Source organism: Neopelma chrysocephalum, unplaced genomic scaffold, assembly GCF_003984885.1.
Source record: "Neopelma chrysocephalum unplaced genomic scaffold, ASM398488v2 Primary Assembly neopelma1_23, whole genome shotgun sequence".
NCBI lineage: Eukaryota > Metazoa > Chordata > Aves > Passeriformes > Pipridae > Neopelma > Neopelma chrysocephalum.
In genome coordinates, this window is record NW_020897691.1 from 32,926,690 (window position 1) to 32,998,778 (window position 72,089).

Consider the following 72,089-nt stretch of genomic DNA (forward strand, 5'->3'; position numbering starts at 1 on the left):
ACATCTGTATTTCCCTTAAGTATTCTTAACACTTACCTCAAAGAGATTATTAAATTCATAAAAGAAAGAAATATAGTTATGCAAAAACATGTGAACATAATAAAAAAACCCAGATGTTTTAAAATGTATCTCATAAAGCAGGTCTATTGAGAGGGAGATGAAGGAGGAATGAGGGGAATCAGTGCTTTAGCCCCAGGGAAAAGAGTGGACTAAATTAAAAAGGCAATTAAGAAATGCTGAATCTCCACCGTGTCAATGAGCTTCTGTGGTAGATAAAAGTGTGACAAAGAACACACTCATGCCTATTGTTTCAGAACAATGAAGTGTGTCCTGCTTGTAATGCTAGTGTTTTAAGCATATCTCATAGTGTTTCCATTATGGTGTGTGAGCTCAGCAAACATAGACGATAGACAAGGAGTTTTTGGCAGAAAGACAAAGAACACTTTGCTTTAGCTAATAACAAATTGCTTTCATTAAGAACAAATGGTCTTGGAGCAGTTTTCTGCTGTATGGTCTCCACAAGATGTCAAGCACAAATGGTAATCCAGTGTTTTCTCTGAACAATGGAATAAAACTAAATGGAGGAAAGTATGTGACTTGCTTTAGTCCTTGTGTGGCTGAGCAAAAGAACTTGCAGTCTCCATTCTAAAAATAACTAGTTACTTTTATAGTAAATAGTAAGGAATTAAGGCTGACTATTTTAATAGGTAACATAATTAAAATGGTGATTTGCTCAGGATACAATACCATTTAGCAGTATCCTGGTTCCCTTTCATAATGTACTTTAAATGATGCCTTTAGTGATGTTATATAACAGAACTTGACTGTCCTGAGGCAAAATGACTGTCAGCATTCCTGGTCAATCTATATTTTCAAGAGTGTGTAGTGTAACTTGATACTCTTAAAATACATTGCCTTCCCCTCTTCATGAAAAAGGCATTCAGCCGATATGCAAACTCAGTTTCTGATTAATAGGCTTTTACTGAGCATCTAGAAAATATAAACTTTTTGTCTTTGTGTTGGAACCGAAGCTTGGCTGTCAGCAGAAAAGGGATTGATGGTATTAAGCAGTTGGCCATGGGCAGCAGGAGCTAAGAGAAATTCTTTAATCTGAGAATCGGACGCTTCATCACAAGACCCATTAATATTTAGTTATGTTTGATTGTCCTGTCTCCTTCAGCAAGATGTGGAAAGACTTTGTGATGGTGTTGTCAGATGATGCAGAAGCCCCTTTGTTTTCTCCCTGCCATGTGGTCCTCACTATGGGAAAATATTAACCACTTAGTGTAATTGTAGCAGAGAATTGTGTAATCATCTAGTTAGCATAATCCATCCTCTAGTTAGCATAACTCGTCCTCTTCATTAACATATCCCCTCCCACCAGACCCTTATATTGCGAGATGTGTGTTCAATAGATTCCAGCTTCTACCCCCAACCTGGGATCGTTTAGTTTTTGACCTTCACATCTTTGTTGCTTTTTTCTCTCCTTATCTTTTTTTTTAATTATTATTTAATCTGAAGTAAAGTTCTTCACACTTAGGCATAAGGAATAACTGTCACATTGTGACATGAAATGTGGCTTTGGGATGTTTCAATTTAGAAATGACAGCAATATGGTATTTAACATTTAAAAAATTGCTTTTGACCACGTGTTCTATCCTCTGTTTAGAACAATGTTTCTTGAAGTATATCACCACATTACTTCTTGAGTATGTGGTGAGAATCTGTTTTGAAAATTCAATATTTCAGCTGTATAAGATCACTTTAGATTTCAACTCCAGATGCAAATGTTGTATGATAAATCTAATAAAACTTGGGCAGGCAAGGGTATTTAAAACTCTCTTTGGTCCTGCAACAGAGACCTAATACAAACATAATAAGAAAAAAGATGGAAAAGCCAGGCAGTCAGCTGGCTCAGCAGCATCAAAGACTACATATTCTCTTTCTGCCAACACTAGAACTGTAGGGCACATTAGGAAGGAAAGAGGTGATATGTTATGCACCAAAGCATGCCTTTTGTGCTTCCACTCATAACATAGCCAATGTACACTGAATAGCCTAGGGTTAAGTCTGGGTTTTTTCAGCTGAATATTACTCTTGTATTTATTGTTTTCCACACAGCATATTTCATAATTACATTTTAATGACACAAGGAAAACCAAAAATAATCAATCTCATTGTCAGGTAAAAAGGAAACAGTACTTGTCTTAATGAAGAGTAAGGAAAAAATATTTTTAAAAGTCATAATACATTCAATATCCATTGCAACTCTTGTTTAAAAGAAAGGAAGAAGGGAGCCTTATCTGTTGAAAAGGTAAAAGCTGAATCTCTTGAAAATATAGAGCTTCAGAGAAACTTATCCGAAAATACATTGATAGGCATGAGGGCTGGAACATGCTAATGGAATGAAACTTGAACCCCTGTGAGATTCAAAAGACAGTCCAATGATTCTAGGTGCTGTGAAAAGACACTGAAGGACATATACGCCTAAGATAACAAGAATATGATAAATAAATAAAACCTAATAAGCCTCCCTGGAGACCAAATATTATTTTGTCTTACTTTCCAAGCCCCTGGAGAATAAGTTTTCTCTATATTTATGTTGAACTACAGGTGGAAGTATCACAAAGTCAAAGTCCCAACTCAGACATACCAAGAGCATTGACAATCATTCTGCAAGCTGAACTTGAAACAGAAGGGCACATTGTTTTGGATAAAAAAGGAGAAAGCATTTATTTTAATTTGTTTTCACTAAAGAAGATCTGGGAAGTTTCCAGGATTATGTTGCAGCTTGACATGAATTGTGATGATTGTGTGTGGTATAGCAACTTGAGGACATGTAGCTGCATGCAAACAACTTTTGAATTGCAGTTTTTTGTGAGGTCACTTAATATCTCAGAGTACACAGAGTCAACTATCAGCCAACGTGGCTGGTGCTATGTTCCTTGGGGACAAAGGAGTCTCTGAAGTAGTCAGAATAAATGCCTGTCTTTCATATGAAAGTACCTTAGAAGAACAGAGTGGCTGAAATACTGGGGAGGTGTTTCTTCTTCCTGCAGGGGACAGGAACAGGAGCAGAATAGTTTCCCCAGGAGAACTGCTGGTTCTCATGCTTAAGGCTGGAGAAATATTCATGTACTTCAAGAGGAGGACAAGAGAACCAGAAAGACAAACTGTTGGAATGAAAGGAAACTTTTGGGACTGACACAAAAGTCAGACAAAAAGGGTTGTGGGACATGGGATTCTCCCTCAAGAATAGGTTGATGGTTCAGAAGATAAGCCTGAACTACTGGAGTGAAATTCCAAACTAGTCCCCAAAGGCTGAAAGGAAACATGCACAAACTCCCCTTCACAAAAACAAATAAACCAACCTGTTTGATATTGATCTCCAAGGAAGTGCTTTCCACAGAAACAATTTTTAGTGTTTGTGCTGGTATGCTAAATAGGCAATAACTGTGTTAAAAATGCTGTAAAAAATCTATCACAGATATCTGAAGGACTGACCACCAAAATACCTGTAGTATTGAAGCTGTGAAAAGTTTTTGTATTTTTTGTGTTTTAAAAAAAAAAAAAAACACTTGAGAACCCAGAGATGATGGAATTTATTTAAGCCAGAGATAGCTGTGCTGTGAAGTCAAGCTCTTTCCAACCTTGATAATACACTCTAAATTAGAGGTGATGCCTGGAACCTACTTGGGCTTAGTAAGCCAAAAAGACAGAGTTTTGTACTAGGATAAAATCCCAAGCACCTGGTGAATTTCTGCTCAAGGGGAGTTTGGCCTTTGTCCCATGTTTTTAGTAGAGGGGACATTATTTTTCTCTCTAGTTTATCCCAGTATTTCCTGTTACCAAAGACCAAAGTTTCTGTTGAACAAAATCACTTCATGAGAACTGACCTGAATTCATTTACTCAGAAGATTAGCTGTTAAAAAATGGAAAAATAATTGGAATATCTTCCTCTTCTAGCATTCCATGCCATAAACAGCAATTTCTGGCATTAAAGGCTGATGATGGATAGTGGTATCAGTCCATTACTGTCCTAGCAAAATGTGGAACCCATTAACTTCATTAAGGGATGACTGGAGAAAGGCTAGATGTTTGCTTAGATCACTTATTTCTTAGCAATACGTGATCAATGCATTGAAAGTTCACAAGAAATTTGTGATAGGGGTAGTGTCATTTATACACAAGGTAATAATATTTGCATTGCATTTCCTATCTAAAAAAGATTTGTACAACTCTTGGAATATGTGTTTAATCAATCATCTATTAAATTCTATTTTAAGCTAAAGAGTACAAATACTCTAGAAAGAACCCCACAGAGAATGAAAGGTAATAATATTCCCCTGTACTCTTCTTAGGAAATTATGCACTGAATACCCATGAAAAAAATCAAAACATAAATCTGAGGCACTCAACTGGGTTCTTACAGTCAGCATAGCTGGAATCTTTTTTCTGTATCTCTTAAACTTCGGCATTTGGCTGCCCTGTAGAATTCATCTAGGCTTTCTGGACTTAGAATTATAAAATCATTATAGTTTGGAAAAGGCCTCCCAGATCATCAAGTCTATCCTTTGACTGAACAACACCACATCAACTAGACCATCAATAAAGATATTAAACAGGAAGTCTGGACTTTTCTTTCAAAATAGAGAGTTGAAGATGTGCATGGTGGTCTCATATTTAAGGTGAATTACAGTGAACTTCATTTATATTCATCATCTTTGAACTTGTTGAATGTTCAGAATACAAAGCTATGAATCCAAAACAATGGTGATGTTTCAAAGTTTGTTTTATTCAGAAACTCATGAGTAGAAACTTAAAGTGCCACTTTTAACTGAATAACAAAATGTGTAAAAAAGTTTGAACTGTGTCAAGCACTCTCTTTGTGTGTATAACACAACATACTTTCTTTTTTAATGTAAACTTAGATTGTAGAGATGAGGAAGGCAGCATGTAAAAGTGTCATTGTGTCTGTGTTATTTTCCAGAAAATATAGCAATGTATCATTCTCATCCTGAAAATATTTAAGGTACTTATTTGGAAAGCTAGCATCCTATGATTCTCTGGTAGGGAAAATGAAATACAATATGAGACAGGTTACATCAAAAGTACAGAATTATAATACTACTGCACAATAACTTGTATGTGGAAGCCAAGATCAAGGACTGATAAACTTGATTACTACCCTAAACTTCAAGTGAAACATAGTAGCACTGTCTGAAATCAGAGAATTCAGATACCGGTCAGAAGAAGGAAATTTGAGGTAGGAAGGTTTTCTGTGCTTCTACCTCAAACATGATAAACCACAAATAAAAGTCAATTGCTGTGTTTTCAAGAATTCTGAAAGACTTCCCATTGCAAAGTGAGGAAGAATCAGTAAAAGCAGATGTCAGAGAGGATCCTACCTTGCCTTGGCAGCAAAGATTAGCAGTGTTCACCAACAAGTAAGTAGAATTTGAATTCCCAAATCTATGTGTGGCCATAAATGACAAGTACAATCTCGACACAAGCTGAAGGCGCTGGCGTTTCCCCTCTAAAAAGCTGGTAACAGCTTTTGTAGTTGTAGTGGTTTGAGCCAGGTTTTCCCCCTGAAGCTGAAAGTGGTAACCCCCAGGGGGTGGTGACCCCTGGGGCTTGACCCAATCCGTGCTCCTGCAAAATATAAACATATCTCTGGAGACCGGAAGAGAAGCAGTAGTACTTGTTGTGAGAAAAAGAAGTGGTGGCCATGTTGTAGAGGCCACGAGGAGCTGGGGCTCCGGCCCCTTAGGGGGCTCTGCCCCCCCAGCCCCCGGTTGGGGGGCTGCAGGGACTCGGAATGGTGTTGAAGCTGGGCTGAGTGCCTGCGGCTAGGAACTGGGGGAGTTTTCTCCCCTGTAAGTAGAAGTGGGAGACGCTGGGAGCAGCGACGGAGCAGCAGCGGAGACAGCAGCGTCCGAAGAGCAGTGGCAAAGAGCCAACTGATAAGGACCAAAAGGAGCAACACAAGCCGGTATGCAGCTAAGGCAGACACAGAGGTGTCTGAGGAGAAGGAAAAGCAGCAACAGGACAAGAGAACCAAGCCAGCAGCAGGAACAGAGTTTCGCGGGGTAAGAACTGGATAAACCAAAACCCCCAAACTCGCTAGAGACCCCTCCGAGAAAGAGGAGGGGGTGGTGGACTGAGAGGAGTCCTAAAGTGCAGTATGCACTGCTGAGAGGAGCTAGGAAGCTCATGGCCTCCTGAGAGATAAGCCAGGACGGCCGAAGGAATGTGTGTGTGTGGGGGGTGACCTTGGCCCCCCCTGCTCCAGCTTCAGAGAAGCTGGCAGCCATCTTTGAGGCAGAGCATGGGAGCTCTGCACAGGGGCTTGATTTCCCCTGAAGATACCAGACTGTCACGAAGACCCCCGTGCTTCGTGATATGACCGTGGTGGAACGACCTTGTCTGGGGTTACGTAGTCCACGGAAAGACCCCCGTTTGAAGACGGGGGCCGAGAGAGGCTTGGAAGACCTCCCTCGTGTGTGCTGGCAGAGAGCCAGCAACTACTACTGCTGCCTGAAAGAGAAGAAGAAAGCCTGCTGCCTAGAGAGACAGCTGTTGCTCAGAGACTGGAAGGGGTCTTTTCTTCTTCTTCTCTCCTGGACTTTTATTTGGAGAGAGAAGAGATTTGGCCCACTATAAATATTATTGTCATGGTAGAGATAGATATAGAGTTAAGATTGTTTGTAATATATTATAGTATTTATTTATGTGTATAGTCTTTGTAATATATTCCTTCCCCCATATTGAGTCTCGTATTTTTGTCTGGAAAACCCATCTCACATGGGGTTGAGATGTGGGTGGGGGGCTAGGAATCAGAATTGGATTTTGGGCCTTGCTAAAACCATGACAGTAGTAAAAAAGAAGTTAGTTCAGAAAATTCTTGGAGCATGACAATTCAGATTGCTCTTAATATAATGATTTCACTAAGAATATGTCAAGGATAAACATGATTCATGGAAAACTAAATAAACTGAGAATTATTATTGGTTATTAAATGGCATTTAGAAAGCAGCTGTCTCAAAGATTTTATAAACTTGCTTTTCTACAGATCTCGAAATCCTAAATTTTGGGTTGTAATAATGTCCCAAATTCCATTTCAGGCAATCATTTCTTTAAACTAAATTACAGTAGTTGAAAAATTATAATATTAAAGAAAACAATGCCAGTGTCGCCACTGTTCTGCAAACTCCGGTCTAAAACTTTAAAATGAGGAATTTGCCCTTGCATATTTGCAAAGTACATAAATAAAGCGAAAGGTAGAAAATTCTTCTTCACGCAATGTCAGTTTAGTTTTGCTTATTGCTGCTTCCTTCATAGCTTACTCTGCCGTACACAGAACACATATTTGTGAGAGTATTTGACAATAGAAATACAAACTTATAAGCTAGAAGAAAATGGATGGGTTTTGTCATTATGTGATACACATGCAAATATAGCTATACACGGCAGTAGAGGAATTAATATTGCTGAATCCATCTGTTTTACCAAGGGCATCTTTTTATGTCCATCTACACATCTGCATCCAGCCCCCTTGAAGGTGTCCTGTTGGCGTGCACAACCTTCTCTGTAAGCTTTGTAATACAGGCAACAGCACATCTGCCTCTGCAGTTTCCCTGCCAGTGAGAGCAACTGTTATCTGAAAACTGCTGAACCCAAATAGCAAAGCTCCTGTGCCTGTGTGCAAAGATTATGCAACACTAGCTGGAGCAAGATAAATGGATCCATGTCAAAAGCAGTGCTAAGAAACAGCTTGGCACAGAAGAAAAGTGCTGCTGAAGGCAGCATTGCACAGATGCAGTGATTATTCGAGATTTAGATGTGGCACAGTTGATATTAGAGCAGGTAAGAGCGCTACCTGTGTGCTGTGTAAATATGCAAAATCGTTTTCTCTTATCCAGCAGATTTCTTCTACCGTAAGATTCACCTCATAAAAGGGACAGATAAACATGGATCTTCACATGACAAAAAGTTAAGAAAAACAATGCGTTTGGTTCTACCTGAAAGTTATCAGACTCCCAAGTCTTTTAAGATTCGTCTTCAGTCTAATTTCATGATGTGGTAAGTCACTGGACTGTGTGACAGAAATGAGGTACAGTTTGTTCAGGCATTTTCTAGAGTTTTCTAGTGTACTCTGCCTAGAAGTCTCTAAAATTAGTGTTTATTATTAAACCAACTTTAGCAAGCAACAAGATATGATGAATATTAATTGAAAAAAAACCCCAAACACAAAGAAAATCTTCCCTTCCTAACCACAGTTAGATTCCTCTAGAGAGGCATTTATGTTCTCCAGACTTACTTTTCAATCAAGCAGTACTCAGTTGTACCTGAATTAAGCTTTACACTGTGTCCTGCAGAAGGGCTGTGCTGATTTCCTAGGAAAGTCTCATTCTTTCTACTGCCTTTTAAGACTGCTATAAAGATAGTCTCTTGAGCTAATACATCCATTCTGCCTCCTACCACATCTCTATTTCCAGTACTGCAGTTTTTCTGCTTTCCATGTTAATCTTGCCTTCCTGAAACCCAGACCAAAATGGAGGAGCAGTTCTTAAAGAACAAGCAATTATCCTGAGGGGATGTAATTGCACCAGAATACAGTTGGCAATAGAGCTCAGAGAAGCCACAATAAACTGTAAACAAATCCAGTAAATAATCATGCTCTCTATCACAGATTGGCTTCTAGTATACTGAAAAGCCTTACAGAGTTTAATTTTACACAATTATTTCATATTCTACCGAGCATAAGCATTGCTACTTTGTTTTTCTGTGACCATTTTACCAGAGTCATGGGTTTGAAACTCCAGGGTTTGCCATGACAAATAGCAAGATTGGACAGATGGGCATCATGCTCATGTTTCAGGTCATGTTCTAACATCTGCAAGAAATCTGGACTTTTTCTGAACCGTATTTTTCCTTTGTGAACAGTCCTGAGTACAGTCCTTCACACCCAGCCATCTATTGAAGTATATTATAACAAGTATTTCAGAAGCAATACAGAAAGAAAACTAAGGAAATATGCTGTAATTATTAAATAAAGAAAACAGGACAGACAGCTGAACCCGTACTTTTCTAAGAAAACTTAAGGGGTTTACATTTTTTAATTTGTTATGAACAAATTTTTTTTGAACCAAAGAGGCAAACCATTTCAATACATTGTTAAATGGACTTTGCAATAAAGAGGAAAAAAGTTTGTGAATATTAAAAAGTCAGCAGCTATTGCTAGTAGTCATAAACTTTTAAATAATCTATATGTTACAGTAACATTATAAAAATTGAGTCAGCAGCCCTGACAATAGAGCTTTGAATGCCACTTGCACCAGGAAAAAACTGTAACTGAAGAATATTCTTAGTCTTATTGATATTTTCTCATTGATCTCTATAATCTTCTGTAGATCGGATAATTTGATCCTGAACGAACCATTTACTTGAAAAACTTGAGGGCATGGAAGACAATGTCTCAATCAGAATTTTTTCTTCAGTAAGGTCAATCAACTTGCTTAGTAAAATAGAAAAGTCGTGAAAGATTGATAAAAACCAACAAAAATTTTCTAAATATTTAGAAAAAAATCTTCCTCCCTTACTTTTTCTTTTTCTCCTCTTCTTTACTTGGATCCAACTTAGACTCAGAAAAACACCCAAAAATGTCAGAGACTGCTACCAAGGGATTTTCAAGTTTTTTAACCACCAAAACTAAGATAAATTTTAAGTAAGCATCCTAAAAATGGAATTCCTCCCTTTGTTTTTAATACTGCAATAACATTAAAAAGAGAAAATAAGCTCTATCCAATCATTAACACTATTACTTTTTTTTTCATGTTCCTAACAAGATCTTTTCATTTCTGGTCTTTGTAACATAAATCTTTAAAGACATTAGATTCCTGTAGCAGTTAAGAGCATAGGAGGAAAAAAGTACTTTGTTAGTTACATTTTTCATTGAATTTGTCACACACAAGAACTCTGTAGCAGACAACTGAGATAATAAAAAATTATTCTCTCACTTCTATTCCATAGGTGCTATCACATCAACAGAACTCTGGTAGATTGGCAGGAATATTGGTGAGCTGTTGCTTGATTGCAGTTCCTTTAATTAGTTTATGTATTTTTCTTTTTTTTACCTGTGAGGACTTATATGAGGCATGATCCACTTACTAGTCTCATTTTAGTGTTTTTCACTCAGCACTCTGCCCACTTTTGATATTATGATATAGATATTGGTCTTGATATCTTCAATAGCATACTGAAGATTTGCAGATATTTGGTGTTTCTTCCCGTGAAACGTTAAGTTCAAAACCAATCAATTTTTTTTTAATTCCATTGTTAGGGAAGTTTAAACTAAATTTGACTCTCCTGTCAACATTCATTTTCTGCTATTATCATTCCACCTCTATCATCATCTTCTTCCTTCTACTTTCTTTCCCTCCCAGCACACACTTTGGAGAATAATCAGGACCTTTGAAGCACTGCAGTGGATGGCTTACTGCACAGTCAAGTGTTGAACAACTCCTCCCAATGAAATTTCTGTAACTCAAGAGTCTGTTTTCCCTCCAATATGGGGTTAAATTGAGAGCTTGGTTTAAAAGTAAATGCTGAATCTTTCCAAAGGCCATTTGATAAGACTAATATTTCAAGAGTGAAAACAACATAGCTGTGCTTTTAGAAGAAAAATAATATTAAAAATCTACTGCATTAGTTCAAATGTATTGAACTGAAAAGTTTTTGAGAACAAACATCAACCAAAAACTTCGATTCCACTTTTCCAACAGCTTGCTGCTGGCAAGAGAAATGTCACAATGCAATTGTCCTTGGAGTTCTTAGGGTTACAAGGATATTACATCACCTAGCAACAGAAGCATCTATTTAGGATACAAGGCTCAAATGCATTCTTTTAATGTGTTGTAGATCCCCCAGGATATACACAAATAAACTGCCATAGAAATCCACACAGTTTGCAAGGCAGTCTGTTTGTTTGTCCTTGATGCATCAGTGCTTTTCATTTGGAAGACTTTGACCTTTTGCTAGCAAAACTGGTAATAGTCTACTTATTTCATTTCTGTGTTTGTTTTTTATTTATTTTGAGGTCCAAAATAGGTACTTAGAGATTCACTTACTGTTCTTTGTACATCCTTCCATCCAGCCCGTTGTCTCTTCTTCAAAATGAGATTTTACTGAATTTTGGAATCTTATATATTTAGTAACTAGAGTGGGGCAAACAGCAGGTTTACTATCTTGTAGGAAACTTTTTTTTTTTTAATTTTAAAATAGTTTTTAATTTCTCAGCAAGCAGAAGTTCTCAGTCCAGAGTGTCCTCAAACATGCTGGCATGTTGTGGGTTTTTCAGTCAATATCAGTGATGGCATATCATGAAGTGGCCTTAAGACACTCTCAGGGTCCCTGCAGTCAAATGTTTCATCCTTATCTATCCTGTTGCCATGGATCTTGTAACTCTGTAGGCTTAGGTCAGACTCACCGGGAATGAAGAGTCCTTCACAGGATCAGTCAGAAAAATGAAATGGTTATGCAGAGAAATATGGACTGACTTTAGAAATCCATGGGAAACCTCTTTCTGGGTATTAAATAATGAAGTTCAATACTTCATCCTGTTTTGTCTCTACAATACTTTGTAGTCTGCAGCTAGCTGTAGCTTACAGATTACCGTGATGATATATAATAAGTTCCACTCTTCTTGCACCATCTGAGTACAATCAAAACTTTTGTTAATATCATTGAGCTGGAAAGTGTGTGCATGGGGCGGAGCAACCTGCCTTGTCCTTAACATCTTCTGACTCAGAACTGAGTTCTGACTTTGTGATTCTCTAAGTGTGTCTCTTCTCTTTGTCCTTTGCATTTGAGTTTCCAGTCACTTCTTTACATTAAGGACAGATCTTCAAAGGCATTAAACATATTTGGAAATCTTCCCATAAACCTGTGAAGTTTTAAGAGCAAAATCTTTTCCCAGAGATTAGCCTAATTTTCTTTTTATGCATTCTTAATTGGTAGCTGTATCATCAAAAGCTAAAGTGTAGGTAAAGCCACAGATGGACTGAACTGGGATTTGAAAACCTGTGCAGATGCATAGTGACCCATCAGGATGCTGACTGTGAACATGGATCCTAAATCATTCTAGTCCTCCTAAAAATCCACATGAACGTGCAATTGTAGCATCAACAAAATTCACTGGGCAGAGGACCTCGCACAGTGGGATTCTGGCATTTAGTGCACCTTCTAATGTAGCTTCTATTCATTATGAAGAAGAGAATCTAGCCTAAGAAGTCCCTGTAGTTTATGCCATCATTTGTGTTACTTTAAAAAGTGATGAGTGTATCTATGGCATAACCAAAGACTTTACGCTGAAAGGCTATCATAAAGGAGCAAAAGTCTTGTTGGTCAGGTAATTGATAGACTTTTTCTCTCAGATGTCCCAAGTTTTAGTCATTCTGGAAAGTCTGAATATTCTACCCTGTTCACATCATGTAGTAATAAAAATAACAATACTCAATTTAGTTTATATTGAGCATTAGGATACACAGTTAGTAAACACATCGAAGAACAGAACTAGTTTTCTAAGCCAACCACATGAACTTTACTAAAGGCTAATATATTTACAAGGTTGATATACGGAAGTCTCTTGGAGATAACTAGCTGATATATCAGGAAATTCTCAAAGACTGATTATTAATGCACCAAAGCCATATAAATTCACTGAAACAATCAGAAGACATTAAAGAAAGGCAGTTTTATGTCTACTTTGGGTCTGTTCTTCATATGATATAAGTCAAGACAAATCCCTGCCACATCATATTTTCTTGCTGTGGGATGGTGTGAGGGAAATAAGGGGCCCACTTAGCATTTTGTGTAGCTCATTTAAAATAACCCAGATTAATGGGGCCCTGTCTATTTTATCCTTGTAGGGAAAGAAAAATACTAAGAATTATTATTGAAGCCATTCAGCTGTCCAGTAATAATACATTAGTAAATACCATATGATCAAATTTCATTGAAGTATGGTTTTTTTAAAGCAGCTGGCAGCTGAGCCAAGTCTTAGCTTAAATACCAGCGATATTTCATTCATGAAGGGTAAGGGTCCTACTGGCATCTACAGGTATACAGAATGCAGGAAGGAGAAATAACAGGTCCCAAAATACCTGAAATACTATCATATCAGAGCTGAGGAAGCATGGAGAATATTTTTCAAATGGACAGAGCACAGAACATCACAGAAAGTGTGATGGTCTTCTCCTGACTTTCTCTAAAGCCTAATGGCCCAATGTTTTATTCTACTTGTATAGCCCAGTTCAATCCTGAATTGTGCCAGAAAGAATTATTCAGATTTCAAAGGTTTCTTTCCTTTACATTCTTTAGCAAGTTTGAAACACATAATTTAAACCTTTGGCAATGACTGCTATTTTTGTTGTCATCCCTCAAGGACTGTTATTGATTGGCTCATAAATCTTAAAAAGTTTACATTCTTCCCTGGAGTTGCTTCTCTTTTTGAAGGATCTGTGGTCTTTTTATAATTGCTTAGAAGACTAAACCTTTCTTTCCTGAAAATGGCCAATATTGTATTTTGTGAGTAATGACTGCTTATTTAGGTCTAAATTTACTCTGTTTATAAGCAGTAGTCAGTTGTCAAGTTCTTGAATTTTTTTTCATCAGTGATTGTAGGTGATACACTTCTTCATGCAATAATAGTGACCAAATCTGAAAGGAAACGATTTTTACTAATTTTTACTCTTGCTTTCCAAAGGAATGAGGCAAAAGCTTTCCTTTTTTTTTTTTAAATATTCTTCTAGTCAAATTAGTGTCTATATATACATCATATTTTTTGATTGGACTGATATTTTACTGAGTCATACCATGTTAGAAGAAGTCCTGTAGTAGCAGTTCACTAACTTGTTTTATTCGTATGTTTAATTCAGTCTCTGAAATTGTGATTCCTTAAAAAATAATAAAGAAAACAACCTGGAATTTACAAACAATGCTGCAGTTTACCTATTTTTCTGTTGATTATAGAAGGCCATTACATTTTCAAGTCTGTATTGTTTTAATTTCCTTTTGCTAAGAAAACTTCTTGTTTGACCTATGTCTGTGTATCTGTGTGTGTATGCATGTGCATATGGTCAACGCTGATGGTCAAACACTTCTGACAGATAAAACCTCCATCCTGAATCGATGGTCTGAACACTTTCAGACTCTTTTCAGTACTAGCCGTGTAGTCCAAGACTCAGCTATTCAGTCCATCACACAACAACAGGTGAAGTATGAATTGGATACTGCCCCCACTTTAGAAGAAACCCTTAAGGCCATACAGCACGTGAAAATCGGCAAGGCAGCAGGGGTTGATGGAATTCCACCTGAAATCTGGAAACATGGGGGCCTTGCACTCCATGCTAAATTTCACGAGTTTGTACTGTGCTGTTGGGAACTAGGCGAACTACCTTCAGACCTCCGTGATGCAGTCATCATCACCTTGTATAAGAAGAAAGGAATTAAATCAGAGTGTTCAAATTACCGTGGTATTACTCTGCTCTCCATTGCTGGCAAAATCCTGGCAAGAATACTCCTGAACAGAATAATACCTGCTATAGCAGAAGGAATTCTACCTGAAAGCCAATGTGGTTTCAGAGTCAACAGGAGCACCACAGACATGGTGTTTGTTCTCAGACAACTGCAAGAGAAGTGTAGGAAACAGAACAGAGGTCTCTATGTAACCTTTGTCGACCTCACCAAGGCTTTTGATACCGTGAGCAGAAAAGTTCTATGGCAGATTTTGGAATGCTTACGTTGTCCCCCCAAGTTCCTTAAAATGATCATCTCACTCCATGGGGATCAACGCGGCCAAGTCAGATATGGCAACACACTTTCTGAGCCCTTTCTAATAACTAATCGTGTGAAACAAGGCTGCGTTCTCTCACCGACCCTATTCACAATCTTTTTCAGCATGATGCTCCAAAGGGCCACGACAGACCTCGATGATCAGGACGATATCTACATTCGATATCGTACTGATGGAAGTCTGTTCAACCTAAGGTGACTCAAGGCCCACACTAAGACCTTAAACCATCTTGTCCGGGAGCTGCTTTATGCTGATGACGCCACCCTTGTCGCCCACACAGAAGTAGCTCTGCAGTGTTTAACATCCTGCTTTGCAGACGCTGCTGAACTCTTTGGGCTGGAAGTCAACTTAAAGAAGACAGAAGTTCTCCATCAACCTGCACCTCAGGAAGTCTTCCATCATCCCTATATCACCATTGGCGAATCAGAGCTCAAATCAGTCCAGCAGTTTAATTACCTAGGCAGCCTCATCTCCTCAGATGGTAAGATTGACGGTGAGACCGACAACAGGTTAGCAAAGGCATATAGTGCCTTCAGAAAGCTTCATAAAAGAGTTTGGCGAAATAAACACTTGAAGAAAAGTACAAAGATTAGTGTTTACAGAGCCATAGTGCTGTCTACTCTCATATGGATCTGAATCATGGGTCATATACCGCCACCACCTGCATCTCCTAGAACGCTTCCATCAATGCTGCCTCCGTACAATCCTTAACATCCACTGGTCAGACTATGTGACTAATACATCTGTTCTAGAACAAGGAGCAATCACAAGTATTGAGGCCATGTTGCTGAGAACACAGCTGTGCTGGGCAGGGCACATCTCAAGGATGAAGGACCACCACCTCCCCAAGATCTTGCTTTATGGTGAACTTGCCACCGGTTGCTGCAAGAGAGGAGCCCCAAAAAGAAGATACAAGGACTCCCTGAAACAATATCTCAGCCTTGGCCATATTGATCATCATCACTGGTCTACTCTGGCCTCAAATCGGGAGGTCTGGAGACACACCACCTATAACGCTGCTGATGCTTTTGAGAAAGCACGCAGGATCACTCTTGAGCAGAAAAGACAATGCAGAAAGAATTGTGCTTTGCAGAATTTACCACCTAAGGAGTCTTTCTGCTGTGCCTTTTGCAACCAGATGTGCCTGTCTCGTATTGGCCTTTTTAGCCACCAGCGCGCTTGTAACAAACGTGGGTAAAGCCCTTCCCAAATCTTTGTTTGCGAAGCCTAGCCATGATAGTAGGTAACACACATTTTCACTCAGGCATTTTTGGTAACTCCCAAGGGAATTTTTTTACGAACTACTGATATAAAGACCATGACATCCAGATTTTAGATAACTTTCAGAGAGACTCTATTAGGGATAAAAAATTAATTACATTTCGGTTGAATAAGTAACACATTAGAAAATTTGGTATATGAAATTACACTAATAAAATTTTATGGAATCATAACTGCCCTGACACAAAAACCTATTGCAGATTTAGAATGCTCTCCAAAGGAATTATTTTCTTGTTTTTAGTATTTTTATTTTTTTCAGTTTAATACTATGCCCTGCAGAGCAGAGAGGAAAATCCACCCAGTCATCATATAACTTGACGTTAATTGACCCTCTATATTATGTGACCTCCATGTAAATAAAACACTGCCAGTCTCAGGCTCTTGTTTTCTTCAGCTCAAAGAGCAAAATTCTGTTCAAAACTTGTATACTTTTCAGCAAAACTACTAAGTGCTAAATTTTCTCTGCCTTACTGTTCCTATCAAACCATCTTGAATCTTGTCTCAATAAGTACACTAAATAGAAAATTCCCCTCAGATGCTATAAACAGGTTCTTGACAGAAAGGTCGTCAAACCTTTTCACCTACCTTGAGGAGTAAGGTGTTGTAAGGCACATAGAAAGGCAAACCTTAGCATTGGAAGGAATGCTGAAACAGGGGGTTCTTCCTGAGAAAAAAAATGTGTATTTCAGCTGCAGGTTGTGGGGCAGGAGACCATAATTTGTTTATTTAATTTAAACACCTTGTCCTGGGACAAGTGAATGTGCATCAAGTGCGGAATTTACTTTTTTCTTTTCCAAAACAAAAGGAAAGGAATTGTGATGATCTCTTTTAAATTTTGGGGTGGTACTTGGTCAGAGAAGGTACCTTCTCCTTCACTGCATTTATAAAGCTTCTACTAAACTTGACTCCTGCCTCGGTGAGTAAAGGTATAATTATTTAAATATAATATATATTTAAAACCGCATACAAAAACCACAGTGTTTTTAAATTTCTGTGTTACGAAGGAAATAAATACATAAAATAACAAAGCATTTAACTCATTAGTTAATAATTTAACCAGAAAAATAATCCCTTGCAGTTAAAGATACAACATTTTCAATATACCTGACTGTTTTCTAAACATTGAATTAACTATGAATCTGTTGAACTTGTTTATACATTACCACACTTCAGCAAAATAAATGCAAAACTTTACAAAGTTTACAAATTTTACATGAATCATAAGGTTGGGTGATATAAAATCAACAGAATAAATTTTAAGAGATTGTAGACCAGGGAGAAATATGTTCTCCTAACCTGAATTTTAGTATGTCAGAGAGAGCTAATTATCCCATCTCCTGGAAGAAACCCTGTGAAATGTTCTAAGTACACGCTTTTTGGAGTTTTCCTCATATGATTTTGTTCACTGCCTGAAAGAGCAGTATATGAAGTATACAAAGTATACAAATATATTTATAGTTATCTTGAGATGGTTATAATTTTACTAAAGGAATAAATCTAAATATTGCTTTTTTAACTCTTTCTGAAGCTAGAATAGATGATTCATTGTTCAATTGATACTTCTTAATGAAATGATAACCCAGCATCCATAACTGTTTCTAACACATTAGTCATCTTAAGTGACGGACTGTTAGTGTGTTGGCATAAACTCCTGGAGTAATTCACATTGATTGATTAGAGACTCTTATTTTATCCATTGTCTTTAAATATTCTTTCATTCCAGGGTAAACAACTTCAGCTAATAGACATGGTATCTCACTGCTCTGTGATCGAAGATTAGCTTTTAGGACAATAAGTAAATGGAGGTCTAATCTCTCTAGTGCCTTTTAGAGGTACTTAACATTGGTCTACAAAGAGCACTGAATGAAAAGAATTAGTAATGGAAGAGACCTACTAAGTCATTTGTACAGTCCTCTGCCAAAGCAAGATTGTTTGTCTATGATATACTATGTTTTTAAGTGTGATGTCCAGTGTAACCCTAAATTATTCAGCTGATCTGTTACTGTTTGTTTCCATTATATCCTTAGACATAGCAGATCTATATTATAATGTAGTTTGGATTTTACTGTACTTTATTTAATTTTATCCCTATAATAATATACTTTTCAGCAACTTGTACAGTCTTTTTTCCCCTTTTATGTGTACTTCTCAGATGCATGCTGAATTAGACAAATTATACCAGCATGATCATTTTTCTTGGCCATTCTGGCTGTGAAATAACTCTGCCTTGCATACAGAATCGCTGGCTTTTTCACTGTATTACACTTGAAGATCAATTCTAATTTACCATCTACCAAATTCATTAAATGTGTTCTTCCATGTTTCTAATGGTATTGAGCTCTTCTATGCAGCATTATTTTCAGATGCATTATCCAAGTCATATTTGTAAACCTGTGCATTTAAAGCAGGAAACATGTACCAAGGAACAACCTGCTCTACACGTACTTAGTGAAGTTCTGCTTCACTTTTTTGAATTATACATACTGAGCAACAGAATCTTCTTAGCTACATAGGTGACATATAGATAAACTTTGCTATGACTCTTGCTATAACGTCTCTGCCTTAAAATATGTACAGATTTTATGCTTCTAGTGGCTAGTTATGGGAATTTTCAAATATTTAAGTAAACCAGAACAGAATAACAAGAATATATCAAAACCAGAAAATGAGCTTACTTTGAATAACGACTATCACAAAAAAAATGAATATAATCTGTTTTGAGGTGTCTGACCTTCAATCTGTTTATGTGGTGGTGATGTAAAAAAATGAACAACAAGGAATGGTCATTTGTGAAGTAATATATTGTTCCCTTTCTGAACAAAACAGCCATGGTCACAGAGATTGTTTTGATTAATTATTAATCCTAATTGTGTCATTCTACTTTTACATCTCCGTTAAGAAGTCAAGCCTTGATGGCAGCAAGATGTTCTAGCAGTGAATTACTATACACGGATTTCTGAAATTTTATCCAGGAGTATCTGTGTTTGAGAAGAATGGAAGAGAATAGATAACAATCAGACATAGGACCTTACAATGCCTACCTTCTGAGAAAACTGGCAAGCCCAACAAGTATCCACAACACGAGCTTTGTTTAATTTTGTTTTGCTTCTTTTCTATGTGCCCCAATACCTTTCCAGCAGGAATAATTTAGTGCCGAGAGGTGTACCACAAAGAGAAGTGTGGCAGAAGTTCTCTTCCTAATTCAATCCTTTGTCTTACGTGATGCCAAGCACTTTTGAAATCTAAATTCGCTCAGCTGGTAACAAAAGTAGAAAAGGTGAGGAAAGTGTTGTCTGTAGCAGATAGGAAATAGAAAACAGACAGGTGATGGATGCAGAAAGATTTGGTGACAGGGCAATGTGCTTTGAGGAGTGTGACTGGGGACCAAAGGGGAATGAAACAATGTAAAGCCAGTAGCACTGTAAAGATGAGCAAAGCAGAACATAACATTATAAAGCCAATGGTTTGAAGGTTTAGAATACTGAATTCACAGTGGATGGAGACAGTACAAATATGCACTGTATGAAACAGAACAGTATGATAAAGACAAAGGAAAAAATTAGAATGCATTTCATTGAAGAGTTAGGTATTTTATTTGGATGAATGTATTGCAGTTTTTTGGACTACATTTTCAAGCACAGAAATATAATTTGTCTCAAGAGTTGTCTGCTACATACAGAATATATAGATGCATCTATTTATTTATGCACATATGTATATATACAAACAGTGACTTTAATAATTTTTTACACTGGAATGAAGAGACTGTGACTATGTTTTTAGCAGAAAAATACAATGAAGATTATTTTCTGTAAATAAGAAATTCTCAAAAAGGTTGAACACAGCTCCCAGAGTGAGACACTCTGTATGTTTGAATTAATGTTCCTGAGTGCTCCCTTGTTAGTGCTAAGCATATAGTTTAAATAAAGAAATCACATTCCAGGCTCCAAATAAAATTTGTCAGCTTTGCTTCTGGCAAGTGTGAAAGTAGCAAAAGTGAGAGTCATTTATTCACCATCTGTTCAACAGCTCACCTCTTTATCTGCATCACAGAGATGCAGAAGATGCAAAGTTTAGTAAGTTTTCAGACATCAGACTGGTAGAAGTGAAGACAGGGCATTTTTTATTAACCTCATGAGCAGAGATTCACTAAGTTTCCATATGTCCCAAAACTTAACAAGATCAATAGAAATATTATTCATATATCCCATTGCATCTTATTTTTACAGTCAAATCTATGTAGCTAAAATCTTAATATTTACATGGGTTAGCTGCAAAATATTGCAGTTGAGTAGTTTGGGGTTTGTTTTTTTTTAAGTTTAAGTTTTTTTAAGTTTTGAGAAGTGAGAGAGAGAGAGGATATTATCAGAGAAAGAGTGTAATTCAGAAAGGAGACTGAATAGCAGACAGGTGTTCACAGATTTCTTGCCATATAAACTAGGCTGCACTAATTCTTAATCCAGTTGTTAATATCACTCATCTGAATATGTAAACCTACAGAGGTACTTACAGTGTGTATCTACAGGTATTTGTTGTGGAGTCCTGATTATTGGCTAACATTTCTACACATTATCTTAATAAAAAATATGTAATTTTGATTTTTTTATAAAAGTGGGTTTCTTTGTATTGAAGAAAAAAATTAAAAATGCTTGGTTTGCAGTACTTCTTCTTTTTTATACTATATTCAGGTCAAATAAAAAAAGAAAAATATATATATAAGTTTCACAAAACTTTATAGAAGCCTGAAAAATGCTTTCTTGAAAATTTAGTATTATGAAATAATAACTTGCTGCAGGTAGAGGAAATACCATTTTTCCCCATCCAGAGTATCAAAATTAAAACAGGTTTTTATCAGAAAAAGAGAAAAGTGTGCAATATATTTATATAAATTTGTGACACTCTTCTTATGGTGTCATATTCAGTCTCTCCAGACTGTGCAATACAGAACGAGATCTTGCACACCCCTACACTCAGACTTAATCTGCAGTAACTTGAGTGTTTCCATTGGAGATGATAAAATCCAAAAGTGGTTCATTACCTCTCAATAATGTGAAGGTTAATGGGTGTCATCACTCTAGGATGTTCAGGTTTAAGGATCAGTTTGAGTGCAAACCAGACATCACAGTCAATAGGAAGTGCCCTTCCTTGTCCCATCTACCTGGTTACATTGTCCATGTGATTGCCGTTTTCACACTGCTAGCACTTTTACATGGCACCTTGTTCTTATGATTAATGTGACAACTTCTCTTTGTGTTGGGAATACAAACTTCTGCATCAGTTCTCAGTTGATCATCTTTGTTGCCTGCTTTCAAATGAATGTCAAGGATGAACAGGCAGGGCTGAGCAGTGCCTCAGTAGGAGTCAGACACAGGGAAAGGGGGGAGCAAAAAAAAGACAACAGGAGTCACAGAGGCAGATGTGTTCTGCAGCAGTTCTTGGAATCCCACGCAAGGAATCCCCACAGCCTTTGTTGGGCTTGCTTGTGGGGGATAATCAGGAATTGAAATCTGTCACATAGATAAAAACTGTAACATACAGTACAATTTGAATCCTTAATGAGGCTACCGGGCAGCAGAGCTGTATTGACCCACAGACGGATTGTACAGAACCCTCCTTTGACCACATCCAAAGCATCAAATAACACATTTGCCCAGGTACTCCAGAGTATCTTCCAACAGAAAACATTGTGCTACTTGAGTTATTGTTCATTTCTGCCTCCCTCCAGTAGCTAAAAGGGGAGGGTAAATCATGTTTAGCTTCTGTCCCTGCCAAACAGTACTACCGCTTTGGGAAGCTGCCTGTCGCATCTCCGAGTAATGAACATAGAACTCAGAGCTCCCAACCACGGAGCAGCAGTAGCAGCACATCCCCTGATGCTCTTCCTAGTGTGATAGACAGTGAAGTACCTGCTAAGTCTTGTGGCTACATGCTAGCATCCAAACACAGCAAGTTTATATTCTATCAGAATGTATGTCTGAACAACAAAGTAACTTCATGTGTTTTTAGAAATGGAAGAATGCAGGTGATGTAACCTTATAATGACTCCTCTTTGGTGAAAAATCGCATTTCTAGGAAAAAGCAATGAAGCAAAAAGACAAAATTATATTAAACAAGCAAGTTTATTTTTCCAAATGCTTATTATTAAACATCAACTTTTCATTGCTTGAAAGCTTTACCCTAAAGTCTAGTAAATATAATCAAGCTCTAACTAAATGTTAATGTAGAATCAGTGTGTTAAAAATTCAAAATGAGTAAGCAGATGCTGTGTTTTAGTCAGCATGGTCTAATCGGCAAGATGAGATCCCAGCTGCGGAAATCCTCTCGACACACTGGCAGAGAATTTCCTGTTGGCTGTACATTTAGAACCTCTTGTATGGGTGGCAGCATGCTAGTTTAGGACACATAGGCAAAGGCAGAGCCATCTCTGACCAATAGGCTATGTTCAGCCCACACTCTAGTAGTTGGACCATGATTTTGCAGCTGATGTAAAAGTGCTAAAAAGCAGGTCTACTGACACAGAACATAGACACTCATATAGTGTTTTTAAAAAATTGTATCTTGCTTTTACATTTTAACAATCAGTTTTAAGTTCCAATTTTTAAAACAGAAATCCTGCACTATAGCTCTACTTGACATAATGATGATTATTTCCAATAACATTTGTAAGAAAAAATTATTTCTCATTAAAAAATATAATTTTGAAACTGTTAATAAAGAATGGCACTAGGAAACAGGTCAGACTTTCTCTTTCATAGAAAATACTGATAAAACACTGTTAAGAGTTCAAGACTAAGTTTTCACAAAAGGTTTTATTGTTGTATTTGTCAGCTCTAAATGAACACCAAATAAAGATATTTCTTACTAATGTAAACTTATTAAATTATTACTTCCTCTATTATTGCTCATTTACTTGCTATCTCAGTCTCATTTTATTCTACAATTTAGGTTAGATAGGCAACTGAATACCTTACTAGCCAATGTAACCATGTAGTTATAAAATTTCTTCTATGACATCTTTTCCCCTCTTCTTATAATTGGGACCTAGAACTGTACCTTTTGTGCCTGCTATAAAGATGAAGAAAATTTCCTTACTCCTTGCCATGAAAAGCCTAGCCATACACAGGAAAAAGCACAGCTCTTCTGCAGCCATCACATTTTATTAATTGAATAATTAATTGTCTTGTTGAGAGCAACCACGACAGTCATTTTGCTTGACTCATGACCTTGCGCTGTGTCTGCACAAATGACAATGCTACAGCCAAGTCTCTTTTCAAAGTTTTATATTCTGCAAGAGTGTTGAGTCAGGATGTGGTTACTATTGCAAATGTATGCTGTGTGCACATTTTTTCTACTATTTTAGTTTGGTTTCATGATGTAAAGAAAGGCAAAACCCAGCAGAAGTTATGAAACATCAATGTCTACCTCTATGGTTTTTCATAGAACCATAGAATACTTTAGGTTGGAAGGGACCTTTAAAGGTCATTTCATCATTAGAGATGCTGCATCAAATTGCTGGGAATGTTTTCACAGTCGTTATACCTGCCTAGAAAAAATGCTGAAAGTCATTATTTCTTTTCACAAAATGAGTTAAGCAAGAGATCGTTTCCACAGATGTTTTAAAAGTGTGTTGTCTCTGAGAGAATCTTACTATATACCGAATTTTGATTAAACTTTAGGAAGCTTTTTCTGAGAGACCACTCATTATTTCTCTAAATTCCTTCTTTCTTTTATGTACATATTCCTGAATTTTACTGACACAATGTGAAATCTGTCTGAGACAGACTGCTTTGACTTTTTTTTTCTTCTCCTTGGGTTATAATTTTGTTACAAATAGAAATTGATTTTCTAGATATTATCAAATATCAGTACAGTGGAAAGAGGAGGAGGTTCTGGACAAGTGTGATGGTTTGAGATTGGCCCCCCCTGAGAGTCGGGGGCTCAGAGGTGATTGGATGCCAGGGCAGTGTTCCCTGAAGAGCCAATCACCACTCGTTCTCTTCTGCTCAAAAATGATATATACACAGCTCCGGAAGCTGTTGGCAATTCTTCTGTTGGTGTCTGCTGTGCGTAGGTGTGGAAGGCCAGGGGGTGGCTGGGCTCCTTCTTCCCCCCTCCGGGGGGGGGAGAGGGGAGCCCTGCAGCCCCCAACTCTGCCTAGGCCAGAGCAGAGTTAGAGGCAGCATTTTGAGTGTGTGCTGTGAAGGAAGAGATTCACAACACCTGAGGTAAGAGGCTAGGCCCTCTTCCCCCCTTGCAGCTGCAGGACACTTGGGACAGTGTATAACTGAACCGAGCTGCCTGTGGCCAAGGTTAGGGGGCTTTTTCCCCCCACTGCATTGAGGCAGGTGGGGGTGGATTTTAAGGCTCAGCATTGAAGCAGAGCCATGTGGATGGACTAAATATAGCTTGGAGCTAGGGAAATGAATCCCAGGCGAAATTGGTGATGAACCGAAGGATGTCTCTGCCGTGATCTAAACGCAGGACAGCCGAAAACCCAGAGGAGGAATCAACATTCCAGGACGCGTACATTGATAAGCTACACTACAGCAGCCTACAGAACTGAGGTATGAGACTGAGAAAGAGAGATCACACAGCAGACCAAGGAGAAAGGACTCAAAGCTACTTTCTTGGACTTCGTGAAGAGAAAAAACTGCAGCAAACAGCTGAAGGTTGGTTAGGGAGTGTTCAGGGGCCAGAACACTCCCACGAGAGAGAGACTGGTTACCCAGCAGCCTTGAAAGGCTCTTCCTGGACTAAAGGTAAAGGGAGGGGCTTAAAAGGACTGAGACAAGTGTAATAATATATATATATATATAGTTGCCTTTAGTTTGTACAGTATATTTATTTGTGTAAATAAATGTAGATACTTCCCCTTCCCCTATAGAAGCCTCTGGCCTGAAAGTTTCTCTCCGGTGTTGGGATAAATTGTGGGAAGGGGTGGGGGGAAGCCTGGAAATTGGATTTTTGGATTTCTAATGTGGCTCAAACTGCCACAACAAGTTTTTTTAATTTTTTTCCGATTGTATTAGTACATTAGATTCAGTTTTCCTCAGTCCTGGCATTTAAGATTCCCTGAGCCAGTCATCACTAGATGAGTGTGGGTGCACGGTACAATAATGCACGTGTGTTTGGCATCTGGTGATCTTTCCCTGGGAAGTTGGTTTGCTTGTCAGGGAAGAGGCATGGAACGGGACTGTATCTCCTGGGCCACCTCCAAGTGTACTATGCTGTTCTCTAAATATGTGAGCTAGAGCTAGAAAGCTAGAGGCAAATGTGTGTATTGCAGAGACACAGAGGGACAATACGAGACTCTCACAAGGGTCAGAAACATATCTGTCTTACAATCGCTTTAAAATTTGGATGCAAGGTAAAATTGAAGCTCTAAGAGGTGAAAAAAATTAGGATTCATTAAGTACATGAAAAGTTTATATGAAATTGCCGGTATTACAGAAATTCTTATTGACATGTAGTGTTGAAATGACTCTGGAGGGATTTTCTCAAGACCTTCATTTGTGAGAAAGTGCTTAGTATTAGTAGTATGTGCATATACCATGGGATTTACTTCGGTTCTGTAACTCAGTGCAATCAACACCACCCCTCAAAAAAATCCCAACAAACAAACCAAACCAAGCAAACAAAACACCCACTCAAACTAACCAACTGTCATGGTTTTAGCAAGGCTCAAAATCCAATTCTGATTCCTAGCCCCCCACCCACATCTCAACCCCATGTGAGATGGGTTTTCCAGACAAAAACACGAGACTCAATATGGGGGAAGGAATATATTACAAAGACTATACACATAAATAAATACTATAATACACTGCATATAATCTTAACTTTATATCTATCTCTACCATGACAGTAATATTTACAATGGGCTAAATCTCTTCTCCCTCCAAATAAAAGTCCAGGAGAGAAGAAGAAGAAAAGACCCCTTCCAGTCTCTGAGCAACAGGTCTCTCTCTAGACAGTAGGCTTTCTTCTTCTCTTTCAGGCAGCAGAAGCAGTTGCTGGCTCTCTGCCAGCACACACGAGGGGGTCTCCAAGCCCCTCGGCCCTCCGTCTTCAACGGGGGTCTTTCCGTGGACTACGTAACCCCAGACAAGGTCGTTCCACCACGGTCATATCACGAAGCACGGGGGTCTTCGTGACAGTCTGGTATCTTCAGGGGAAATCAAGCCCCTGTGCAGAGCTCCCATGCTCTGCCTCAAAGATGGCTGCCAGCTTCTCTGAAGCTGGAGCAGGGGGGGCCAAGGTCACCCCCCACACACACACATTCTTTCGGCCGTCCTGGCTTATCTCTCAGGAGGCCATGAGCTTCCTAGCTCCTCTCAGCAGTGCATACTGCACTTTAGGACTCCTCTCAGTCCACCACCCCCTCCTCTTTCTCGGAGGGGTCTCTAGCGAGCTTGGGGGTTTTGGTTTATCCAGTTCTTACCCCGCGAAACTCTGTTCCTGCTGCTGGCTTGGTTCTCTTGTCCTGTTGCTGCTTTTCCTTCTCCTCAGACACCTCTGTGTCTGCCTTAGCTGCATACCGGCTTGTGTTGCTCCTTTTGGTCCTTATCAGTTGGCTCTTTGCCACTGCTCTTCGGACGCTGCTGTCTCCGCTGCTGGTCCGTCATTGCTCCCAGCGTCTCCCACTTCTATTTACAGGGGAGAAAACTCCCCCAGCTCCTAGCCACAGGCACTCAGTCCAGTCTGACACTGTTCCGAGTCCCTGCAGCCCCCCAACAGGGGCTGGGGGGGGCAAAGCCCCCTAAGGGGCCGGAGCCCCTTCTCCTCGTGGCCTCTACAACATGGCCACCTCTTCTTCCCCACAAGAACCACTGCTTCTCTTCCGGTCTCCCGAGATATGTTTATATTTTGCAGGAGCACTGATTGGTCAAGCCCCAAGGGTCACCACCCCCTGGGGGTTACCACTTTCTTAGTTTCAGGGGGAAAACCTGGTTCAAACCACTACACCAACCAACGAACCAAAAATCAAAAGCATTATTGTTGCCAAAACAGAGAAAAAGGTATCTGACAAAGGCAGCTACACCTAACTTGTACTGCTTTAGCCATCATCTAGCTGGCCCCATTTGTAAAACTTCTTGAAGTTTGAAGACTGATTTCTAAACAAGATGTCACCCAAGTATTCAGTGAGATGCTGAGTTCACCTTGAAACTCACATTTAGTTTTTGCAACACCAGCACCTCCCAGTTAAAATTCCAATCCAGAGGTGATATGCTGAGAATATTTTATATCCTATCATTGTGTCCTTTGCATAAAAGATGTAGCCAATCTTTTGCATGTTAAAGATATATCAGATTTGTAGTTTTATTTAATCTTAATTGTTAATTAAATCACATTATGATTTTGGTTTTTAAGTTACAATAACACCTTTTGGGGAAAAGCAAGGGCTAAAACGGAACATATTAACTTGAATTTTTTTGGCATCTCTTTAGGGGATTATGTAATTAAATGTAAAAAAAATTAAAATCAAACTAGAAATAAATGTATGAGAACAACTAAATGAATAAATGAAAAAAATAGCTTTCTGAATTAGGTTTTTATATTCTAAGATCCTGTATTGTGATAGTAAAACATGCAGTTTTTAAAGAACATGGTATTTTTGTTTCTGAAAGACATGGTGAAAATAGAGATAATTTCTTTTCTGTGGTCAATTCCAGTTCAAAATCACTGAAAATGGATGAAATCTCAGCACTTTTAAATCAGTGACAAAACTTCTTCAGTGGAGCTGTGATTTAGTTAGGTTATCTTTTTTAACGCACGTTGGATGCACAGAGGTACATTTATCATGTAGTAGTTTCACTGTAAGCTCATTTTTACAGGCACATGCAGTAAGTCTTGTGTGTGGTTTCCATACAATTGAGACGTTACAGACAACTTTGTAACTTCTTTTTTTATAAAAAACTTTTTTAAAAAAATTCATTCTTTCAGGGCATTTCAGGACTGACTTAGGTGGATACATGCTTTCATGTAGATTTTGTAGTTACAAACTACAAAAACTCGTTACAAACATAGGTTTGAACTACATAGTAGAATATTAAAAGGCAAGAGTGCTTTGTTTGTTGTCGTGTGCAATTCTGAATGAAAATTGTTGAAGTCACAGCAAACCAAAGTTGAAGACAGGTTAAAGAGCATTTACCATCTTCAATATTTGCCCTGGAAGTGAGTGAGTTTCTTCAGCATTTTTTTTTCTGCTGCACTACTAGTTGAAAGCAAGGAGCATAATCGCTTTGTCTCTTGTTGTTCCCACTTTAACACTTCCCATGAGACACATCTTTTTCCAGGATCAGCATAAAAAGAGCAGTTACATTTCTCCATACAGCTGGCTGCCAGAACCATTGCAACCTGGAGCAAAATCAGGTCCATGCAGTTGACTTGTTTCTCTTGTGCTTGACTTCAAGCACCAGGAAATAGGACTTGTGTGTGGAAATAAGAAAAAGAAGGAAAGAAAACCCACAGGCAGGGATTTCACAAAGAAAGAAGAGTTAGATATGCTTGAAGTAGTTTGACATTGACAAAGAGTTTGGAGAGCAAGTTTACATGAATAAGATGGATTCCTGGAATGCTTGAGTCTGACTATGTGCCAGGAACCACAGGACTGTCGTTTAATTCAAATATACAGACCATGCTGCACAAATACCTAAATCCAGCCCCTGATTTCTATTCCATAGCAAGATCATCAGCAAAGACCCACAAACTGGTTATTTTGTATATGTCATTTTATTTTTATCAATTTACTAGCAAAAAGGAATGCCAAAGCCCTGGATTTTCAAAGACCAGAGCAAAAATTGGTTGGCTTTGTGATGATGCCCTAATCCAGAGCACTGTTGCTTTGACAATGATAAAAAAATGGACAAGCAAAAAGCATTTAGTACAAAATTTGGATTTATGTAAAGCTTTCTGTACAAATAATGAACTTGCAACACTTTATTCGAGAGTCAAAGAAAAACATCTTCTAACTCAGCTTGGGGAAAAAAGGTATGATGCCAACATAGACTTATAATATGAAAATAATTTGCTGCATTTCATTATTTTCAAAGGGAAAAGAACAAGCATAAACTGATGGTGATTAGCAGCAAGCAATCACAGACAGGTTCCAAGGAATTGGTCATTGTCTAAGCTGTTGTACAAAATATATTTTTGTCTGTGATTACTTACATCTATTGTACCCTGGATACAATTTTCTTGTTTTTTCATTTATTTTTTTTCTTTTTACTTTTTTTCTTTACCAGCATTCCAGATTAAATTTAATTACAAAGCAGCCAGATTTGTACCTAGAGCAGAAGTCAATAGACTGCAACAACATTAATGAGATTAATGTGTTCTGTGAGTTAAAAGTTCAACTTTTTGAATGAGGATTTCATGAAGCTACTTGTGGAAATTATCAGTCTAATGAATACACAAAAACAAGGATGGCTGTGCTCCCTTCATTAAAGGCATCATGTGCTGATATGGAATTTAAAAAAATTATTTGTTTGTGATTTTGTCAACTTTTCTACAAATGAGACAGTGATGAACTGCATCAAAATCAAAGACCCAGTTCTACAAGCCACTGTGCATGATCACTGCAGAGCTTAAGGGTAATAGTGAACTGATGTAAAAATTCCTTACAGGTTGGTTTTAGTTCTCCATGTCTGGTTAACAAGTGAGAATGAACAAAATGTATCTGTCTCAACATCACTGAGAGGGAGCTAAATCTAATGACTATGGGGCAATAATGGAAATGACTGACTACCATGGTCTCATCTGTGTAAAAATACAACATGAAAAAACCATTTTAAACAGCTTAGTATCATTCACAAGGAAGAGTGAATATTAGGGAAGATCAAACATATTTTTCACCAGCCATTATATTGAAAACACAAACTTATTGGGTTGAGGCCTAGTTTTAATTACAATTAATCATTACAGGCAAGCAAGTGGTGCCATGAGCCAACAACATGTCCTCCTGGCCAAAAAGGACAGTGGTAACCTGGGGTGCATTACAAAAGACATTGCCAGTAAGTTGAAAGAAGTTATCCTGAACATGAGCCAGCAGTGTGCTCAGGTAGCCAAGAAGGCCAATGGCATCCTGGCCTGCATCAGGAACAGTGTGGCCAGCAGGAACAGGGAAGTGATCCTTCCCCTCTACTCTGCATTGGTGAGGCCACACCTTGAGTATTGTGTTCAGCTCTGGGCCCCTCAGTTCAGGAAGGACATTGAGGTGCTGGAGTGGGTCCAGAGAAGAGCAATGAGGCTGGTGAAGGGACTTGAGCACAAGTCCTATGAGGAGAGGCTGAGGGAGCTGGGGTTGTTTAGTCTGGAGAAGAGAAGGCTTAGAGGAGACCTCATCACTCTCTTCAACTACCTGAAGGGAGGTTATAGCCAGGCGGGAGTTGGTCTCTTCTCCTGGGCAACCAACAATAGGACAAGGGGACATGAGCTTAAGCTCTGCCAGGGGAGGTTTAGGTTTAGGTTAGATGTTAGGAAGAAATTCTTTACAGAGAGCTTATCAGGCATTGGAACGGCCTACCCAGATAGGTGGTGGATTCACCATCCCTGGAGGTTTTTAAAAAGAGATTGGACGTGGCCCTTAGCGCCATGATATAGTAATTGGAGTTGGATCAGGGGTTGGACTTGATGATCTTGGAGGTCTCTTCCAACCCTACCTATCTATGATTCTATGATTCCATGATCCTGCCCCTCTACTCAGCCCTGCTGAGGTTGCATCTGGAGTAATGTGTCCAGTCCTGGGCTCCTAAGAACGAGAGAGACATGGAGCTCCTGGAGCAGGTACAGCGGAGCATGACAAAGATGATTAGGGAACTGAAGCATCTCTCTTAAGAGGAAAGGTTGAGGCTGGGCCTGTTTAGCCCGGAGAAAAGATGACTGAGAGGGGACCTTATCAATGCTTACAAATATCTCAAGGGCTGGTGTCAAGAGAGTGGGGCCTGACTCTTTTCTGTGGTGCTTAGCAACAGCATAAAGAACAATGGACACAAACTGAAATACAAGAAGTTCCATCTGAATATGAGGAAAAACATCTTTGCTTTGTGGGTGACAGAGCACTGGAAGAGGCTACCAGAGAGGTTATAGAGTCTCCTTCTCTAGAGATACTGAAAACCCACCTGGATGCAATCCTGTGTAACCTGATCTCGATGAACTTGTTTCAGCAGGAGGTTGGACTAGCTGATATCCACGGGTCCTTTCCAACCCCCAGCATTCTGTGATTCTGCATTTGGTAACTGGCTCATACCTTTGTTTGCATTAGTACCCTCTAGAATGCCTCTGAATTTGGATTAGTTGTAGAGAGAGGAAGAGGTAATAAATACTCATTCTATTTATTGCTGCATCTTTCCCTTCTTTCCTGTTTTTCTATTTTTGATCCTTCCTTGCCAGTCTGCCTAAATTTTGGAGGTGATCCCGGAGAACACAGAAATTTCTAAAAAATAGTTTTAGACCAGTACCATGTCTCAAAATAGGAAGCTAGACTGATATTTGGGGAAATATCTTTCACTGGATATTAGGATTAGGCATTCTTAGATGCCTTGTCTCCTTTGCTGTAAATAGATTTTGTTGGCAAATTAGCTCTTTCTGAATTAGTAATACTTTAGCAGCAAACATAAGTGATATCTAAATAATAAACTACCACAGTAAACAACACATTGTTTTATGGAAATGTTTTCAAAATATTGATCTATCAACCCCATTTTATCTTTCCAAGAGTCAATCTATGTTTAGCAGTTGAATTTTTTAGTATTCAATGGGGTTCACCAAATCATAAGATATTTTCAAGTCTGTTTTTCTTCTTCATTTTGTAATGTACATTTTTCTAAAATAACATTTTAATATAATTTTTTTTTTTTTTCATGTCTGCGGTGAATGCTCTACCTGCTGAGACCGAGGTTGCTTTAGGATAGACAGGCTATGGTTTACTATAGTAGCCTACAGTAAACCTAGGAATTTTCTGTTTTAAGATAGCAGTACTTGTGGAAGCAGTAGTAGTTTTCTTAGTTATTTTGATTTGAAATTTTTAGGACTGTGGAAGGAGCAGCATCACTTTTCGTAATAAACACTGCAGTGCATTTCTTGTCCCTCCCCATCTTTAATTGTCCTTACATAGGTGCTTGGATTCTCTAATTCTAAATTCTCAGTCACTTTTAGTCTGCTCATCTACTTAATTGTCACATCGAGTATCAGAGCATAGGCAACTCTCAGTTTGTGAAATTGTCTCTACTTGTTTCTAAGGGTATGTTTATGTGTTCTCAAATGAGTGAGTTAGTTTGTTTAATGAAAATACCTCCCACAGCTGGAGATTTATGTTGCTCATCTGAGACACTCAAACAGCATGTATATGTTCCTTTTCTGTTGTTGTGACAGGCACAGTTGGTTAGCTGAGTCCTATTACATCTTTTGTATGTAAATTCTGAGTTGGTAGGCACTCTATTATCAACATTCTCGTTTTCACATCAGGCAAGAACGGTGCAACCTGAACCTAGACCTTCACATGTAAGCAGTGTGTTCAGCTTGCCATGCTACCTAGCCTTCAAACAGTAAATACCTCTGCGAATATCAGTCGTTTATAATCTTTGGTTTAACATCTACTAAATGCTTCATTGCTTGATGTTTGCATTAAGTTCTTTTTGACACAATTGGAAAATTCATCTTCTTCCCAGACCTTGTAAACATCTATAACATCTGTCAACTGTGAGAAGATAAATGATAGATAAGAATGGCTCTTATTGTAACCAAATAAAGGGAAAAGGACTGGCTGTAATCAGGCTGTGGTGGGGGTGGAAGGATGATTCTTTCTTTTTTTTTTTTTTTTACACAAACTTCTTGGCATGAAAATGGCAATTGGCACTACATCAGGAATGTAACGACCATTTCCTCAAGATGTATTTACAAAAGTTTGATACTTACAATAAAATCTGCTCTAACAGTTTTACAGTATAGTAGAGTCAAGTTGTGATCTGTCTCATGCAATCAATATTCTGTTTTGAACTGACTGGTTTTATTTCAAGAAATCAAATGTAAAAATCTCTTACTACTTTTCCAAATTTTTCTTCTCCAGTAAGACTTTCAATGCCAAGTATTGACAACTATCCAAAAGGATCCTAGAAAGCATTAAAATTTTAGGAACACTAAATTAGTTCTAGATTAACAAAATTTATATTTTATAACTCCTTTTAAAACTAGGCGTATTGAAGTAGGAGGGCTTTTTATTTATTTGACTAATAAGAAGACATAATCTACATAAAGTTTCTAGCCCCTTAAAAATATAAGGACTGGAGACAATTGCAATCATCAGGAACTAGATTTTGGTGGCATTTGCAACAGCGTTCTAGACCTACTTAAACAGATGGAATTGGTTTAGACTTGTAGCTCAGAAGTGGTACAATTTGAAAGCATTTCAAAGTATAGACTTTTATAGTTAATATAGGGGATTTTTATGGTAAATGGACTTATATTCATAATTTTTTTTAGATATAGCAAAGCTTACACTTAATAGAATATAAGGATAATAACAGTAATAGTAATACTAAAAGAATCTGATGTCAAAAAGCTGACCCAATTCACATTTACCCTCTGAAGATATTTACAGTTATTTCTTCATCACCTATTATAACAATTGGTTTAGGGTACCCATGTGTTTTTTTTACAATATTTATCTGCTTTAGGCTTTCAGAAGAGTCCAATAGTGGATGTTACAAGAGTTAACACAAGTATATCATAGTACTTTGTGCCTGACCTTTGATGGAGTTCATGGGAAGGTAGACTTCTACGAGGTCAAGTGGAAGAATGTGAAATCAGACAATGCGAAATAAATCACTGATAGAGCTTCTGACAGTGTTTTGGGACCAGAGAGGATCTGAAAGAAGAGGTAGCCTGGTAAGGATGTTGGGTTCAGGCTCTAAAAATAAACTCATGTGAGCAGAGTTAAAAGGCTTCTAACCCAGAAAATCAATATTATAATTATTACTACTACTTTATTATTGTTGTTGTTGTTGTTATTGTTATTATATTGACAGCTTGAGAAAGTTGGGGCTATTCAGAAGACAAGGATACGTAGAGACCTCATAGCAACCTTCCAATATCTGAGGGGGGGCTACAGGGAAGTTGGAGAATGATTCTTCATCAGGAACTGTAGTGATAAGTGATAAGACAAGGGGGAATGGCTTCAAACTGAAAGATAGTAGGTTTATATTAGATGTTAGGAAAAAATTCTTTACTGTGAGGGTGATGAAGCAGAGGAACAGGTTCTTCAGAAGAGTTGTGAATGTCCCACCCCTGGCAGTGTTCAACACCAGATTGGATGGTGCTTTGAGCAACCTGATCAAATGAGAGGTGTCTCTGCCATGGCAAGAAGATCAGAAGTAGATGATCTTTAAGGTCCCTTCCAACCCACACCGGTCTACAATTGCATTATTACTATTGGTTTTGTTATTATTATTAATAATAATTTTTCCAGGGACAAATGCAATAAAGATACATATCATTCTAGAAACAAAATATATGCTTTCAGAACAGGAATAGCAGGAGCCTAATGCATTTAGTAAAGGACAGCAGATGTTCTTTTCCTCCCACTTTTCAGGAGGGCAGGCAATTGCCCTCTTTTTTATTATCTCAAAAGACTGATTAAGAAACTTTCTATATAAGTGTTTTTGGCAGTCATTGTCTTGGCTGGCACAATGTCATAATTATGTTTTTATAAATCTTTATAGTTCACCTAATATGTCCTGAGTGAGGTTGCTATTGTATCCTAATTTGCATATATCCAAACTTATTATAAAGTGGAACATAAAACATGAATGTTAATTTTACATTAAACAGAACTAGCAAAATATGATGAGAATTCATTCTTCCTTTTTTTAAAAATCTATGATTGACTTCCTACACTCTTGCATTCCTTGATATACATTAATTTTATCCCCTTTAAATAAGCACGTGTTATTGTCTAAGTTTTGGGTTGGGTCCCCACCCAGTCCCCAAGACCCAGCACAAAAACCACTGGCAAAGAGCAAAAGAGAAAAAAAACTATGAAAAAATCCAGGCTAGTTGGACTATATTAAAATATATATGTATTTATGTATAGTACAGTTATATACAGTTGAAATACTATATACAATCCCAAAAGGGAAAGGGAAGGGGGAAAAAAAAAAAAAGGACAAAACTAAAATAGATATGCACAATCAAAGACTCAGGATCTAGCAAACTAAAGAATTAGCAAAAGAATACTTTCCTTGGGACAACAGAAATTGCGCTGAACGACTGCCGGCACCCTCTACCTTCCAAGGTCCACAAGGCCTCACCAGGCCTCACTCCCCCATACGGCAGAACCGACAGCAGGGAACCTGCGCCTCCAGAGCCACCGGAAGGGAAGAGAGCAAGAGGCTTCTCTCTCCATCTATTTATATGTTGGATTACGTAAAGGAATAGGTTGGAATACTTCCTTCCTTGCTTCCTGGCAACCAGGAAGGAAGGCCTAAACTCAAAACCATTACAATTATATTGGAACAATAACTACATTTAAAGTTTTCTGTAATGTTCTGAGTTACAAATTTTTTGCTGTCTAATTATCTCCGAAATTCATTATGTACCTATGTTGTTACTCAACAGAAGAGAGATTTTACCAAGCTACTGCTTGTGCTGGAGGGATCAAACTCATTTCCACGCACATTTGGAGAACATCTGATGTGATCAACTCTTGAGAGCCAATATCTTCCTGCTGCATGTCCAACTAGAATTATTGTCCTCGAGATTGCTTATTAAAAAGGCATATAGATGGACCACTGGAGTTGTCAAATTTTCCCTGACAGTATCTTTATCTCTGTATGATTTTGTTATTATCCTTCACTCAGAATTTCCTGGAATAAACTATTTAGGTCTCAATTAATTGCTGCAACTGAGAGTTGAAGCTATTAGCAAGCCTTTGGCAAATAGTTGAGCATTAGTATTTATTACAGACACAGATGCATGAGAGGTGCAATCAATTTTGTCTTTGTTGGATTTTAACTTCAGTGAATTGGTCATTGATTTTGGAATTTGAGAGGATTCTAGGAAACTATTAAATGAATGGGCAATTTTGGGAATCATTTTATAACACATTTGACAGCCTACAAAATAGATGTCACACCATTTACAGAAAGGACCTTTTCTGCTTCACTTGGTGCACACGATCTTCCACCTCATTACTTATTAGCCCATAGTATATTGTGTTCTTTAGACAATTTCTCCTATAGGTATGAGTGAGAATAAAAACAAACATGGAAACTTTTCATGTACTGTTTTTTCTGGTCATAATTTTTCTTCCCATTAATACACTATTATTTTTAAATTTTGCTACCCTAATATTGCGAGGTGACTTACCTGATGCATTAGAGTTCCAGAAATCAAATCAGTTTTAAAATAAATTTTTCTTTCTATGTTTTGGAGATTGAGTTATTTTCCCCTATGTCTCTGAAATATATGGAATTATTTTTAAAAATTTCATGGATTTACACATCGTTTACCCAAGGTACATTCTCTGAGGTTTGTGTGGGATGCATTTGTACAGTTTTGCTAACAATGTGCAGATATGCATTTTTGCGTCAGCTGGATTTCCAAATCAGAAAAATCCTACAGAAAAAAAATCCTCAAAACAAAACTCCCAAAATGCATTGAAACAAAGCATGAAACATTTAAGCATATAAACATGTGCTAAAAACTCTTTCAAGCACTATGAAAATCTGACTCTTTTCATCTTATGATTATTCATCAATTATATTTGATTATATTCTATTCAATATTCAATACTTTCGGTAGTGTATCATTTAGAAGAACATTAATTTTCTCTTTCTGTGACTGTTTCGTGGCCGTGAGATTGCATGTATTGCTTCTTTTTTGTTTCTTTTTTTTTTACAATAGGGTAGGAGAATAAGGAAAAATCTTTTAAAATAGGATTAATTTTTCCCTCACAGGATGTAGAATTTTTGATCCCAAACTTTATGCTATTTTCTACTGTCATCTGAGTGTACAAGCGTATTTTAGTAGTCTAATTATTTTACTCATCACAAAAATCATACCTTCCAAAGGCAAAACTATGCATTTCTCCAAGATAATGACTCTTTTTTATTAGTTTTGCACTCGTCTGTATAAATTTTAACATCATTTTCTCTCAGACTGTGGGGTTGTTTTTTTTCAAGCAGAAACTATATAGGAAACAGTATAATTGAATTTTTATATAGTTATTTTTTAAGTTTGTGACACACAAAGTTTCTTCTTATGCCAACCATCACCTCATATATCTTTTATTTTCTTATAAAATGTTTTTGTTTAAAAATGAATTTTTGATTTTTTTTTTAAATTAAAATGAGGCCTTGTTGTTTGAACTGATACTCTGAAATACAGGAGTATAGGCTATCATTAATCTAAGTCTTTTTTGTTCAGATGCCATAATGCCTTCTTATCAAGCACAGAGTTTTTGTATTCACTGCTTTTCTTCCCTTTAGTGCTAATCCAATTATAGCATTCTCACATTCAGCCATATTTTTAGTGATTGTATGCTAGCTGAGCACCTTCTTTTCATTTCATTTTCTTAGCCTGCTCCTTCTTCAGAGAAAAATTGGTGTCAGATAGAAAACTTACCATCCTTTCCTACTGATCACTCTTCACAGAACTTTAATTTTCCCCAAAGTTTGGAAATTTTTTTTATTAGCAACTTTAAATGTTGCATTTGAAAACATTTGCTTTTTAAAACAGAATCAACATCCCTGAAAAAATCTGGCATGTTCTTTTTGTACCATAATAAAGATGGCAAATAAATATTTTTATTCATAAGCTGTTTAAACACCACTCTGTAATAGGAATCAGTTTCTCCCTTCTCTATTCAATCTTAGATTAGCAGGAGAAATACTTTGTTGGTTAACGAATAAGGATAAGGAAAGCTATCCTGGTACATCCCTTCCTATTATAAGTAACATTACCCTCAGTTACCTCTTAGGTCTGAATTTGCCTTGTTGTCTGATGTGATAAATCCTTATACTGTTTTTTTACCTGCTCTAAATAAAACTGTTATTGTAGACTCATGTACTAACACTGCCTGATGTAAAAATTTTTTTTTTAAAAAGAAATATTTTAGACTTGTAAGTATCCCAGAAGACCTTTTATGTTCCTGTTTAATTATCTTCTGTCCTTTACACATGGTTGGTAGTCCTCATTGTTGCCTGTGCCTTTTGCTCCTTGTAGAAATTGCCTTTTAATGTTTTCTGGTTGTGAGGATTCTGAGATATGACCTATTCTTCAGGCAGGAGAGGTCTTATCCTGGGTTTATCTCTTTAGGATCTTTTAGCTCAAAGTATAATTTCAAACATTCAAGAATTTTTATCTATGAGCAAAGTTGCGTGTTACAGTTTTAGTTTTATCACAAGGCTATAGGTTTTATCATATCACCTGCAGGGAATCACCGGCAATGGATTTTATTAAATTAGCTGAGTACTTCATTGACTGTTTTCTAATGTGATAGAGGAAAAATGTTGAAAAATAACTGGTCCTTGCACTCACAATACAACATTTTATATCCTAATGACTCATTAAGCAGTTATCCACATTTTCACAGCAGTGGAGGAAGGTAATAGTCTCCTTTAAACAAATGTTTATATGATTTTATATTAAAAATTTTTGCTTTCCCCTTTCTTACAGTGTGTTTTGGGTTTTGGTTTTATCTCAAATATCACTTTCTGAGAATTCCTTATTTATTTTAATTGGGATTCCCTTTAAAAAAACCTTAAATTGGGTTTTATGAATCTTGTCTTATTGCTTAATGTGAGTGACTTCCACCTTTGGATTAGAGATTTCTTTTTTTTGGTTCTAATGGAGCCATGGCTCTTTTAGAAGTTTTTCAGATTAGTTTGTGGTTTATACACATTTGTTTTCCTTTCTCACTTTCTGCACAGCTCCTAGAAGCAGATTCTGGACCCATGTGGCCAGTACAAGAGAGGGGAGCATCACTGTCTTAGTGCATCTGAGACTTTCTTTAAGTTGTTTCCAGCTTCAGTAAGTTTATCAAGTGTTTCTGCCTTTCTAGTTCGTCAGTTCCTAGAAGGAGATTTGTACCTTGGGTGCCGTTGATTTTATTTGAGGTACACAATCTCTAATACACATCTTTGTCACAGAAACTTTCCTGTTCAATGCCAAGATTTTTGTTGTTGATGGTGTTAGTTTGTGATATCAAGCTGACCCTAGAGACTGATCCAGTTGCTCCCTTCACTGCCTAAGGGGAACAAAATGGGGTTTTTGTTTGGTTTGGTTTTGAAGTGTCACCAGCCGGTCAAGAGAGGTGATTGTCCCGCTTTGCCCTGCACTGGTGCAGCCCTACCTTGAATATTGTCTGCAGTTTTGGGCACTGCAATACATGAAAGACATGCAGCTACTCGAGAGTGTCCAAGGAAGGGTAATGAAGACTGTGAAGGGCCTTGAGGGGAAGCTGTATGAGGAGTGGCCAAGGTCACTTGGTCTGTTCAGCCTGGAGAAGAGGAGACTGAGGGGAGTCCTCAAGGCAGTCTACAACTTGCTTGTGAGGAAAAGAGGAGAAGCAGACACTGACCTCTTCTCTATGGCGAGAAGTATCCAAGGGAATGGCCTGAAGTTGTGTCAGGGGAGGTTTAGTTTGGATATTAGAAAAAGGTTCTTTACCCAGAGGGTGGTTGGGCACTAGAACAGGTTCCCCAGGAAAGTGGCCACAGCACCAAGCCTGACAGAGTTCAAGAAGCATTTGGATGACACTCTCAGGCACATGATGTGACTCTTGGGGATGGTCCTGTGCAGGGCTAAGGGTTGGACTCGGTGATCCACATGAGTCCCTTTCCAACTGTCATGGTTTGAGAGCCCTAAAATCCAATTCCCTAGTTCTAGTCCCCCTCCCACATCTCAACCCAGTGTGAGATGGGTTTTCCAGACACCACACAAGACTCAAAATGGGGGGAAGGGAATATATTACAATGACTGCACAAAATAAATACTACAATACATTATATACAATCTTAACTATCTCTACCATGACAAAACAGTATTTACAATGGATCAAATCTCTTCTCCCTTCCAAATAAAAGTCCAGGAGGGAAGAAGGAAAAGATCCTTTCCACTCTCAGAGCAGCAGTGTCTTCAGGGCAGCAGCCGATCTTCTTCCTTGCAGCAGCTGTAGCTGGATCTCTGCCAGTACACATGAGGGGGGTATCCAAGCCCCTCGGCCCTTCGTCTCCAAGCGAGGATCTTCTCTTCCGTGGACTGTGTTCACCCGGACAAAGGTCACTTCACCACGTCATATCAACGAAGTACAGCAGCCTTCATGACAGTCCATATCTTCAGAGGACTCAAGCCCCCTTTGCAGAGCTTCCGTGCTCTGACTCAAAACTGCCAGCTTGGCAGTAGTAGCGGGGGAGCCAAGGTCACCCCCTCTGCATTCCTTCTCTGAGCTTTTCAGCTCCTTTCTGCAGTGCTGTAGCACTCCAAGACTCTTTCAAGTAAGAGTCCATCATCCTCCTCTCTCTAGGAGGGATGTCCAAGGAGTTTGGGGGGTTTTGGTTCAGTTCTTACCCCAAAACTCTCTCTCTGTAGAACTTAGTTCTGCTCTCTCTGCTGCTGGCTCTCTTTCCTTCAGACAACTCTGTGCCTCTCTTCCTTGGCTACGTGCTGTTTCTGCTGCTTCTTCAGTTCTTATCTGTTGGCTCTCTGCCGCCTTCCCTCGGTCAGTGCTGTTCTTGCTGCCGCTTCTGCTGCTCACGGTGGAGAAACATCCCCCAGCTCATAGCTACAGGTACTTAGCCCAGCCTTACACTGTTCCAAGTCCCTGTAGCTCCCCAGCCAGGGCTGTTGGGGGGGGGGCAGAGCCCCCAACGGGCTCCTGCCCCTTCTCCTTGTGGCTCTACAACATGGCCACTTCTCTCCAACAACAACTACCACTACCTCAACATCACCTTCTCTTCCGGTCTGCTTGTGATATGTTTATATTTTGCAGAAGCGCTCATTGGCTCAAACCCCAAGGGTCACCACCCCCTGGGGGTTTACCATTTTATATCTTCAGAGGGAAAACTGTTTTTCTCCCACCACACCAACTCAGCATATTCTGTGACTCTGTGATTCTGGTTTCTTTCTAACAACATCCCTAAACTTTGTCTCAGGGATCTCCAAACATTTTTTAGCTGGGAGTCTAAGGTTTCCTAAGAACTAAACTGTGGATATGGGCATTTTCTCTGCCAAATATAGGACTGTGTTATTGTTTTCTTCCGTTGCAGGGAGTAGAGAGGAAGTGGACCAGTGGATCAAGGTAATCTGAGGCTTTCACTCCAGATAAGTGAAATGGCAGCTCATTTTTAAAATAATTTTAAGTGATTTTAAACAGCCACCACAACACAACATTGCTATTCCTACAACATCGTTTGAGTCCCGAGCATTTTAGAGAAGAATGGATTGAAGGAAGGGAAAATACTCTCGCTTCTTCAGGAAGAAATACTTTACTTTTACATTCTCCAGGTAACAGCAGAAACCAAGAAACCTGTTTCTGCTTCTTTTAGTTTTCCATGGACTCTATGAAAAAAGTTGTAAAACCTCTCCTGTATCAAGTTTTTAATATTTTCAAAGTTTCTCTGAGAAAAGTGTGAGTGCTCACTGACATTTCCTGGGCTGTTCTTGTTTGAGATATCTGCTTGCACAAGCCAAGGAAAGCAAAAGACCATTAGCCCTGGGTCACGGGTCAGACCCTGGTGAGAAGTCCTGTTTCAAGGCTCACCAGCCAAAATTTCGGCAGTCATCCTATTTTAAGTCCTAGTCCTCAGCAAAAACTGAGATACATCAGTGTTAACACCGGAGGGCGCACCAAAGAAGGGCTGTTTTGCTCAGACTCCTGTACATCAAGACAAGTTTCAGTGAGTTCACCCAGGGAGAAAATGAGGACTAATCCCCAGCCACACCTAATGCTGTTAGTTAAACAAGTCTGATCATCCCTAAATGAAAGGATGAAAGTTGTTTTGCTTGAGGAAAAACAATATTGAATTCAGTTGTGTAATACCACACACCAAATTGACTACAGTTAAGTCTGTAGTTTGGCTGCATAACAGCTGTATTACAGTCCAAGAGGGAGTTTAAGAAGTCTTTTAAACAAAAAAGAACATGGTATGTTTGATATTGCTATGGTGTTCTTTTGTAAAATAAAAACATCAATAACTAAAACCTAAGATTCAAAACTTGTTTTCTAATTGGCTGCCTTCAGGAAAATATAGTGATATTCCTGAGCCCGAACTGACAAAAGTCCATGTGCTTCTACTTCTACTCTGTCATTTTATAATGGTTGAAAATTTGGTTGAGCATTTCATTGACTTTCTAATAAAGAGGGGAAAAATATCAACAATGCAATTAAATCCAGATGCTGAAATAGTAAGTCAAGCTGATTCAGTCACACAGAATTCAGAATGACATGGCTAAGTCCAATAAAGCAAGAAATCAACACCGTATAAGTGAATACAATGCACCTTCAGAACTGTAGTGGTTTCACTTGTCTGGCCTCCCCTGGGGCTGGAAATCACAAGTAAGTTTCTGATGGAGGACCAATGGAGATCTGCGTTTCGCCCCTGTGAAATTAGCATATTACACCAGCCAGAAGGGAAGTTGTTGGCAGAGAGAATCTGAGTCACGAGGGGTGGCCAGGGGGCCCCAAACTTGGGGGGCCCCCTGGGCCTCCACGGCCTTGGCTCAACCAGGCCCAGAGTGGTTTCTTCGCCGTTTCCCCCCCTTGCGAGGGGGGGCAGCGATGATCGTGAAGCAGAGCTGGAAGAATTCCAGGCAGAGGAGAGAGAAACTTCAAGCAGTCTCGCTGCTACCTCCCCCACAATGGCGGGGGAGGGAGCGACTCGAGCTGAGACTGGAGCAACAGAGATATGGGCCAAGGGTCTCGGAGGTGCCCTATGTGAGGTTTGGATGAGGGCAGCCAAAAACTGAAGGATGAGGAATGTCGGGGAATGCCCCCCCTTGCCATGTGTAAGTCGAGCTGACGCTGCAGCTGAGATAGAGAGAAGTCAAACCAAGCAGGCTTTTTCTGGGTAAGGACTTTGATGAAAACTATTTGGGGTATAAGACTGAGCAAAAACACGGAAAATCCTGCAACCCGGGGAGAAGAGAGGACCCGAAGTGGAGAAGTCCCTGAAATCTTACTCCCTGGGAGGAACCTTCACAAAGCAGGGGAAAGGACTCAAAAGCTGACTCCCTGTAGCTTGTGTTGCAGACCTGGTGAAGCAAATGTTCCTTTGCAGTCCAGGAGGAGATCTCGGCAGAGGCCGAGCAGCTGGTAGGGGTGTAGAAGACCCCATACCTGTACCCCAATGAGAGAGAGACTTTAGCTATTGTCCTGAAGCTTCTTCTTGTGGATTGATGTGGGAGAGCCCCAGGGGTGGTAGAAATTGTATTAATACTTTGTATTTATTTGCTTTTTAGTTTCTATGTTTTTTTCTGTTAGTAATAAATTTTGATATAATTCCCCCATGCTGAGTTGTGCACATCTGAAAACTTTTCTTACTCTGAAATAAAGTGCGGGGGGCTTGGAAATTGAATTTTTGGGAGCTTTGAGACCACTATAGGAACTTAATATATTTTGGTGTTATAAAGAAGAACATTAAATACATCTACTGAAACTTCATTTAATTGTTAAGAAGAACAAAGCAAAAAGTGAATAAACATCTATAAACTGATTTGAATCAGACTAAACTGATGAATAGAAACATGCCTCCTCATGAAAGCAATTCTACCTGTTAGTTCTTAAAGGACTGACTGGGTATGTAACTTATGGCTTAAGTCACAATCTTTAGCTTTATTGACAAGTTAAAAAAAACCAAACAAACAAACTTGACTCAGGACACAGCGAGTGTGAAAGTAGCCAAAAGATATCTTTACATTAAATTAGAAATAATATCTTGCTTTGACTTTGAATTTTTCTTCACTTCTGTCCTGTTCCAGTGTGAATGCCTGCATCAAAGCCTATTTGCATAATGTTGTTTCAAACCCCTGTGTTTTCCCAGAGCAACTGCTACTGGAAGATCCAGAAGAGACTGAATTACCCAGTTTTCAGTAAGGAGCTCCCTCACACTTCTCTCCAGTCTCCCAGTTTTAGTTCCTTAATTCTTTCCCTGCCATTCACGAGTTCATGTCTGATCATCCTGTATTCCTAATTACCTGACTCAGAGAAAACTGTGCAACAGACTGAGGAAACTCTCCTCTTAGAAGTTCAGGACCTTAGAGGATAGGATTGGTAGCACGTAGGATATAGGCAGGGGTAGCCATCATTTCCCTGGCTTGGAACAAACAGACCTGTGCTATGTGGTGATGTTGCTATCCATGACCGTTTGTGGTCTCTCCCCTCTCAACACACAGGTGAGGTCTGGTTAGGAACTTGTCAATAGGGGCCTCAAGGGAATCTGTGGCAGCTGAGTGTGTAGCTTAACAGTTGAAGTCCTGGTTTTTGGAGGTGGAAAAAGATGGAAAGAGGCAGAGCGAATGGATGTTTGATTGCGAGTCAAGAAGACAAAACAGTAGGAAGATGCATTCAAAGAGGTAAGGAGATAAGGGTTTCGGAGATTAAGATTTGTAACTGAAAATCATCCTGGGATTGCCTTTGTCACAGACTGTGGGTGACTCACAAGTACATTTTCCTTTTCAAAAAACAAAAAAAAACCAGCCGAACACGCACTTTGTCTTCCCCCACACCATCTACTGAACACCTTATTTTACCTTTGGAGATCTTGATCTATTGCTTGTCCTTCAATACCTATCTTCTTTTTCTATGGATGTGGAAATTCTTTTCTCTCGTCCAAAGTTTTTCACAGAAGACATCATGAAAGAATAGATCTCTTGTTGTTGCTCTTTTTCTGGTTTATATTCCTATATGCCCCAGAGGAGATTTGTAGTGGAGAAACTGAGCTTACAAAAAGACTCTGAATTAATGTCTTTCCCCAGAATGCAAGGGAAAAAAAAATTTAATAGAACTGCAAATTGTTAGAGGGCTAGAGTTTTTTTCATCATTAGAAAACTGCTTCTAACAAAAGATAGTTAGCCAAATTAATACTGTAGCTACAAACCAACTCTTTCAAATTATTATCCTTACAGATAATTATTGAAGAAATAAATCAGACTTTATTCCCTTTATGGGAAATTCTGGAAGGAGGAGGTATTACAGAAAGTGTGACATGGTAGGTATTTCGATGAGTCCTTTATAGTTAGAGTCATGATTTCACATGGGACCCAGTGTTACTCTCTGACAGTTTCACAAGACTATTCACTCTTCCTGAAGTGGCTATCTGATAGTTTTCATGTTGTAGGCCATATGCCAGATGTCTGTTTTGCTTTCCATGTAAAAGCTCATTTAAAACTTTTGTTCATTCTTTCAATATTAAACTAAGGATGGAAGTTTAAAAGTCACTTACTTTATTATTTAGAAAAGTTACGGGTAAATGTGAAGTATATTTCACTACCTGAATATCTGCATCTCTGCCACCTGAAGAGAAACTTTTTGTTCAATAAGAAATGTTTATTCTGATTTTCAGAAAAGACATGGCTATAAAAGTGTATTGGGTCCCTTAAGATTTTTTTTACCAGTGATTTTCTCATTACATTATGGAACCAGTTACAGGTGTAATATAACACAGATATGACCTGTGTTTAAATGAGAAAACCTGAATTTAGCAGTTTACCACATTCTACACCACAAAACGCAAAACTAGAATATCCACTGACCCAATCTTAGACAAGAACAAGACATATAAATTTTGTACATTCTAACACCCTTCACCCCTTGGGATTTGTCAAGAATCACTTCCCCTTCTGGGATGGAATACAGGAGTTATTCAGTGGAATACAGACTATGCACACAATGGTTTCAGAGAAGAAATTAACACAATATTCAGAATGAAAGAAAAGCTTTCATAAACCTTATGTAAACACTTGTCAGGGTTAAGACAATTTGTCAAAAGCTGTACTGTTGTGAAAATTTTTATTGCTTGTTCAGTGGAGGTAGAACTATTTCTTTTAATATAAGTGACCTCCCTGTAACAAGAAAAAGATCCTCTAACAGAATTGCAGATAAATTGTGATTTTTCAGTGCTTCCTCTTGCTTTTATACAAACATTGTTTTATTGAATCAGTAGTTATCTAGATGGTAAAACCGATGCACAAGGAAAGAATTATTTAAAAAAAAAAGTGAACGTTTACTCAAGAGAAACATATTGTCGAAGATATTGCTTGACAAACTTTATTTAAATCAGATCCTCTGCTAAAATAAAATAGCTCTCTAGGTTTTCTATAGGAAAACAACAAATCGATTTAACTTCATTTTGTTTTTTAAATTGCTAGGAGTATAAACTAAGGTGGGCAGGCTGCAGGTTCCTAGTAAATAACATTTAGGAAAATTAATCATGTTTGACATCACTTTCATAGATATTATTCTGGTATTTAGTAACTTAGTCGTTAATTTGCAGAAAAATTACATGCCAAATTTATAGCTAATTAATGTATTAAAATGTATAATTCAAATTTTTTAGCATAAAATTTTCTGCCTATGTCACATTTTGCCCTCTAACTTGTGATACACTCATAACACCATTTATGCTATTTTATTTTTTCTAGAATTTTAGTGCATTTTAGTGCAAATAAATGAGGAAAGGAGGAAAAAAGCTTTTAAAGATAGATAGACCTGAAGGTAAGAAAACAAGTTACAAACTGAGAACTGGAAAGACAAGCAAACAGGCAAGTGCATGTGAAATGGAGTGTAATCACAAGCAGACCCAGAAGCGCCAGAGTAACCAGCACGCAGCACGTATAGCCTCTCTAGGAGACTCTGCTGTGGCTTCTGGGTTTGACTGGAGGACAACCAGCAGAGCAGGTACACACCAGCAATCATGTTCAATGACTCCATTGTTTATGACTCATCCGAGAAAGCACAAACAGCATCTGAAAGTAACCACAAAGTCAACATCTTAGAGTCGTAACTGGATGGCTTGTGCCACTTTAACTCTTTTTTACTCTCTATCATGTGTAGATTAATATAAGGCTATTTCATCCTCTTGTTGCAGTCTTTCGCTATGATAATAAAGTATGAGAATTGGAATGTCTAGCATGTCCTTGGAGTACAGGAGCATTTGACATTTTCTCTTTTAGTACCTAGCTCTGCCTTCTCGAGAAATGAGTATGGCTGTAAATGTTGATGAGTTGAATGAATAGCCAACCAAAATTAAACATTTTAAAGGTTGTGGTAATTCAACACTACTATTCTCAATGTGCCATATTGTAGGCACTAAACACTGTGACAAAGTCTGCAGTAAAAAAATTGCAAGAACACAGAGACTTTTGAGTTGAGTTTGGGCTTTGGTTTGTTTGTTGGTTTTTTTTTCTAAAAACCTAGTGGCAATAGTAATAAACAGATGAAAAACTGCACAGTATATTTACAATGCACGTATACTAAATGAATGGTCTTTGTGCTACAGAATAGCTTCCGTCTTCTCTCCATCTGAAACGACTTTCGGAAAAAGAACATAGCTGAATAAGTTCATGAAAAACAGAAGCTATACAACCCAAGACTAATAAACCAAAACTGTTCTTCACAGTTTCATTTTAATATTGAGTGGCTTTTTCCTTCTTTTTTTTAACATCATACACATCAAAATTTAAAATTAACAATCAACTGTAATAGCATCATTCTAAAGCAAAATGGAAATATGACATTTGTCAATCCAGCCCAAAATGGTTACAAAGAATTTATGCATGTTCTCAGAAAACACAGCTGTGGTATTGCAGTAATTTGAGCCAAAAACAAACTGTAATTTTAATGACAAAATGCTTCTGTTGTGTAAAGCTTACATAAAAACATGATTATGTCTAATATTTTGATCTCATCAAACTGGAGAAAACTGCTTGAAGACTGTGGACATATGCTTCTATTATTAAATCTAATCTATTGGCACAGCAGTTGCACTTCCCTTAGTTCACTGAGCATCGCAAAAACATAGGCCCAGAATTATTTGGAACAGATTCTGATACAAGAAGAAATAATTAATCCACACATCAGACTGGAGAAAGCCCTTAACTTAAAACATTTCATTGCAAATAAAAAGGCCAGTGTAGAGGGGACACATCGCTGCTGCTGTTTCTTTGACATTTTCTTGAACAGGAATTCATGGCTATCATCTTCAGTGTGGCATGCTGTGCTGTCAGACTACACAAAAAATAGGAAAATAAAGTCAGCTATCTATCTTTTTGAATTAGAATGCCAGACCTTTTCCAAAGTATCTGTGCCAAACTGATTCTCTTAAAGAAAATTAACTATATTTAAGGGAGTCTTAAGGAAAATGGTGCCATTCTGAGCTGTGCTTATAAATAGTTTTGTTGGGTTTTTTCAATACAGAACTAAACCCTACTTATTTTTTTTTGGAAAAAAAAAGGAACATAATTGCAGACTATATATCCTTTTAATTTAGCAAAATGCTAATGAGGATATACTAAGAAGTTGTATTTTGCTGAGTCTTGCAGTTAAAATAGTTCATATTTAGTTTGGATTCTTTTTTACTCTTTTGAAATCATGCGAGTTCAGTTACAACTTTTATAACAAGGCAAAATTTACAAGAGTTTATTTTATTGAGTTAGTCAGAATTTGAGTGAAAGAATTAAAAATGTTGCAGAATTGTTAAAATAGATTTTATTTTGTTGTGAGTTGTTTTGCTACAAAAATAAAACACATCTTATGTTGTCTATATAACTGCACAGTTAAAAAAAAAAAAAAAGAAGTGTTATCAAAATAGGTAACAGTTCTGGGTGAGAAAATAAACACAAAAGAAAGTCTAAATCCAATTCAACAGCAGATTGCCCCACCAGTCAGGCATAAAAGAAAATCTATTTTTGGAGACAGTGTTTAGTTTTGTGTTTCATTTTTCCTATGTTCTTCTCTTCTTCCTCTGACTGAAAGGTACCTTGCTTTGGGGACAACTTGACATTCTTTTCTTGATTAAGAGATGTCATTTTTCAGATTCAGATTCATGGCTTCTGAAGGCAGACCCCATTGGACTGGTTAGTCACCAAAAAACAATGCAAGTATTGTTTGTATCATTGGTTATTCATTGATTTTAGAATTTGAGGTGCCTCTATGTCTAGACCTACTTTTCATTAATTGAATATAATTTCTTAACAAAAGATATTTAGAAAAAAATAAGATGAATCATTATATCAGCATGAAATTTTAGGTTAATGACATTTACCCTTGTTCCTCTAGAACTGGCCAGGAAACATATTTATCTAAAGTCTTAACAGATAGTCACACCACAGGAATCCTATCTTATAACTTTAATACTCGTTATATTACCCAGGTGGATGAGTTTCTCTTCAACAAGATCCCTCAAGTAATTTGCAGAAGTGGAGATTTTCAGAAACATCTTGAGAAACCTTTAGAAAAGTGGAAGCATAGGAACCCACTTCTTGAAATGTTCATCTAGTCTACTGTCTTCTGGAAGACAAGCCATGCTTTGCTATGAGGGCAGATGAGACACATAGAACTAGTCTGGAATTTGTGCTTCACTTAAATATTGCTTTTCAATGACCTTTGGCATTTTGATCCTGGGCTGATGGCTCAATGCCATGTAACCAGCAAAGGAAAGACAAGGCTTCTTGAAGGTCTTGGCCTGGAGATCCCATAGTATCACACAGCCAAGATGGCTTTTGAGATAATCAGAATTTAGCTGAGCTCAGATTTATTGCACTACAGTAAAAAGTTCTTCACAGTGATAGTGGTCAAAGTCTGGAGAGACTGTGCAGGAAGGCAGTGGAATCTCCATCCTCGGAAATACCTAAAAATCTTGGACTAGACCCTGAGCAACCTTGTGAAATTTCAAAGCTGGCCTGGTACTGAGTAGAGGATGTGAATTGATGTTTTTCTAGAGTTCATCCAAGCGTATGAAATTCTGTGAATTGGGTCTTGCAGACTTTTGAGCTCCAGAAAAATCTTAAATGAGCATGTGAGTGGAGGAGGAGCCAAACTTGGTTCATTTGGTATTCTCTTGTATACCAAGATGACACAGCCTACACCTGATAAAGGCTTCAGTATCTACTGACTTGTAAGCTATTATAAAGACATAAATATATTATTCATTACTATTATTTGCTCAACTTTCATTACTGAATAATTGTTGGTTAGTAATTCTTTGCTTAACCCGCTCTTTTTCGGGACAGTCATTGAAGAACTGACATAATTTAGGACACTCAAGAATTTATGTAGTAACAGGATTTCAGTTAGCTTCAGAAAGGATCACACAGTGGCAGTTCTTCTTTCTCAATACCCTTTGGTAAATACTGTGGTAGACTGTTTTATAAAAATCTCTTTATTTGCACTGAGTATGGAATGAATGTTTTTCACTTATGACAAGATTGGATTTTGCTGGACTAGTGAAGAGGTCATATTTCTTTTTCTGAAAGAGGGACAGATCATGACATAGACTTTTAGTACATATTTTTCTTTTTACACCTTCATAGTCTCAAATAAAACTGGAAGAAAATGTAAAAATATATATTTCTGGCATTTTCGTATAGCTCAGATGTTCAAATATGGTATCTGTATTTCTGAAGTCAATATATGTCATTTTTTGCTTAAGATCTTAAGATGCACAGGGGATCTGGGAGACCAGTATTCATAAATGGTTTTTTCATTTTTTTATTTGAAATCCTGATAGGCTCTCTCTTTTTTTTTTAACCTAACGGGCTTGCTGATGGCTTTTTGGGTGCTAAAAAAAAAAAACCAAAAAAAAAGGAGAAAATTCTAACTTTTAATATTATCCATACTTACTGAAGGTTGCTATAATCTGCAATTTTTCTGCTTGGAATATGTTGTGCTTATCATAATAGCACAGTGATATTTAAGAATGTTATCCTTGCCAACTTGTGGTTGAGCCTAGCTAAAAATGATTTCTTTGTTTTGTTGACATGAAAGGAAAAGAGAAGAAATTGCAAGAGTCTGGGGAAGGAGTGGTGGAGTCTGGTCTTTACTAATTTAAGAGCAGCTCCTTTGCCATTGCAATATGTGTCCTGGAAGGAGGTGCAGAGCAATCTGATCTGGATGTGTTGCTAAAAGAGAAGCGCATTACACAGAGAGGAAAGGCTCCCCGTATCCTCTGAGGAGGGTGTGGGAACTGAGAGAAAAGGGGACTCTTCCTGGTACCCCTTTACTTTAACTACATCTTGCTATCCATGAAAACACCAAATAACAGTATTTCTTTTACTGTCTTTCCCCTACATACCTAGACACAGAGAATAGGAATAATTTCATCTAATTAGTTGTCTGAAAGTTCACACTTTAATCAAAGTTATTGCTTTCTCTCAGTAATTGAGAGAACCTAGAGGTATAGAAGAGAGGGACCTCCATAGAGCAATTATTCCCATCCTCTAGAGACCAATTCAGACCACATAACAGAAACATCTCTCTTAAAATAGTATGAATAGCTCTCCAGAGATGCCCCTATTTCTCCCTACTGACTGTAAAGAAGGCAGTAAACACCTAGCACTGATGAGAGAGAGGCATTGGATGCCTAGACAGATTTAGATAAAATGGATTTCCTTCTGATTTTCTCACATTACTGACACTTAAAAGTAAAGTCAAGGTAATGAAATTAAATTCATATATTACTTTAATTTACAGGCACTGAAGAAATGTTCTCCCCGATCCTACTATTAAAGGTGAGAACATGTACTATAGAACTTTCTATATTAAAAAGACAAATAAAGCGTAATGATAAAAATGGTAAGAATAACATAATTTAAAGTACAACAGAAGTTTGTGAAATGTGGGATTCATGAGGACTGAAGTAAGTTGTTTTATTTCTCTTTTTCTTAGCTTCCCTTCACTTAACATTGAGTTTTTAGCAGAAATTGTATCAGAAAGAGCAGTAGGGATGATTATATATTTGAAATAGTTTACATACTATAGGAGATTAAAATGACCAGTATTCTCCAACCTGAGGGAGAAATATGAAGAGGAATAAAATAATGACAAACATGGAAAAGCAAGAACTAAGAAACTGTGCATTGAAATGTGTGTTGAAATGACTTGGAGGAATAGAATGTGATCGTTAGGGAGAAAGTTTGAAAATAAAAAAAGGAAATACTAGTTAATTCCATTTTGTATAAAAAAGTAGACTTCTTTGCAACAGGATGTTGTGGGTGACAGTAGTTTATGAAGACTAAGAAAGTATTTAGATTTATCAAAGTATATCATATATAGTCTTTTCAACAAAAAGTCCCTGAATGGCTCATTGTCAAAAGCTTTCATAATATTTCAAGTGACATATCACAGTATGATTTTTCTATTCTTGTGCACTTTCCTAAGACTCTCTACAGACCAGCTACAAGTATCCATAGAGAGTTCCAGATCCTCGACTGTACAGGTCCATAAGATTCTGTGTATGTTGTAATTAAAAACTTAGCAATTGACTATGGCTCACAGTGAAAAATAATATCGTTTTCTCTTTAATTTTTTTTCTTTTCAAAATCATATACTCAGAAAAGTCTTCAGTTTCTTTCAAATCAGGCAACCTAGATATACACCCCATAAGACAGTACCTTTACTTGCTGTTTGCCATGAGTGTTTATTCTTCCTTACTGTTTTGTTTTTAATAAATCATGTTAGTTCAGCTCCCTGCCAACATGATGCAAAAAACTCAATTTGACAACTATGCTACTAGCATGCCAGAAGCATGATAACTGTGATATACTTAATGCCTGATTATAGTCCCAAGACAAAAAAAAGCAATTCTTTCTTAGATTTCCAATATCCTATCAATGTGGAAGAAAAATCCTGGAAGACATTACTGCAAGGGAATTGCACAAGTTCTGTCTTAATCTTTTACAGGTCTCATTGAAATCAAGCTTCCTTCAGCTTCGAATTATGCAACAATAGCTAAATAATAATTTTTTTTTTATTGCATGATACGTGGAAATGCTAGCAATAGTGACAAATCACAATTATCATTCAAAACTTCCTTTGGGGCTGTGATCAATTGATTTTATGCTATTTATTATGTTTGGGTTATTCTTCCTACCACTGTAACCACTAAAAGTGGCAATTTTCAGTTTGGCAATTCAGAACTTATCGGTTATTTTTCTTCTGTAATTGAATGTGGTCATCCCTAAAACCTTCAATCACTTTCACAAGCTTTGATTTTATGTGAATGTAACTTGAATTTTTTAACAAACTTGCTTTCATTTTAAAAACATGCTACACAAAACTCCAATTTCTCCCATACCAAAATCTATAGTTTGGTCTGAAATAATCACTCCAGTTCTCTTTACTGTGAGTCAAGGAAAATAGTCATGGCAGACGTTGGCTCACCAATATCTAATTAAGTCATGGACTCCAATGTTTCTCTACTTCTCTCTCTTTTCTGCAAAGACACTCTCACCTGGATCAGATTTTCATTTTGTGGTCATTGAAAGTCCAGTGACACAAATCTCATTTTTAAAAATAAAACAGCTAATAAAAATAACCAAAGATTCAGACCTTATTGGCTATGTGTACTTACAGGAGCTACTTTATCTGGTATGAGCACTACAGTGCTGTGAGCACTTCGATATAAGTCCTCTGAGCACTAGTTAGCAGATTCTTGCCATACAACAAATAGTTTGTTTGTAAAAGTGGAAATTCCTCTTGTCCTTCTTCCTACTCTGGAACTCCTCCACATCCTGGGTGTCATTACCAATAATACAATCAACTTTGAAACAATCTACTCCTTGTCTAACTCACAGCAAGTATGTTCTTCACTGAACAGAGACAGTGTTACTGATCGAAAAGTTGATCGGTTGCTTTGTTTTCTATAATACATTGATGCCTTAAGGTCCTTTTAGGTTTTTTTGATTCTTCTAATTTTTATGTGTAGTTATATAGTATAAATAGATTTAGAAGCAGCAGCACTTATTCCCTTATCCTTAGCACAGAAACTACACACATTCCCCAACCCTATTACACCATTCCATGCTCCCCATATCAATTCTACCCCTGGACTCCATTAGAATATTTTTAGTCTCACTCTTAGATAGGCCTGTTCTGTTTGAAGAATGCTTGTATCTTGGCCCAAACCGCAGAACATGGTCAGGAACTAGGTCACCGTGTACCCCTTGTTCTCTGAAGAAGATGATGGTTGATGAAGAGAGAGTCCTGAAAAACCCCCAGCCCCAATTCCCAGGGGGCGGGATGGGGGTGGATCAGGGCAAAAGCCACAGGGTGGGAAAACTTCAGATTGGACAGGCAGTATTATAAATTGTAACATCTGAGGCACGGGGGGTATGCGCGCGTCTTTAAATCCTTTTCTTATCTCATCCCCAATTAAATTACTTGGGAGTTTTTTTCCTCAGCTCCTTTAGGCATCAACATAAAGAACCCCAGAATATGATCAGTCCTTCTGTAATGTTGAAGAATGGGGAAAAACCAGCAAGTCTCAGACATTTTCCTTGCCTTTTCTGGTCAGATAACTACACCTAGGATCACACTGACTGCTTCTGTAGGATGTATATTAACCTCTAAGATATTCCTGTGAACCCTCTGTCTTAACTTTTTTTAACATGGTGATAATCAGAACAAATTGATTTTGTTTCTCAGATTGCTAAATCCTCCCCACACTTTCTTCAGCATCAGTGCTGAATAAATCATTGTAATGTTCCCCTGAAGTGAATTGAAAATTAATTTACACAGCAAAGATGATCCTCCTAATAACAGGGTACATGGAATGGGGAAATTGGAAATCATTACCCAGCAAACATTATCTGCATTATTTTTGTAGCTGCTTTAGATTGCATTGTAATAGAAAATTAGGAGACTGGCTGTGAAGAAGTTTAAGAGGGTCCCCTGAAGAGCTTCTGCTTTAAAATTGATTCTTTAAAAAAGCATTAAAAAGCTATTGGAATTGATTGCCTGCTAATATAAAGGAAAAACTCTTTGCCACCATTTGTGTTAAAAAAGAGCATCTTCATTCATGCATGTTATTAAAACTACTGGCCTGAAAGCCCCTGTAGAAAGATAAAGGATATGGATGGGATATTAAAACAGCAATCTTTACTTTATCGAGGATTTAAAGTTAATATGTCGCTTTTATTAATTCAGCAGGAACCATTAGTTAGTATGTCAAATAAGGAATTTACAATTAAAATACTGTAACATACAGTAAACACATAGTAAACAGTGAATCAGGAATTCTTCATTAATCTTCCAAGCATGAGGTATACCCCTGCAAAGAATAAATCCTGCATTTACACTTTTCTTATTGCCTAGTTTGCTATGCAGAAGCAGTAAAAGTCAGAGCTGATAACACCCCTGATTAGCTTCAGCAGCTTCCACTGTTGTGGGGTAATGTTGGATGAAACCCTAGCCAGCAGCGAAATGGGTCCTACCATACCTTGTTTACAAAGACTCAATTGAATGACCTTTGGAAGACTTTGCTGTATGTTACATGTTTGTAATATTTAAAAATTATATAGAAATATAATTTCCTCTCTTGACGTTGAACTGTTCAAATCTTTTCATGATTTTCTAAATTCTAACATATTTGGAGCATATTTTCCTTAGTCTTTTAATTTGTGATAACAGGAAACATTAAAGGGCAATGAACACTGAGGGGGGGAAAATCTTAATAATGATCCTATTAGAAAAAACAAATGGTATGAACTTTAGTGAAGCAATTTGCATGGGTCAATTCATCAGTTTTCCTTATCTTTTAAAAGGGAATCAGAGAAGAAAGGAAGGAACTTTGTCCAACACAGCAGTCAAGGTGAAATCTCTTAGGTAAAATTGCAAAGAAATGCAAGCTGATGAAACTATATTTACATTGCAGATTCAGAGAGAAAAGGAATGGAAAGAGTGACAAAGCACACTAACAGTCAATATGGAGATTTAAAAGAAATAGCCCCATCAGGAGAGTGACAAGCCAGACACAGCAGAAGGGCACCTAGCTGGTAATAGCAGACAATGTTTATTTATTCTGGATTTTAAATTATTAAAAAAAAAAAAAGTTGGCAAAAGCCAGAGATGAATTAGTTTGAATTGAAAGGAAGTATGATAAAAACTAAATAAGGATATTGCCTACTATACAGACATGATATAAGGACAGTAAATCTTTTTCCAACATTCTATATCATTATGATGGGAAGGAAGACTATTTTTAATTCAGTCTAAGGACCAACACTAATTCTTGAACTGAGTAGAACAGAAGAGGAAAATTGAAAGGCTAAAAAGAATTAAAGGATAGAAATTTCTGTAGAAAAAGGTAATATTCCTATGGATCCCTGGTTCACCCTGTATGCATATCAGGTCTGGGGAGTGGAAAAGAAGATGTAGTACAAACCTACAGGGATATTATCATGTGGCTCAGAATTCAGTGGATAACTTAGCTGGTTAGACAAACAGCAGGAACATTTCTCTTCAAGAAAAGTCTGGAATTTTGATCTCTGTCTTTGTCAATCAGTCTAGAAAGTCCTTAAATTTTGCATTAAATAGTGCATTCTGAAAATATTAATTTAATAAATGTTGACGGTAATGATTAACTCAATATGATGCATTTTACATGTCACAACAAAATTGACTGCTGAAATGGCAAATATTGATATTAAACTGGTCAAAAATCCATATGCTCTTTGAATAATTTTAATATCTTCATACCACCATTTCCTGGCAGAAAGCACAACTATGCCACTAAGTGTTCCACGACTTCTAGTAATTACGTAAAAAACTTCTGTTTTTAAGGAAGAAACATTGATTCCTGTGTGACAAAAGCTATAGTAGAAAGACCAAAAAGGTATACATGCAATTCTGAACGTACAATGAAACTTAGAAGTTCACCCACAGTTGTTTTTGAGTGTTGTGACTGCTAATGATTGAAGGATTTAACTGCTTGCATCTACCATCAATAGCCTAACATTCATTGATGAGCAAACACAAGTTATCTACAATCTTCACCTTGTAGTATGTTTACTATTCAAAAGTTTGGAGGATGATGATGAGGATGATAATGAAGAAAAATTATTACAAGTCTTCTGAGAGCAATCAAAGAGGAAAAGCCAGTCACAAATTTCCTGGGCAGATAGGATGAGAAACTTAAGATATTGCCTTTCTCAAAGAAATCCTTGATCTTTTTATATTTTATGTTTTAAAGCCTGTTGTGAAAAATTTGAAAATTTCAGTGCTCTGTTGATTTATCTACATGTGCTGATTATAGCTGGGTTCAAAAAAATCCTTGTACAGAAAGACAGCTACATATATAAACTGTCACAGGGTAATCTGGGATGTAGATTTATAGTATTTTTGCTACTCTCTAACAACAGTCTGAGTGCTTGCTCTTACTCTGCAGTAAAAGTGAGACAGCTTATTCCTCACTGAAGAAGAAAACTACCTACATTTACCATGGCATAAGTACAGGCAGTTATTACAGAGTAGCTGATACCATAAATTTAAACTATAACTTACACCTCATTAACCTGTTGAAAGACTGGGAGTCCTGTATGATAAGCTCTGTACAAACTCATAGAGGTAAATATTCTTTGTCAGAGAGAACAAAGAAAACAAGTGATGATCTAAATCATAGAAATCAGATTACTTGCTCAAGGATGCATGTAAAGATATGAAGTCACAGGCCTAGGACTTGAATATTTATCTTTGAAATTCCGGTCATAAGACCATCCTTCTTAACCTCAGTAGTACAAATCCTCTTCTGCAAACAAAGTATCTATTAAAAATTTACCCATATTCTTTCACTTCTGCATTTCTGTAGTTCTCTGAAGTCACATCTCTATCTAAATCTGAAAAAGGAAGTGTTGGATAAGAACACATTCAGTGTAATCACCACAGGGCCACTGTAGCACACTTGTGGGATGTTCTCTTGTATGCTGCTCAACCAGATCCAAGAGCTTCTTAGTCAGGTCACAGAGGGACAACTTACCTAAGGGACTGCTTGGGAATTGGAACTTCTTTTGGTTTTTTTGAGCAGCAAGGTTGTTAAGCTTGGTCGATGCATACATATACAGCATGGGGTATTGCTGCACAACATGTGGGGAAAAAACACTTCAAAATCTAAATAATTACCCTTAAAAGACCCTAAATTAATGCATTATTTTTTTGGCAGGGATCTGTGATACATTTCTGCTATGTCATAGACTATAATAATTGAATTTACAGATTTCTTCTCCTTTTCCTGTGTCGTATTATTCTTATGGCTTCCTTGACATAGAGATGTATCTAGGTCTTCCAAAATTATGGTAAAAAGTCATCATTCTACTTTTCTCTTTTTATGATTATTGTGTTTAAACAACTCTCTTGATATCAGCCTCTATTTTTATTGAAAACTTGTATGAAAACAGAATTCCAGGCATATATTGGACATTTAATAGCAACTTCATGTTGAAATTACAAAGCAAATCAGCAACCCCTTGTAACTAAAATAATAACATTGAACTGCCTCTTGATAGTTCCTAATGTCTATCTCTATTTTTCTCATTTTTTTCCCTTCAGTTACCACAGTGAACAGCTGTGGTCATATATATGATGCACCTGGCAGCTTCAAATGACCAGATGCCAAGCTTATTTTCCCACTATTGGCATTATTTATGAATTTAAACTGATTTGAAGTGTGGATTATGCCTAGAAAATATATTCCAAATGACAATTGTCAGAGAAGAGATGCTTAACATCAGTAATTAACCTCCCATTTGAAATTTATTTTGAGTGATCACAGCTATCGTAATTAAAAGTACAACTGAATTATGGCACTAAAGGAATCTTTGTCTATTTGGAATTCATTAATGAGGGCTTTAATAGTTAATATTGAATTTTTAGATAAATCTTCAAACATACATACACTTCCCTTGGCAAATGATAAGGTCTCTGATCCCATCTCCACTGATGGTTTATAGATGGAAGTAGGTTAAAAGTTAATAAGATTTGCTTTTCTGGAGCACCCAATTCCATCTAAAAGTGCCAGAAGGTACCCTCCTGACACCTTTGCAAGACAGACTGTATCATTTTCCCCTCAGTTTGCTGTAAAATAAATTGAGGATTGAAGAGGTTAGACTACTTGCCCATGGATTCATACAAAAGCCTGAGGCACAGCCAGGATTAGCAAAAACTTCCTCCCACTTTATGTTTTGCCACAAGACCATTCTACACCTGGTAAACATTAGAGTTGTAAATCAGCCATGGAGAACATACTACAGTAAAGTGATTTGTGTTTTTCCATCTCGCAGCATGAGCAAGGAAACTTTTGAGCCAAAGAAATTACGGTATTTTACAAGGAAGGGATGCAAATCTTAAATGTCTCTGAAATTCTTCAGCTCTGGGACTATCAAGTACTGCTTATTTATAGATCATATAAAATTATGTATGTTGGATGATTAAATAATTGAAGAATTCTTAAACTCCAAGACTAGGGCTCACAGTGTTAAGATGGCAATCAAAGTCTACGTCTGAATTACCGCAAAATGGAAACATTAAGTCTAAAAACCTTAGTGTCTTCGCAGTCCTTTTTTTCCTCTGGCCTACAAGTCTCTGATATTTCCCTTCACTAAGTCATCATATGGTGTTAATTCACTCCCTTATTTAAGTTATTTAAGTTTTCCCCTGTAAACTATGGCATTGCATCCCCCTCCTGGTCATGGTAGAAAGAGGCCATCCATATCATCTTACTGAAATGTATAAGGAAGTTGGTTTGTGTTGGATATTTTTGTTTTTAAATGTCCCACCAATGGCAAGATGCAAGAGTACACAACATGTACACAGTATGCTCCAGATTTCCCAAACTGCAATAAAATCAAACTTCCTCTCTAAAAAGGAAAAGTTCTACTTATTCTTTTCTTTAGAAAGTCAACATTTTATGGAAAAATGAGATGCTGACAAATGCATTTCACAAATTCAACTTATTTCCCCATCATTTTCTTGTATGTTTTATCTGAATCACAATGAAAGCAAATCTGGAGCCTAATTCTGTACTGCCCTTCAGCTTATTTTGGTGAATTCAAAGAAAAGAATGGTAATGAGATGTTGAACTTTCCAGCCAGCACTTAACATGCGAAACTCTATGGTATAGGAAAAAAGCTTACATTAAAATCCGAAGATGCTAATAGCTATAAAATCTATTAAAGACAATATAACAAAATGTTAGCAATTTGAATCTATAAATAGTGTTTAAGAAAATGAAGTGAATAGTACATGTTTTCATGTAAAGTTCAGTTTAAAGAATCTTGGTTGTTCTCCAGTGACTTCCTTTCCCAGTGGTTATTGTGAGTTACTGCACCTGCATGTTATGAGAGCAGCACTAAATTACAAACTGGGAACTTAAATCTACATGCATGTTCCCAGAGGTTCTGTTTCACTTGTCATTTTAGGGCATGGAGTAACAATAAAATCATGAAGTATAGTGGAGAGGAGATTTTTTTCAGGCAAATAATGACCTAGTCATCAGATCTCAATATTATGCAAACATTCAGAATGAAATTAAAGGTGCTAAAATAATTCCAAGTGAGGGTGAAAAAGAATTAAAGGCATAAAATATCACAAAACATGGTAGAAACTTACAGATTATTCTAAACTGATCTAGTAATTTGTTCTGAAAATACAGGAAATGTCTCCGAGATGTTCTTTCAGCATTTCATAGGGTGCTTTGGGACAACAAATTGGTCAACATGGAAAAATTTAAGAGTAATACAGAAGCTAGATGAAGACTAAAGGAAAGGGAGAAAATAGCTAAAGATGCTGAAGGAAGTTTACCAGTAACAAATCAATTATGGGAGCTATCTAATTTTTTTCAGTGACCTCAGTGCAAAAAGATAGCTTGTTTCAATGGAATTTACTGGTGTCATGACACTGGGCAACACCCCCAATGCAGGAGAGGTTTGGAAGACCTGATGACCTTAGGGATTTGCATAATAGTAATGAGAGGAAAATCCAATTGAGCAAAGGGCAATGTTATACACTTAGGGGCTAATATTAAGAACTTATGCTATAAGCTCAAAACATTAGAAAAGGAGAGGATCTGCATTTACCAGTGATGCCTATGAACCATAATGATATATGTAAAAAGACAAAAGTAATTCATATTTGTACCAGGTGAGGTAATTCCAGAAGGAGCAATGGAATGGCTTTACACAAGGTACTTCTGGCTGCTTTTGGAGAACTATGCAGTATTTAAGACCACCCAGTGGAGAAGAGATGAAGAAAAAGGCTCTTGGAGTATTGGAGTCCTAGAAGAAGAGTAAAACCAGATTTGTTTTGGGTAATCTAATAAAACAGAGGCTAAATTATATTGAATTACTATGTATGAAAACACAGACGGAAACACCAGGGCAAGAGAGGATCTGTTTAAACTAAAAGACAGCATTGGCAAAAGATCAAATGGATAGGAACTGTCCATAAATAATTCTAGCATGGAAATCAGAAGAAGGTTTTTAGTCATTAGGAGAAAGATATTCTGTATAATATCTCTCCAGTAGACTTCTTGCCTCCACCACTACATAAGTTTATAGAAGGGATTATGAAGAATGACTGCTCGCAGCAGCTGAGATTTGGACCCAAGGATCCAGGAGCTTCCATACTAGATTAAATGCCCATTCCTTTCTTACTAAATAAAGAAAACCCACTGCACATGAAATGTCATGCCATGAAAGAAAAAACATTGGATATCTGTCTTTGCTAGTTAATAAGTCAATCTATGTGGTGGAGGAATTAAATAGAAAACAAATGTTTTGCAAAAGGGTAAAGATGCCCAACTGCAAACTGCTTTATTAAACTCCCTCTTAATTAGAGAGACTGTGCAGAAGGGCAAATCCTGTAGCCTAATCAGTTAAAAAAATATCTAATGATGTAAAGTTCCTACATGCCTTTAAAGTTTACTGGAAAGTTGTGCCAGTAAAAGGATCCTACGTGAACTTTTAGACCATTATTTATTTATTTGTACTTGGATTTATGTGAAAGCAAGACAGGAAGAAACACTAAACTTTTTACTGTAATGAACCTTGGCGTTCGACTTCCATTATAAACAACGTGAACTAAAAATGCCTGGAGGCACTATACCTTGTGCATCTGGCATTTATGCAGCAGATTACCAGCACTCTCACTGACCTTGGCAGCTCTGCAGGGGACACACTGTACATTCATTTAGCTGAGTTGATTTAAAAAATCTCTTGTCTGTGCACATCCACATCAGGGTGAAGCTCAACTTTTCTCCATCATTGTGTCAAGGGGATTCATCTGAACTTCATCATGCTTTCAGCAAAGCACATTTGCAAACGCGTGAAATCAGATGGCAAGTGTATTTAAAAGCCCTCTGTTCAAAACCCCTCAAGCTCTTACATGTGCTTGTAACCCACTGGGTTCAGTACAAACAATTTTTATTTGTTACATACACTCAAGGGCCTACCAGTTCAGAGGATGTAAACATTAAGGATCAAGATTTCCCTAGCCTCTTCTGCAGTTGTGGGGAATAGCTGGACACAAGAAGTTTTCTACTCACATGTTCAATGTAAAACTCACCTCTATAACTTCAGAGAAATAAAGTTTGAAAAACAGGCCACCATCAGACTTGCTGGATCATAATCAAAGGCCAACTGACATGAAAGGTTTTGGGGAGCAGATGTACCACTCAAAATCAAATAGAAACTGTCTTCACTTTCTTTGCTTATCATTCCGCTGCACTTTAGGGAACAAGTCTCCAAAAATTCCCAGCAGCCTAGGCACCTCTGGGCCATCCAGTCTCAGAAATACTTTAAAACCAGAGTCTGTGTTTTGCTGCAATTCGCTGCTTTATTTGAAGTTATAATAGCAGTAGCTGTAGCAATTCCTAGTCTCAATTTCCCTTACTGTTAAGTTCTACTTATAAGAAGACTTTAAATAATAAAAATACAAAGAATGAAAATTAGTTCTTCTGGCAATCTATTTTGTGTGTGTTTACTACCAGCACAGTTTTATAATGGAAACTTAGTGGGTGCTTAGAATCCAAATCCTTTGAATTTTCTGAGAAATAAAACATTTATTTCTAAGAAATAAAACAGTAAAGATCATGAATATTGTTTTAAATATGAATTAATTTCTTTCTGACCAATACATATTATTGCATATAGGCATATTAATATGCATGTATGCCATTATATGCATATTAATGTTCAAAAGCATCTTAAAAGATCTGTTTCACTACGCAATAAAAGGAATATCTATGAAAATGTGAGTTTAAACATACCAAAGTCTATAACACTTCTTTTAAATGTAGCATTTACTATTGTAAAAACAGATCTGGTAACAACGCATACCAAGTTTCTGAAAAGCTTTATTTCATGAACTTACAGAATAGAAGAATCTTTTTACAGAATAGAGAAATTTATTCTTTCATTGAATAATGTAGTAGTCCAGAGAGCATGCTAAGTCAGATATAGATGTCTAAATTGTATTCTAAGAATTATTTATATATATATATATATGCATTTTGAAGTAGTAGGTTAACTGAAGAATGTACACATTTTCTGAGAATTGTTTACCAAACAATTATTCTATTTTTTCTAATTTGTTCAAAATTTGTCATAGATATTTTATGACAAGCATAAATAATCATACCAAATATGCAGTAACTTTGTTCTTGCAGTGGAAAAATACAAGCTAACCCCTCCTCCAGTCCCAACAATCCTAGTATGAGAAAAAATGAGAAAATGTTGGCTTTTCATTTACATCATTTTTAGCAGTCAAAAACATTGATCAAAATATTCCCTAAAACTAATTAACCAATTGCAGTCAGTATCAGCCTCAGTATTTCACTCATTTAAGCAGGTTTTGTTCATTTGACATGTTTAATTTTGGCTGCCAAGGACAAAATGAGCTTCCTAGTCATTTAATTACCTGAAATTATGAGCATCTTCCTGATGGAGAATGCCATGGTCACGGTTAGATAGTTGGGGCTGGCTTTGGTTCCAGAGTCTTTTTGTTGCTGATGTGGCGCAAAGCTGACCCACTTGCTTCAGTTCCCAGTCCTCAGCCTTTCTCAAAAATGTTCTTGAGGGAAGAAGCATAGGGGTAAAATGAGGATGCAAAAAGGTAAAATGGTTTGTGCAGTGCCCCTCTGGATCCTTGGCCATGAGAAATGTGTACAATCTTAAATAATCTTAAATTAGGGAGCAAATTTTCTTGACTAGGCAGGAATTGTAAAATCATAGGGAAATGGCTGAGAGGCACCCTTTCCCTAGACTTTTCTGTAAGTACTTTGAAAGAATTAATTCTCTGCTGACACCAGTATAATCATCCAAAATATCAGATTTTCCATATATTAAGAGCATGAAACAATGAATGCTTGTTTTTTAAAAACTCTTGGCTATTTAATGGCAATGAGTGTAGAGTTATTTGAAGCAAAGGTATATTTCAGTTCTCCCTTTGGAGTAATATTTTCCATTATGCTAACATATCAAATAGTCTTCTATTTTTCTGCTAGAACCTGGCCTGTCATGCTTAGTGACATGAAGGAATTAGAGACTGGGGAGGGGGAACTGTAGAATGTAGAGATGTCAATAAGTATGCACATTAACATTTAAAGAGTGTTATGTGCCTATATAAGAAACGAGGAATAGTGTGCTGTATTGGTGCTCTGTCTATACTGCAACAACTCCTTCAGGTCGCATAGTGAGTGAGGCAGCATCTCATATAAAATGCAAGAGGGAACAAGGAGACGTTTCCATCTATCTTGTTATTTCAAATGTGATGTTAGTTCTTGGAAGTATATTTTTACTGTTTCATTTCTCTCTCCAACTTAGGAAATTTCAAGAGATGTCTATTTATTTTTTCATACATATTTCTGACTCTATTCAATCTAGGTGCTGATTTTCATGCTTTGGCAAGTTCAGAGTGCCTGTCTCATGCAACCTGAGATATAATTAATCACACAGGAGTAGGATTATATGTTTAACACTTTGCCTGTATTTGAAAAAAAATCAACCTCTCCAGATGCTGCTCCATTTTGAATATAATAATGTGTATAAGGAACTTTCCATTAGCAAACTTGTTTGGTCAGGTATACGTAGCTTTACAGCTCTTCACTGGCTTCAGAACACAGAAAAAGACCCCAAAACAAACAAACCACAAATTTTCTTGCATTAATGAAATAGACTAGCTTGCTTTATAGAAGTTTTTTGGGGTTAAAAATTAATTAATGTTTGCTAAAATGTCTTCATAGTTAAGCTATGCCTGTGTCAGGATGGCTGACACACAATACACATTCACAGCAGGAATATAAAAGAAAAATTAATGAATATTAGGGGAAAAAATCAGCAAGTAAAACCTTTGGAGATTATTTCTTTCTTCTGTAGAAAATCCAAGTATCAGTCACTGCTCAGAGGAAGTTCTGAAGCAAATCAAGGAGGAGATGCCCTTCAGTGCTCTGCCATAGCAGGAACTCTGCATGGGATTCATCTGAATAAAAAGGTTTTTAGTCCCCACAGAGAAGTAGGTATTTCTATGCTGAAAATTTTGAACTAAACATCTATGTTTGGTCATATGAATCATGCAATAAAAATGTCTCTCTCTCTCCACTGTTCTGTACTTTCCCAGAGTTGATGCAGATGTCTTTATTGTAATTTCTGACCTTTAGGTGACAACAATGCCATCCTAAATACTACCTCAGCATTAGTACAGCTAAGTACATCTGCGGCTGCTTACAATGCCCTCTTACCCTGACAGTAGTCCAGCTCTATCTTCTCAGGCAGCTGTGCACAAAAACTCTCTGTGATGACCAGCCTGAGCCCATGGGTACTATAGCTGTCCCAGTCTGTGTTATCAGGTAAATCCTATAAGACTCAACAAGTCCATATGGGAATAGTATTCACTGACTGGACAATGGTGCATCATTTTCAGTATAGTGGAATAAGAAAAATTACAAGTTAGGGTCATAAGAAAAAAACAGAGACGGGAATTCAGTAAAATAGTAGAACTATATCTAAAACATTTAGTCAAAAAATGTTTCAGGTCCATAGCACATAACAGAAAATTATGTTGTAAGGTGAAAAACTGTACATAATTTTGATGATTTTTATAAAACACAGACCTTCTCTTTTGTATTCCAAGCAGAAGTCTTGACAATGCTGACCTGTACAATCCTTCTACCGCTGCCCTGAGCTTTCACTAATCAGCATTTCTCTATAACTATTAACTACACTTCTTATGTTCTTTGAAATCTGTGTTCAAGCTGATACTTCTTACCCCTTGTTTTATTAATTATTTTTCACATACTTCACTCAATCGTCCTCCTCTCTTATTCCTCACAGAAATTGATAAATATGATAAATTGACCTTTTTCTTTGACTTAAATATAGAGACTTCCTGATACTGCTGATGTAGCTCTCTGTCTTCTCTCCTGTTTTCAGTTTCACTTGCACTGTGGACACTAATTGAGATGGAAGAGCACAGCTGTTCATTAAAACACAATGTGTGCATCAACTTGGGCTCCTAAAGGAGTAATTCCTTCAATCTGTTTCAATATGTATTCCTCTGTGTGCGTATATATAGAAAAATAGAAGAAAAAGAAAAATAAGGGCACAAGTCTAAGGGTACTAAATTTTGCTAGGAAAAGGATATTAATTTATAAATGCCACCCAGTAATTTCTGTCAAAATTACTCTGAAAGGTACTTTACTCAATAACAATGACAACTCAGAAAAGAAATATATATATCAAAATCACTGCAAGTAGTTGATATATCTAGAAACAATAGATGAGGAGAATCAAAATCAAACATGATTTTTTGTTGGAGCAAAAGCATGTTCTGGAGAATGCCTTGCATTGGCAGCACCAGCCCAGTATGCTGTCTCCAGCAGCAGAGGGCAGAGGGGAAGTAAAAACTAGTAACCATTGTTTCTCCCAGCTAAACCCCTAGACTTCAACAGTTTTCAGCTCAAGCCATTTCCTGAACCAGAGAGAATTTGTCTGTTTATTGGTTTCCCATGGATATTCCTTCCAATTTATCTAATCTCCCTTCCATGCATTCATACCATGTTTTGGTGAGGAGCTCCTCAGGTTTGCTATCTAAAAATTAGATAAATTCAAATGCACCATTTGTTAGGTAAAGTCAGGAGAAACTAGTAAGACAAAACTAACTAAGAGTCATCCATCTTTAATTCTCATAGCATATACCCAGAACAAACACTGAGGATTTTCACAAACCTGTTGCACTTTCAGATGCAACGTTTATAAAATATTTTTTTATTCTGCAGCAGTATTAAAGTTACTCAAAATTTTCTTCTTCTCTTACCAAATGGCTTCTTTACATTATTACAATGATCATTCTGTAAAGCTTTGACTCTTTTTATATAGATGTAATCATTTGATATCAGAGTCAATGTCATTTGCCCATGAATTTATAAGGCTGTCATCGCTGTGATACTTCTTGGCTTGTTTGCTTGGTCTTGCCAGAATACCATAGGCGTAACTTTAATTTTTGCTGCCTCATCCCACTAAACTACTAGCCCCATCCTGTCTTGACTTTTCCATTGACAATATTTCTTTTACTTTGAAGAGAAACCAAATTGTGTTTTAACAATTTGCAAGCTGCATGAGGGGCAACCTACCAAATCAAAGTTTTAAGCCTGAACTGTACCTTTTTAGGTCAGCTTCACTATTTGCTCTGATCTTTTTTTGTTCTGAATCCTTTTACTTGTAAGAGAATCTACAGCCTATAAATCACTCTTCAGAAATATCCACAGCAGTATCTAACAAAAAAGAAGTGAGCTTTGTGTTTGAATCTTAAAAGGGAACATTTTCAGAAGGATACTATAAGAGCTAGTAGAAGAAATGATGAATCACTTAAAATTATTATATTAGAAGAATAACTTTAATAAAGATTTTTTTGAGAAATGGTGAAAACATAATGTTCTGATTTCCTGAATAAGTTGTAAATTTTCAAGAGGTTTTACCTTAATAAATGTTATTTTTCCTCACATTAAATTTATTTTAAGTCTCAGATGCCTAGGTTTCAAGGACTAATGATATAGATAGTGTGAGGAAGAGCACAGAGGCAGTGTCTTTGCATCTTAATTATGGCAGCCCTATTCATTCCAGCGCTGAACCAAGCTACGCCCAGAGCATGGGGAGATAAATGTGGGAGCTATAAGCTTGACGTCTAATATCTGCTACTGAAGATTTGGGATTTGATTTAGTGCCTCTATTGGAAGGTTTGAAAAAAACAGGTCTTCCATCTTTTTTTAATAAATTCATTTTTAGACCTGCAATTTACCTTTTTGGCAGTTTTACGATTCAGAACAATAGGCCTTTTTCAGTTGTGTAATTTTTTTGGCTGTTTCTGTTTTCTCTCACATTTATAAACAGAAAAGTGGTGTTCAGTAATTTTCAGACTTGGGAAGCAGGATACATTCACAGCTCCCTAGTTGGAAAAACTTTGCCATGATTTCTAAGTGCAGAAGATATTGAGGAACTATTCGACAAATTTTAATAGTAACAAACCAGTACTTGCACATTACCAGATTATATTAACTCTGTATATATCTGCTATGTCAGAATTTCTGAAAAGTAACAAATTCTGAAGTGACATAATACGGATAACTCCTAGCAGAAGGGAAAAGAAATTTTCTGAAAGGAGGAAAAGAATCCCACAATAATATGACTTCATTTTTATTTTCTAGTAATGTAAAAATTAAAGGACATCAGGCCAAGGAGAGAAGGAATGGACAGGAGATGTTTCAGAGGACACAGATAAGCTCTGGAGTCTAGTGATTTTGATAAACTCAGGACATCAAGAGTTAACCAAATTTGTGCAAGGCCAATACACACATGAACAACAGGTTGTGTGATGACAGACCACATGAAAGAATGTGGTGGTTGCTATGGGCAAGAGGATTACGTGTTTACCACCTCTTCAGAGACTTTCTGAGCTTATACCAAGAGACCACTGGTGCATCAGTGTGACCTTCCACTTCTGAGTGGACTTCTCAGTTGACCTCTTCATTGTAGCTTCCACTGGGTAAATAAAAGTGAACTGTGTAATGAAAGCAGTAAATGCACTGTGTAAACAGCTATCTGGTATTGATAACAACAGCTAAATTCTTCTATGAACAAAAACTTAATAAACTATAGCTCTCAATAAATCTTCATTATGATCTGCCCCTATGGCTCAAGAACTTGTTGGGGAAAAAGGAGATGACAAGATAAGCCTAACCCCTCTGTATACATGCACTGCATCCTGTTTGGTGGTGGTTTTGAGCAATGCATATACTATAACTGCACATTCTTAAGAAATTGTACAACCTAACTCAGAAAAGTAACAAGAGCAACACAGCTATTGGGTCAAACACAGCAGTTTCTCTATTGCATTGACCTTTCACTAACCTGGACATCTTGAGCACTGGTTCAACCAGTTTTTAAACACATTTTAACTGCTTTTAAATAAATTATAAAGGAGAGAACTGCTGAGATAGATGCAACAATTTGCTTTTTTTGTGTCATCATTAACAGAAATAACATCATAGTAAATCAGTCCTGCTATGTATGCAAATCGCAGTAGATATTCTGTGCTCAAGTTCCATTTATTTGCTAGGAAGCAGCTGCTGGGAAATTCCCTTAGTCAGGAACCAACCTGAGCTTCACAGCGCTTTCATTCCTTGCTTGCACATAGATCTAGACAGGATCCAAGGGTGTGACTGTTCCATATACACATACCTGCTCAGATCTCAGTCTTCGTATCCTATCTGCATTAGTAGTGCAAATAGGATAATTAGGGTGATAGTATGAGAGATGTTTATAGGATTTTTTTTACGGGGAAAATACCTTCCATCTTGATACCATCAGTATCAAGATCAGTAACAGGAAAAAGAATTTTATGTCTTTATTCAGGTTACTCATGGGTCAGTGTAAACAAAGAATGTGTTGCTATCTATAGCAGATAGCTATAGCTATTGCAGATTGTGGGAAAAATTTCAGAATGATGCTTTGCTTAGCATTTATTTAAAAAATGAAATCACAGCATTATTCATATAATAAAACATTTGTCTTCACTTGCTTCAGAGTTCCACAAGTTTACTATATTAAGGGAAACACAACTGCTGAATTACCATTAAATTGTGTGGATTCATAGTAATAATCAGGGTTGTAGTCTTATTCTTCTGATGCTTGCAGTCGACATCCTTTTCATAAATAAAAGTCCCATAGGGCATCTTTGCCCTTCCTTTATATGCATTTGTCTAAATCCAGTAAGAATGGAAGAAACACTTAAGTTTTAAAAGAAAAAAAAAAGAAAAAACCCACAAAACCAACTCACTCCAAAGAATATCATTAGAACAATTAAGGATCTAGCCTCCACTCAATACACATACGTAACTCTGATTAACATTATCGGGAAATACAGGCTCACAGACTGGCAAATAGGTCCCTTAGCTCAGAATAGAGCATTACTCTTGTATCTGAATGTGTCCTTTTAAGAAATGACCCTTAAGTTTATCCCACAGCAACTATTTTCCCTTTTACTGCATATTTGAAACTATTTTAGTTTGAAGTGCTGTCAGGAAACTAAAATCTTGTTATAGAATTCTCCACAGAGTTTTAACCACATGTTTAGAGAATCACTTGATATTAATTGCAAGATATGTGGAAATAAATCCTGCTATACCCATGTGGACCATCTCACAGATGGCAAGGGGCCTATATGGATGTAACAGGGAAAAGAGTCCATCCAATTTATGCTCCTTAATGCAATACTGTACAAGCGTGGTTTTGGAGAGAGGAAAAGGGAAAGGAAGAGGAATTGGAAGCTCATTTTGTCCCCTTGTTTTCTTAAATGTCATTATGACTAATGGTCCATAGATTGTTTCCAGGCCTATACTCTGCTGCAACAATAACAAAAATGGAAACATCCATATGTAGATATGGGCTTTAGTTAAAAAAAAAACAAAACAAAACAAAACCAAAAAAATCACAAACAAACAAAACAAGCAAACAAAAAAACTCCAAGACAATTACAGAATCTTACTTCTATTCCAATTTTCCCCATTGTAGAAGGGAGGAAACCTATTTTAGCAAGACATTTATTGAAACAATCTCAAAACCTATTTCATTAACTCATGTTCCTCATATGAGCTGACAAGGAAAATATTCAAGGTTTTGTCTTCTCAGCTCTTTTGATGGGCAAAATACTATACCTCCCTCACAGAAGGGCCATCATGCGGGGCTGCTTTCATAACAAATTTAAACAAGAAAAACTGGACTAGTAATTAAATTCAATCACTCTGTTTAGCTAACAGATCCTGAACAACAATCTCTTTTTCCAGTAGAATTTAGTCTTGTTTCTAACTTGCTGCATAACTAACTTGAAGGCCATCAGGTCATTTCTACCTAAGTATACCAGAGATTGTCCATTGATTTGATACTAGATGCTGTAATTCACTTGTGTATATACAGTTCAATATCTCTTGTATTCCTCTGTGTGAAGTCTCTTATCTCTTCACTGAAAAATAGATGTGTTTAATCCTGATAGAATGTGATTCCTCTGGAAAGTTTACTAAGAATGGAAAGTAATTAAATAATTGTTGTGTGGCCTAAGAAGGCTAATGCTTTTCATTACCTTTACAGAAAAAAATCTACTGAGGTCAACTAGAGTATTTTAGTTGGCTTCACAGAATTTTATGGCTAAAAGGAATCATTAAATCTTCTACTCTGGATGCCTTAATATTACATTTCATTCAATTAGCTTTCCAGTGTGTTCACTAACCTGTTTTGGCTAAAGCATATCTTTCAAAAAGGCATCCAACCTTGATTTTATAACCTTAGCAGCCAAAGGACTAGTCATATTGAAATGTGCTGTTTCAGAGATTAAAATCTGTGAGAAAGTGACATTTGCAAACTTACTCTTTTCAAGCATTTGAATTTGCTTGATTTACATTTCTAGAAACTAGTTTTCTTCCTATCATTG

The 72,089-nt window shown here is 37.2% G+C and overlaps 1 long non-coding RNA gene across 1 annotated transcript; it reads left to right on the plus strand.

The window, feature by feature from the left end:
* Positions 1-11,493: 11,493 nt before the first annotated feature.
* LOC113967568 lies at positions 11,494-24,938 on the plus strand. The gene is made up of 4 exons (XR_003534215.1): positions 11,494-11,503; positions 21,874-21,879; positions 23,440-23,446; positions 24,593-24,938. It is a non-coding gene; the product is annotated as an uncharacterized LOC113967568 (long non-coding RNA).
* The last annotated feature ends 47,151 nt before the right edge of the window (positions 24,939-72,089 follow it).